Source organism: Bos mutus, chromosome 3, assembly GCF_027580195.1.
Source record: "Bos mutus isolate GX-2022 chromosome 3, NWIPB_WYAK_1.1, whole genome shotgun sequence".
NCBI classification, from domain to species: domain Eukaryota; kingdom Metazoa; phylum Chordata; class Mammalia; order Artiodactyla; family Bovidae; genus Bos; species Bos mutus.
This window is the reverse complement of record NC_091619.1, coordinates 72,299,613-72,371,701: the sequence shown is the minus strand read 5'-3', so window position 1 is coordinate 72,371,701 and position 72,089 is coordinate 72,299,613. Positions and strand designations below refer to the sequence as shown.

The 72,089-nt window shown below is 38.7% G+C and overlaps 1 long non-coding RNA gene across 2 annotated transcripts; it reads left to right on the top strand.

Moving 5' to 3' along the window:
* The first annotated feature begins 34,443 nt into the window (after positions 1-34,443).
* LOC138986071 (uncharacterized) lies at positions 34,444-66,481 on the top strand. 2 transcript variants are annotated; one of them, XR_011462965.1, is made up of 5 exons: positions 34,444-34,592; positions 57,249-57,390; positions 58,065-58,159; positions 60,958-61,096; positions 61,708-66,481. It is a non-coding gene; the product is annotated as an uncharacterized lncRNA (long non-coding RNA). The 2 variants fall into 2 exon arrangements; XR_011462964.1 differs by having other exon boundaries at positions 57,249-57,394.
* The last annotated feature ends 5,608 nt before the right edge of the window (positions 66,482-72,089 follow it).

Below are 72,089 nucleotides of genomic sequence, written 5' to 3'. Positions count from 1 at the left end.
ACAGTTTAACTTCATTACATTCTAATCCTGGGAAAAGCATTCTAAATTTATGAGATGTTATCTGGCATATATAATTTAAACTGTTAAGTTTATAGTTTGGTTTCAAAGAGACAACTTTGTTTAGGCTGTCATTGTAAAACCCTTGGGATCTGAAATTATAATCTTTTTCATGAAAGAAATTAACTAGACACTCATTAATTAACAGAACTCTTATGGAAATGGGTCCAACCTAGATAACCAAAGCTTTTCTGGAGTTTTAGCCAAAGTTTTAGCATTAGTTCAGTCAGAGGTAACACTTTCTAAATATTATGATATTTAACTTCATGATATAATACATTTAAACTCGAAGGTTCAAGTGATATGATATGCTGCTTTCTCAATATTGTACATTAGTTTTTTTAGTTAAAAATGGTATATCCTGATATGGATGATTCTGACATCTGTAACATCCTTCTGGATCAGAAAAGTTAGAATCACCCTTATCAAATGCATCCAGTGTAATTATTACTTGTCCATATTTTCCAGCTGTGACTCAGAGATCTTCTATCCTTTTACTTAATATCCACTTCTTTGTTGCCATCAAATCTGTAGTGTGATTTTAAAAGAAAGCCTTTATAAGAAGACTGTCTCAGCACCTAGAATCTTTTTTCTTTCAGAAACTTCCCAGTCTTCTCATTAGTTTTTCAGCTTATGTCTTCCTAAAGTACTTATGTCTTTAGTACTTTAGCTTGTGAAATGCTGGGTATTAAACATTCATCTTTCTGTGTTACTCTGTATCTCTCCCCGAAATGTCTATATTTCAGTCTCTGTGCTATCCCTACCTTTTGTTATTTTGTACCTAGGAAGAAAGTATTAATATATTAACATTCTCTTTACAGATGCGGCAAAACAAGATAACAATTTTGTTGTTGTTGTTGTTAATTTGTCTGGTTCTTAACTCCCCATCTCTGCTCCTTTCTCATTTTCATTCTATAACTGTCCAGGTTCTGCCTCATGCCTTTCCTTTATCTATCAGTCAGCTTTTGCTGTACAACAAAGAATTTCAAAGTAGTGACTTAACACCAACAAGTACTTATTTTTCTCAATCATGGGTCTATGGTGAGCTAGGCTTGGTTTCAGCCTGTACATTGGGTCCAGATCCGTCCCACATACCTCCTTGTTCTTGGATGGAGTATGTGAATCTCAAGGTATATGGCAGAGATGCAAAATACACAGCCAAATTCTAAAAGCAAGGCCAAAGCCTTTCCTTGAATGATATCTGCTACAGTTCATTGGCTAAAGTAATTTGCATGGCCAACACCAATATCACTGCGAGTGGGGAACAGACTCTGTTTACTTGGTGGGAGATACTATAAAGTCACATACAATTCTGTAACAACGTAGGACAGAAGAACTGGAGACAATTATCCAGTCTATCCGAACTCTGCATATTCTCCTAGGGTGCTGGAGCACATCCATTCTATTTATCTCATGCTTTCAGAATTTAAGGTAGAATAGAAGCAAAACGGAATCATAGATAAATAATACAAGCCCATTTAAACTCAATATTAGGCCTTGTGAACAAAATACCATATTAGTTGTTTTTTTTTTTTTTCCAACCAAAAGTGGGGAAAAGGAAGAGAAGTAAGTGACAGTGTTTCATGGTATGCTGACAAAAACATTCAGACCATGGTTCATAGGAACCCTATTCATCTTACAAATGAAATGCTTCATGTGTATCTTAAAAACATAAACATAATTTTTATTGAATGCTGCACAGTAAGCACAGTGTGAATTCTTTGAGTGTTATCTTTTAAACTTCTTATAAACCTCTATGAAGTTTATAGATAAGAAACTGAAATCTTGAAAGGTTAAGTTTTCACATACGTAAGAAAAGATTAATTGTTCTGTAGCCATGGCAACAAGGAATCAACAGAACTGGTTTTAAATCCAGTCCCTTGATCAACAACTGCTGTAGTGAATGTGCTTTATAAACCAACCAATCAGGGACAGCCCTTTGCTTTTGAAAGTCAGCCAATAAGAACCCACTCCAACAAACACATTTCTGGGTTTCAACCAATTAACAGCAGCCTTTACCACCCACCCCTACTCAGGCTTCTACAGATGCTTCTGCAAGTCTTCATGAACAGCATGCTTCCCCTAAATCCTTTGGAAGAGCCTGAGCCTGTTGAGCCCATGGCTGATTAGTATCACTCTCTCTTGCTGTGTAAACATTACATTCTGCTTTGTCTCCTTAAATTAGATCATATGTAATGGTCTTGTCTTTGTTTTTTTTTTTTTTTTTTTTTTAGTTTTTATTGGAGTATAGTTGATTACAATGTGTGTTAGTTTCAGGTGTACAGCAGAGTGAGTCGGTTATATACATACATATATCCATTCTTTTTTTAGATTTTATTCCCATGTAGGTTATTACAGAGTATTGACTAGAGTTCCTTGTGCTATACAGTAGATTCTTATTAGCTATCTCTTTTATATATAGTAGTTGGCATCTGGTCCCATCACTTCATGGAAAATAGATGGGAAAAAGTGGAAATAGTGGCAGATTTTATTTTCTTGAGCTCTAAAATTACTGCAGACAGTGACTGCAGCCATGAAATTAAAAGGCACTTTCTCCTTGGAAGTAACAAACCTATTAAAAAGCAGAGACATCACTTTACTGTCAAAAGTCCATACAGTCAAATCTATGGTTTTTCCAGCAGTCATGTGCAGATGTGGGAGTTGGACCATAAAGATGGCTGATCACAGAAGAATTGATGCTTTTGAACTGTGATGCTAGAAAAGACTCTTGAGAGTCAGTTGGACTGCAAGGAGATCAAACCAGTCAATCCTAAAGGAAATGAACCCTGAATATTCACTGGAGGAACTGATGCTGAAGTACTTTGGTCACCTGATGCGAAGAGCTGACTTACTGGAAAAGACCTTGATGCTGGGAAAGATTGAAGGCAGGAGGAGAAGGGATTGACAGAAGATGAGATGATTGGATGGCATCACCAACTCAATGGGGTTGAGTTTGAGCAAACCCTGGCAGATAATTTTGAAGGACAGAGGAGATTGACGTGCTAGAGTTCATGGAGTCACAATAATTGTTCAGTTAGCGACTGAACAATAAATGTGTATATGTCAATCTCAATCTCCTAATTTATCCCTCTGTCTCCCCTCCTTGATATCACTTATATGTGGAACCTAAAAAAGATGGTACAAATAAACCTATTTATAAAATAAAAATGGAAAAACGGATGTAGAAAACAAACTTGTGGTTACCAAGGGAAATCTCATGGTTCTTTGACAGTAACTTACCCAAGTTTACAAAACTGGCAAATGATAGTGTCAAACAACAAATTCTATCTCATTTCAGAGCCTAAACTCTCACCCAACATGCTGTCCAGCTTCTCCTCATTTCAAGATAACCACTGCCCCAGTACTCTTCCCTGAGAAAGTTAAGCCTCTGGGGTAATTCAACCTTTGCTTTGTTATTTAATTTTGTATATCTTATCTATTCAGTGAACTTGTGAAGTCAGTTATGCAAGTTCACATTCCCAGTGGTGACTGATTTATCCATTATTCATTCATTAATCTAAGATATACTCACTGCAGTGCTTAACATATGCTAGGCATCCAGACAGTCATGAAATTAAGACTTTCAGTTCAGTTCAGTCAGTCGTATCTGACTCTTTGTGACCCCATGGACTGCAGCACGCCAAGCTTCCCTGTCCATCACCAACTCCTGGAGCTTACTCAAACTCATGTCCATTGAGTTGGTAATGCCATCCAACCATCTCATCCTCTGTTGTCCCCTTCTCCTCCTGCCTTCAATCTTTCCCAGCATCAGGGTCTTTTCCAATGAGTCAGTTCTTCACATCAGATGGCCAAAGTATTGGAGTTTCAGCTTCAACATCAGACCTTCCAATGAATATTCAGGATTGATTTCCTTTAAGATGGACTGGTTGGACCTCCTTGCAGTCCAAGGGACTCTAAAGAGTCTTCTCCAATACCACAGTTCAAAAGCATCAATTCTTCGGTGCTCAGCTTTCTTTATAGTCCAACTCTCACATCCATACATGACTACTGGAAAAACTATAGCTTTGACTAGATGGACCTTTGTTGGCAAAGTAATGTCTCTGTTTTTTAATATGCTGTCTAGGCTGGTCATAGTTTTTCTTTCAAGGAGCAAGTGCTTTTAATTTCATAGCTGCAGTCACCATCTGCAGTGATTTTGGAGCCCCCAAAAATAAAGTCTCTCACTGTTTCCATTGTTTCCCCATCTATTTGCTATGAAGGGATGGGACCGGATGCCATGATCTTAGTTTTCTGAATGTTGAGCTTTAAGCCAACTTTTTCACTCTCCTCTTTCACCTTCATCAAGTTCTTCTTCACTTTCTGCCATAAGGGTGGTGTCATCTGCATATATGAGGTTATTTATATTTCTCCTGGCAATCTTGATTCTCAAGAACTGGCATTTATCAGCAATATTAAATGTGCTACCACACAGACAATGCCCAGATGCAGTGGGACGTGAGAGGAAAGCGTGCCCAAGTCTGTCTTTAGCAGTGGGCCCTCAATGATAAAGTGCTGTGTGACTGACATTTATATATTAGTTTTCTGGAACAGTTATTTTAGAACAGAGAAAGAGTCCTCAAAGCCACTGAAACTCTCCAAAAGTCAAGCAGTGAATCAGAAACTGCACTAATGCATATCTGTGTTATTTGGGAGGAGAATACATCATAAATATGTAGTTTATTAAGTGATAATACATTTAAGACAATGCTATTTTTAATTAAAATGTTTTAATACAAATTTAAAGGTTATAACCCCATTTACAGTTATTATAAAATATTGGCTATGTACCCATTTTGTACAGCATATTTTTGAGTGGGAATTTGCACCTTCCACTTCCCCATCTCTTGATACCCTTCTCCTCACCAAACAACCACTAGTTGTTCTCTGTCTGTGAGTCTGCTTCTTTATTTTTTCATATTCACTGTATTCCATTTTCTGTTTCTATTTCTCTAAAGGTTTAGTTTTAAGTTTTTCTCATCAAATGCAATTTAAGTTGTCTAACATTCAGTGTTACAAGTTTCAGATGACTGATGCAAAAGTTTGAGAAAATATACATTAAAAAAATCTTACAAGATATTTAGTAAAACAGGAACTGGCTTAAAAAGGAGACATCAAGTCCAAGTGATCTTCAATTTCCACTTATTTAGAATCCTTTTTACTTTTGATGCAAAGCTATTTCTCTGGATTACTTCTCACTCTTTTTCATTGGTACTTTACCAGTTTTGAAATATGATGTAATCACTTAATGAAAATTTTGTCCACAAAGAAAAAGATCTCTAGTTTATACAGAAGATATGAGTGCTCTAGACGCAGAAGCAATGTTTTCATTTATGATGATAGAAAAAGGAATCCTTGTACACTGTTGGTGGGAATGTAAATTGGTGCAGCCACTGTGGAAAATAGTATGGAGGTTTCTCAAAAAAACTAAAAACAGAACTACTGTGAGCTGGGTATATATCTGAAAAAAGAAAAGAACACCAATTTGAAAAGATACATGCATTCCAATGTTCATAGCAGGATTATTTACAATTGCAAAGATAGGAAGCAACCTAAGTGTCCATCAACAGTTGAATGGATTAAGATGTGATATATATATACTCAATGGAATATGGCTTAGTCATAAAAAAAGAATGAAATTTTGCCATTTGAAGCAACATGGATGGACTTGGAGGGTATTTTGCTAAGTGAAATAAATCAAACAGAGAAAGACAGATATTGTATAATATCACTTATATATAGAATCTAAAAAATATACCATGCCAGTGAATATTAAAAAAAAGAAAAAGATACAGAGAACAAACTAGTGGTTACCAGTGGAGAAAGGGAAGGGATGAGGGACAATATAGGGGTAGGGGATTAAGAGTACAAACTATTATGTATAAATTAAGCTACAGGAATATATTATACAATACAGGGAATATAGCCAATATTTTTTAAAAACTAGAAATGGAGTATAACATTTATAATTGTGAATCACTATATTGTACACCTGTAGTTTACTGTACATCAGCAGTACTTCGATTAAAAAAGAAATAAACCATAAAATGCTTACCAATTCAGATGATGATAAGAGCTATAGAAAAAAGATAGCAGGAAAGAGGGATAAGGTAAGAAGATTTGTTGTTGTTTAGTTGCTAAGTTGTGACCAACTCTTTTGCGACCCCATGAACTGTAGTCCACCAGGCTCCTCTGTCTATGGGATTTCCCAGGAAAGAATATTGGAGTGGATTGCCATTTCCTTCTCCAGGGGATCTTCTCAACCCAGGGGTCAAACTCACATCTCCTGCATTGGCAGGCAGGTTCTTTATCACAGAGCAATCAGGGAAACCCAAGGGAAGAGGATAGAGCGAAACTATTTCAATAAGACCCTTAGGAAGAGTGCCACAGAGAATTGCAGATGGAGTAACAGCAAATGGGGAAGTGGTTGGGCTTGATCTGTTTGAGGAATAGCAAGGAGGCCAGTGCCAAGAGCAGGGGATGAAGGAGCAAAGCCAGAGGATGAGGCTCAAGAGAAGCCAGTTGACTCTTAATTGTCTGATCTATGAATCAGCACCTTTACACTAACTTTTCAAGAGGCTTATAAAGTGGTGAGTCTAACCAATATCTCCTTTATGGCCATGGCTACTGTCAGAGACCTTTTAAATAAAGATAGGCAAGAAGTGTAAAATTCAGCGGACCTGGAGGCAACTACTCAAATGCAAGTCCTGCTATAATTTGCTACATCACGTGCCTTCTTTGGGCTTCCTTGATGGTAAAGTATCTGGCTGCAATGCAAGAGACCCAGGTTTGATCCCAGGGTCAGGAAGATCCCCTGGAGAAGGGAATGGCTACCCACTCCACTATTCTTGCCTGGAGAATTCCATGGACAGAGGAGCCTGGTAGGCTAAGACACCACTGAGCGATGAACACTTTCATTTTCCCTTTGCCTTCTTTAAGGTTCTTTCCCCTTTTCTATGAAATAAGGATGATACTAGCTGTTTCTCAGGGTTTTCATGAAGACTGAGGGAGATTAGATATGTGAAAGCAATCTTAAGTTGGACATTTTGAGTAATTGCTGTCAGACAGTCAATAAATATTCGTTTGATCCTGTTCAGTGTGAATGTGGATTTTGCCCCTTTGGATGTCCTGGGTGTTGCTGCTTCATCTCTGTCTGGCAAGGTGTTTGGAGTAACTTAGGTTGTAACAGGAAGGAGACACGAAAAAGGGTTGATGTTCATCTTTATCTTTCTACCATGACCTTCAACTTCATTCCTCACCTGCCGGCAACAGACTGTGAGAGACCGTCTTGATCAGTGTGGTCTTCAGTTAACCTCTGATTAAATATAGTTTATTTTCCTTACTGTCAGGGCAAGCAATGTAATGAATGGTGTGACTCCTGCTGTTAGGAAGAAATAGCTACTAAATATGAAATGCACAATGTATGTACAGCCTTAAAATATATGTATATTGAAATGCCTTAAATGTATGTATATTGAAATGCCTTAAATGTATGTATATTGAAATGTATGTATATTGAAATGCTAGTGTGTCATGCTGCTGCTGCTGCTGCTGCTAAGTCGCTTCAGTCGTGTCTGACTCTGTGCGACCCCATAGGTGGTAGCCCACCAGGCTCCCCCATCCTTGGGATTCTCCAAGCAAGAACACTGGAGTGGGTTGCCATTTCCTTCTCCAATGCATGAAAGTGAAAAGTGAAAGTGAAGTCGCTCTGTCGTGATCCACTCTTAGCAATCCCATGGACTGCAGCCCACCAGGCTCCTCCATCCATGGGATTTTCTAGGCAAGAGTACTGGAGTGGGTTGCCATTGTAGGCATCTATTATAGTCTATAGAATTCAGGGCTTTTAAAATGAAAATAGTATTTTTTTGTCGTGAACTGTCATAAATTTTCTTGTAGTGAACATGGACTATTTGCCATGTGCTTGAAATTTTATGTGCAAATAATAATACTTTCTTTAGTGTAATTGCCACATATAGTAGTGATAAAGTATCTACTGTATGAAGATTACTGTATTCTAAAGAAAACTAAATGTAGCTAGTTAAGAAAACTGGTTTTGCTATGTGATCTTGGGGATCCTCATCTCTCAGATGGGCTTAACAAAAACTGCTTGTTATAAGGAATAGTAATACAATGTTCTTAAAACTATATAGAAAGAATTTGGTACATAATGCCATATAATTGAGTTTTGGTAAATAATGTTAACCTCTCTGATTTTCTCTTTGTTGTTTGGTGAACATTTACTCATCTGTTAAGACTTTGTTCATGTCTTTGAAAAAAATAATTGTAGGCATTATTCTTTCTTAGCACTTGCTACATTCTTCCATTAAGTATTTATCTGTTGTCATTTAATTATGTATTTCTTTTCCTAATTAGGCTGTGTATGTTTTACCATTTTACTCTAGTGTCCAATCCCTAAAATAAAATAGCATCGGGAATGTAGCAGACACTCAAATACTTTTTTCCTCAAGAATTTGATGAGAACATGCCAAGCCTTGCTTGTGTGGCCTCATTTTCCATCACTTTGTACCTCAGTCCCCTTGCACTAGAGATGCCACATGCAGTTGTGTAACATACTGTGCATTTTACTCCTCGTTCCCGTACCCACTTCCATATGACTTTGCAGCTGGTATATGTGCTGACTAGTTCATCCTCACTCTGTCCACTCCCTCCTCCAACATGCGTACATGTTGCCTCACTCCCACCTGTCCTGCAATACAGAATGAGACTCCATCCTCCTCCAGACAGCCTCTTAATTAAGACTCTCAGTTAGGAGCACCTCTAATATGTTTCCATGGGTGCCTTCTTCAAATAACAGTAACTAGTATTTCAGGTATTGTCTAAACACTTCCCTGTGCTGAATCAATTAATCCTCACAGTAAGTAGCAATTGTTATTACCCCCAATTTCAGATGAGATTTTGAGCCTTAGGCTGAATGATTTCTTCACGTGGCAAGTGGTGTGCCAGAATTTAAATCCAGATGGTCTGACTCCAAAGTCTGTATTCTTAAGACCTTTATATACTATCTATATACTCCACTACAATGCATAATATCTTTGTCATCGAACTCATTGTCCATCATTATAATTTTCTCTTTTTTTCTTTTTATTTATTTACTTTTGGCTGCACTTGGTCTTCATTGCTGCACATGGGCTTTTCTTTAGTTGCAGTGAGCAGGGGCTTTTCTCTAGTTTCGGTGCACAGGCTTTTCACTGTGGTGGCTTCTCTTGCTGTGGGGCACAGGCTCTAGGCACACGAGCTTCAGTAGTTGTGGGCATGTGCATTCCAGAGCCCAGTTGTGGTGCATGGGCTTGGTTGCCCCACGGCATGTGGAATCTTCCTGGACCAGGGAATTGAGTGTGTTCCCTGCATTGGCAGGCAGATTCAGTGGTAACTGGACTATCAGGGAAGTCCAAATGTAATTTTCTGTTTATTTATTTTGTCTTGCTATTATAAGACCAGTAAAGTCATCAGCGCTGGGGACTTCCAAAGTATATAAATCATCTGAAAGCCATATAGTTATCTAGATATCCAGATACAGGTGAGTTTTGAAATAAATCTTGCAGGACAAATTGGTTGTGGAGTAGCAGCAACAGGGTAGGCACAGTTTTATGAGCAAAGTGGATGACATGAATTCTGAGTGGTTAAAAACATGAGATGAGGAGCTTATACTGGAAACTGAAATGTGACATGAAGTCTAGGGTAGTTTGTGGTAACAGTGATTGATTGCATGCTTTGGGACTGTTGTTGTTTAATCACTAAGTCATGTCCGACTTTTTGTGATCCCATGGACTGCAGCATGCCAAAGCTTCCCTGTCCTTCATTATCTCCTGCTGTTGCTGCTAAGTTGCTTCAGTCATGTCTGACTCTGTGCGACCCCATAGATGGCAGCCCACCAGGCTCCCCTGTCCCTGGGGTTCTCCAGGCAAGAACACTGGAGTGGGTTGCCATTTCCTTCTCCAATGCATGAAAGTGAAAAGTGATAGTGAAGTCACTCAGTCGTGTCCCACTCTTAGCAATCCCATGGACTGCAGCCTGCCAGGCTCCTCTGTCCATGGGATTTTCCAGGCAAGAATACTGGAGTGGGCTGCCATTGCCTTCTCCCATTATCTCCTAGAGTTTGCTCAAATACATGTCCATTGAGTGGGCGATGCCATCCAACCATCTCATCCTCTGTCACTCCGTTCTCCTCCTTCCCTCAGTCTTTCCCAGCATCAAGGTTTTTTTTTTTAATGAGTTGGCTCTTCACTTTGGGTGGCCAAAGTATTGGAGCTTCAGTTTCAGCATCAGTCTTTCTGGTGAGTATTTAGGGTTGATTTCCTTTGGGATTGACTGGATTGATCTTGCAGTCCAGGAGACTCTCAAGAGTCTTCTCCAGCATAATTCGAAAGCATCAATTCTTCAGTGCTCAGCCTTCTTTATGGGCCAATTCTCACATTTGTACATGACTACTGGAAAAACCATAAACTTCCCCAGTGGCTCAGACAGTAAAGCATCTGCCTACATTGTGGGAAACCTGGGTTCAATCCCTGGGTCGGGAAGACCTCCTGGAGAAGGAAATGGCAACCCACTCCAGTACTCTTGCCTGGAAGAGCCTATGGACAGAGGAGCCTGGTGGGCTACAGTCCATGGTATCAAAAGAGTCAGACATGATTTAGTCTATGGGGTCACAAAGAGTCAGACACGACTGAGTGACTTCACTTTCACTTTCACTGGAAAAACCATAGCTTTGACTATGTGGACCTTTGTTGGCAAAGTGATGTCTCTGCTTTTTAATATGCTGTCTAGATTTGTCATAGCTTTCCTTCCAAGGAGCAAACATCTTTTAATTTCATGGCTGCAGTCACCATCCTCAGTAATTTTAGATCCCAAGAAAATAAAATCTGCCACTGTTTCCATTTTATTTGGACTGTGTATGCTGCCAAAGAAAAAAGTGAAGCAATTAACTAGTACATTTTGTTGATATGAATGGACAAATGGATAATTCAAGCATGCACCACCTTTCTATTACAGTGTTGGAGGGACTAGACAAGATGTCTTAAATTAACAAGCAAAACACATTTAAGTTGGTGTTTCCAATACATCAGATTTCTTCACAAGTTGTCACACTATGTACTAAATATTTTTCTTTAAATGACTGTATATTTTGAAAACTATACACACATTTATTTTTAAGAGGAATTAATATAAAAAATCATTTATCTTCTCTTGTAAGGTCAAGATAAATATTTGGTATAAACCATCTAAAATCATTCTATCATGAATAATAAACATATTGTGATTTGGAAAACATTGTATTACCTCATTAATACATTATTATACCAGTATTTTCACTATTTTATTGGCCAAGCCAGCAAGGCTAAGAGAAATTAATTTGGTGGTTAAATTCATACTGTTGCTCACAAGCAGAGCTGGAATGAGTATCCAGGTTCCTTGGTCTAGTTTGTGTTGGTTATGGACTATAAGGAGACAACTGTTAGGGAAGGCACTGAAAAGGAAGAACCTAAAGCCGTTGTGCATATGTGTGCTCCCAGGAAGCAAAGCACTGTGGTGGCACTTCCCAGTGCATTTTGGCCAGATGGAGAGGCTCTGGCCTATTTAAATGCCCTGGATCACCCTCAGTTTGAAAGACTTTTGGAAGGACAGGTTGATACTGGGGTCTTCATCCTTTCATCTACTCATCCCTAGCCACTTAGATTCAATTCTAGTCTGAAACTCCTTGGAAGGAAAGTTATGACCAACCTAGATAGCATATTCAAAAGCAGAGACATTACTTTGCCAACAAAGGTCCGTCTAGGTAAGGCTATGGTTTTTCCAGTGGTCATGCATGGATGTGAGAGTTGGACTGTGAAGAAAGCTGAGCACCGAAGAACTGATGCTTTTGAACTGTGGTGTTGGAGAAGACTCTTGAGAGTCCCTTGGACTGCAAGGAGATCCAACCAGTCCATTCGAAAGGAGATCAGTCCTAGGTGTTCTTTGGAAGGAATGATGCTAAAGCTGAAACTCCAATACTTTGGCCACCTCATGCGAAGAGTTGACTCATTGGAAAAGACTCTGATGCTGGGAGGGATTGGGGGCAGGAGGAGAAGGGGACGACAGAGGATGAGATGGCTGGATGGCATCACTGACTCGATGGACGTGAGTCTGAGTGAACTCCGGGAGTTGGTGATGGACAGGGAGGCCTGGCGTGCTGGGATTCATGGGATTGCAAAGAGTCAGACACGACTGAGCGACTGAACTGAACTGAAACCTAAAGAATCTTAAGTGGTGGTTTTGAGAGAGGAACCTTTGGGATTAGACCATGGAGCTATACCTCTGGGCTAGCATAGGTCAAATGCTGGTCCTCAAGCTTTTTTCCCATGGTGCTTTGAGAATCTAATCTAGTGACATAAATCCTAACATGACAGGACACAAAGATATGGGGTGACTTCAGATTAGGATGGGAGAATGAAATTTCAAGTAGTTCCTGAGGGATTCCAAATCCTGGCCACAAGGCTAGTCATCATATATCAAAGGAGAATTAAATAACATATTCCTTTAAACACCTCATATTTAATTAAGTATGTGTGTGTGTCACTTCAGTTCTGTGTTGACTCTTTGTGACCGCATGGACTACAGCCCACTTGGCTCCTCTGTCCATGGGATTCTCCAGGAAAGAATACGGGAGCGAGCAGCCATTCCCTCCTCCAGGGGATCTTCCCGACCATGGATCAAACCAGAGTCTCTTGCATTGCAGGCAGATTCTTTACCACTGAGCCATCTGAGAAGCCCAGTTAAGTATGCAATGCTGCTGCTGCTAAGTCACTTCAGTCGTGTCGGACTCTGTGTGACCCCATAGACGGCAGCCCATCAGGCTCCCCCATCCCTGGGATTCTCCAGGCAAGAACACTGGAGTGGGTTGCCATTTCCTTCTCCAAGGCATGAAAGTTAAAAGTGAAAATAAAGTCCACTCAGTCGTGTCTGACCCTCAGCGACCCCATGGACTGCAGCCTACCAGGCTCCTCCGTCCATGGGATTTTCCAGGTAGGAGTACTGGAGTGGCGTGCCATTGCCTTCTCCAAAGTATGCAATAGATACTAAATAAATGCTTATTAGAAAACACCTCAGCATTCAAAATCCTTTCCACAATGGAGATTGTATACTGGGTTAAATCTATTTTCTATAGGTAACAGTGGCTCAATATTGGTAACTTTTATATAGTTCAATCTAGAAATTTGGTGGAAAGTATGAGTTGGGCATCATGGCCTCTTGTCATAATTTAGTAATGAGGTGTTGTTAAACTTGATCAAGCCATGCACCTTCTTTGGATCTCAGTTTCTTCATCTCTTTGATATTGATACTGAAATATACTATTGATTATTAATACAACTTAGAAATTTGATTAATTAAAATTGGAAAAAGAATGATTATTTAAAATTTTATCCGGTAAAAATATTTCAAATATGAGATGTAAAGGAAACAAGTTTTTGTAAGTGAATTTTTTCATTTTGAAGTAATTTAGATTCACAGGCAGTTGTAAGAATAATGTGGAATTATCTCTACATATTACACAGTCTCCCACAAGAGAAACACCATGTGATATAGGACAATCTCAACAGTTGTGCCAGGACTTGGATACTGGCCTGTAGTTTCCTTATTTGTGCTGTCTTTGTTTGATTTGGTGTCAGCGTAATATAACATTGTAAAATGAATTGAGAGATATTTTCTCCTATTTTATTTTCTGGAAGAGCTTGTATAGATTTAGTGTTAATTCTTTAAAGTTTTAGTCAGATTCCCAAATGAAACCATCTGAGCCTGGAGATTTAGAAGGGAGTTTTTAAACTATGAGTTCAATTTTTTAAATAGTTGGAGGCCTGTTCTAGTGATCGATCTGATACTGGGTAAGTCGTGTTTTTTGAGGAATTGGCCCAATTATTCAAATTTATCAAATTTGGGTGTAGAGCTGTTTGTAGTATACCATTTTATCCTTTGGATTTTGCAAGGCCTGTGGCGATTTTTCCTGTTTTTTTGTCTGGTATTCATAATTTATGTCTTCTCTCTCTTTCTTTGTCAGATTTACTAACAGTTTGTCAGTTTAATTGATCTTTGCTAAAAACCAACACTTTGTTTCACTGATTTTCTCTAATGTTTTTCTGTTTTCAATTTATTGGTTTCTGCACTTATCTTTGTTATTTTCTTTCTTCTGTCCTCTTTGAATTCATTTCATCTTTGATTTTTACATTCTTGCAGCAGAGGTTAGATGATTTTTTTGAGACTTTCTTGCATTTATTGACATAAATTTCTCCCTCAGTACCCACTCCAGTGTTCTTGCCTGGAGAATCCCAGGGATGGGGGAGCCTGGTGGGCTGCCGTCTATGGGGTCACACAGAGTCAGACACGACTGAAGCGACTTAGCAGCAGCAGCAACTGCTATCTATTAAAGTCTTTGAGGCTTTAATATGTTGCATTTTCATTTTTGTTCAGTTCAATGTATTTTTTAATTTTCTTTGAGGCGAGGCTTCCTATTTGATCCATGAACTATTTAGAAATATGTTTAGTTTACAAATTTTTTTCTATTTTTTGTCACCAATTTCAAGTTTGAACACATTTTTATCAGAGAACACACAGTATAATTTCAATTTTTAAAAATTTGTTAAGATTTCGTTTATGGCCCAGGATATGATCTATCTTGGTATTTCTATCTTGGTATTTGTTCTATGGGTGTTTTAAAACAACATATATTCTTCTGGTGTTGGGTGAGGTTTCCTATAATTGCTGCTTGGTTTATGGAGTTGTCGAAGCTCTTTGCTGATTTTTTGACTACTTATTCTACCAATTGTTGAGGTATTGAAGTATATAATTATACTTGTGGATTTATGTGTTTCTTCTTTAAGTTCTGTCAATTTATGCTTCACCTATTTTGTAGCTCTGATATTTAATGCAGAGAATACACATTTAAGAGTTCTATGTCTTGATGAATTGACCCTTTTGCCATTATATAATGTCCTTTTTTTCTGATAATTTTCTTTGCTCCAGTGTCTACTTTATCTGATGTTATAAAGTTGTTCTTCTTTTCCTTTGATTAATGTTTGCATGATATATTTTTCTATTCTTTTACTTTCAACTGGACAATATTGCTGTATTTGAAGAATTTCCTGTAGACAGTATATACTTGGGTGTTTTTTAATCCACTATGTCAGTTTTTGTCTTTTAATGTATTTAGACTACTTATATATGTTGTAAATATTGTTATACCAGGTTTAAATATACCATTTGAAATTTTATTTGTCTGGCTTCTGTTTTTCACTTCTCTGTTTTCTTTTTCCTATCTATTGTAGGTTACTTGAACATCATTTAGAATTCTACTTTGAATTCTTGATATTGTCTTTGAATCTACCTTATAGTAAAGCTTCTTTAGTGTAGCTTATGTATTACACTATATATATATATATATATATATAAAAACATCACAGTCTACTAATATCATCATTTTATGAGTTTGAGTGAAGTATAGAAACCTTATCTACTTTTACTCTCCCCACATTTATAATTATCTGACATATTACTTCTCTCCGTGTATTTAGAACCATAACAGACGATGTTTTAATTTTTGCTCCAACTGTTAACCATAATTTAGAAAACTCGGGAGGAGAAAGAAAGCTGTATTTACTCATATTTTTGTTTACTGTGTTCTTTTTCCCTAAAATCCCAAAGGTATTTTTTTTTTTTTTTTTATCATTTCCTTTCTGTTTAGAAAACTTCTTTTATAATATATGTGCTGGTGACTGATTCTTTTTCCTTCATCAGACAATATCTTAATTTGTCCTTAATTCCTCAAGGATATTTTTCATAAGTATAAGATTCTGGGTTGATACTTCTTTTCTCTCATCATCCTGGTTTCTAGTGAGAAATTGCTTATAGTTCTAATTGTATCTCTCCTGTAGGGAAGATAGCTTTTTTCTCTGGTTGCTTTCAAGGTTTTTATTTTTACTTATTGCTCAGAAATTTAATTATGATGTGTCTTGGCTTGAATTTATTTAGACTTCTACTATTTGGGGTTCATTCAGATTTCTTAATGTCTAGGTTTATATTTCTTTCCAAATTTGACATATTTTCAGCCATTCTTGGAAATGACCCTGATGCTGGGAAAGATTGACGGCAAAAGGAGAAGGAGCTGGCAGAGGATGAGATGGTTAGATAGCATCACTGACTCAATGGACAAGAATTTTGAGCAAACTCCAGGAGATAGTGAAGGACAGGGAAGCTTGGTGTGCTGCACTCCCTGGGGTTGCAGAGTTGCATATGACTTAGCAACTGAACAACAAGAGCCATTATTTCTTTTTTTGTGTGTGTAATTTATTTTTTATTTTTGCTTGCACTGGGTCTTTGTTGCTGTACATGGGCTTTCTGTAGTTGCAGTGACTGGGGCCTACTATTTGTTGCGATGCACAGGCCTCCTGTTGCAGTGGCTTCTCTTGTTGCAGAATCAGGCTCCAGAGTGTATGGGCTTCAGTAGTTGCAGTCCATGGACTCTAGAGCATGGGCTCAGTGTTTGTGGTGCGTAGGTTCAGTTACTCCATTGCATATGGAATATTCCCAGACCAGAGATTGAACTTGAGTCCCCTGCATTGGCAGGCAGACCACCAGGGAAGTCCCATTATTTCTTCAAGCACTTTTCAGCATTAACTTTTTCCTCTTCTCCTTTTAGGAATCCAATATTGTGAATGTTAGATCTTTTCATATAATCTCATGCTGTACTGTGCTGTGCTTCATCAGTCCTGTTTGACTCTTTGTGATACAGTGGACTGTAGTCTGCCAGGCTCCTCTATCCATGGGGGTTCTCTAGGCAAGAATAATGGAGTGGGTTGCCATGCCCTTCTCCATGGGGATCTTCCCAACCCATGGATCGAACCCAGGTCTCCTGCATTGAAGGTGAATTCTTTACCATCTAATCCACCAGGGAAGCCCAAGAATACTGGAGTGGATATCTCTTCTCCAAGGGAACTTCCCAACCCAGGAGTTGAACCAGGGTCTCCTTCATTGCAGGTGGATTCTTTTCCAGCTGAGCTACCAGTTCAGTTCAGTTGCTCAGTCGTGTCCAACTCTTTGTGATCCTATGGACCACAGAATGCCAGGCCTCCTTGTCTATCACCAACTCCCAGAGTTTACCCAAACTCATGTCCATTGAGTCTGTGATGCTATCCAACCATCTCATCCTTTGGCATCCCCTTCTCCTCCTGCCCTCTATCTTTCCCACATCAGGGTCTTTTCAAATGAGTCAGCTCTTTGCATCAGGTGGCCAAAGTATTGGAGTTTCAGCTTCAACATCAGTCCTTCCAATGAATATCCAGGACTCATCTCCTTTAGGATGGACTGGTTGAATCTCCTTGCAGTCCAAGGGACTCTCAAGAGTCTTCTCCAACACCACAGTTCAAAAGCATCAATTCTTCAGTGCTCAGCTTTCTTTATAGTCCAACTCTCACATCCATACATATCTACTGGAAAAACCATAGCCTTGATTATATGGACCTTTGTTGGCAAAGTAATATCTCTGCTTTTCAATACGCCAGGGAAGCCCTTAATTTCATAAGTTTTGTTAATCTAGGATCTGTTAATATTTTTTTAATTAGTCTATTTTTTCTCTGTTATTCAGATTAGGTTACTTCTATTGTTCTATCTTGTAGTTCACAATTTCTTTCCTTTGTTATGTCCATTCTCTTGGTTAGTCCATACATTGAACTTTGTACTTCAACTGTTTTGTTATTCTGTTCCAAACTTTCCATTTGATTCTTTTTTATCTTTTATTTCTTTGCTAAGATTTTCCAGTTTTTCATGTTTCAAGTGTGTTCATAGTTGCTTACTAATGCAATTTTAACATGGTTGCTTTAACATTTTTTTCAGATAATTCTAGTTGGCATTTAGTAAGTTTTTTCATTAATTTTGAGATTTTTCTATTTCTTGGCATGACAAGTGATTTTTTTAATTGAAACTGGCATATTTTTATATTATCCTATGAGACTGTGGATCTTATTCAAACCTTCAGTTTTAGTTGACTTTTGCTGGCATTGCTCAAGAAGTGGAGAGAAAGTGCCACCTTATTACCACCACAGAGAGGCTCACTGCTTAGCCTCCAGTGGCACCAGAAGAAGGGACTTCTCATTACTTCTGTGTAGGGATGGAAGTTATGGCTCCGCACTGGCATTGCAGGGAAAAGGAGGGAGGAAATGTGCTTGTTACTGATCTTCAGAGGTGAAATTCCTGACTCTCTACTTGGTCTTCTTTGACACCACTCATGCAGAAGTGGGGAGACATCCTGTTACCTAGCAAGGCTAGACGTGTAGGCCCCCACTCAGCTTTGGTGGTGTGGGTATGGGTGGGGTAAAGCTTTTTCTACGGCATTTGGCTGAAGTAGAGTTGTAATTGCCTAAAATTTTGTGTCCTAATAGTCTACTTCTTTCCTAGTCCTTTGATTAGAGTGAGTAAACACACACACATCAACTGTTGGGCTGCACCCCATAGGCCTATATCAGCATTATAATTGCCCAGCTGCAAGACTTGAGAAAGAGCGAAAAGTCATTGGCAAAGACATCAATGATTTCTTCGATAAGGAATCTTACACTTCCAAGAAAAGGCCCCAAAGAGACACCCCACCATGTGCAGCAGACAGCAGGTAGGACACGGCAGTTGTCTCAGTCCTCACTAGCAGAGGGAAGAAGAAGTTATCAGTTATAGGGGTAATTGATGGCAGGTTTGCTTCTCAGTTACTAGGGAAACTATCAAAGGCACGTGCCCCTCACTGCTTCTTTGATAAACTATCCTGATGGAGACATTCTTATCTAAAAATTAGAACAATCACTAGTTGGGGCCAGGGAGCAAGCATGTAGGCAGTTACTGCTTAGGCTCCATGATTAATAAGGAAGGTCAGTCATGCGAGTAGGGTGTAGGTAAGGCAGGGACTGATGGAACAGCAGATGTACAAAGAGCAAGAGAACCACCATCTTGAGTGGCCTGATGTCTCTTTCACACACATACACACACATAAACACAAAGGAAGGACCTTTTTTTCCCCGTGTCTTCCCATTAGCATTTCCAGGTTCCTGGCTTCTTTAGCTCTATGTATGATATATAATAGGCAAAAAGAAAATATAGAAAACTCACCTGTGGTTATTCCTTGGGTCTCAAGGCCCTTAACCACTCTGCTTTGTGTATTTGTCAGTGTCTTCTTAAGTTCATTTTCTACATTATTGAACTTGGTAGGAGGAATAAGAAAAGTTTATCTATTCCATTTTCCCAGAAGTAGAAGTTTCAGGAAATATAGTACTTAGAAAGGTTCTTTGGTAATACAAACACATTTATGAAATAGGTATAAGTTTTTAAAGTTTCAGCCAGCCATCCCATGATTTAGGGGAAAATGGAAAGAGTTCCCAAATGACACTGCTGACCAAGTGACTGACTGATAATAAACCATCTTCAATACATCTTCAGTACAACCATCTTATCAATACACGGAATGATATATGTCTAGATACAAGGGAGAGAGTTGACACTCATGATTGATGCTAAATATGTAAATATTATATACATTTTATATCTTATATTAAAATCTTGGTTTTGCTTTATCTAACAAAAAAGATAGATATTCTAGGAATTTCATCCTATGAATTTACTTTAAGTTCTCCCAGTGAGATTCAGGAGATTTAGGAAAAAGTTTTGAGAGCATTGCTGTATTTATTTTCCAGCCCAACTTTTCTTTACAGGGGAAATGAAAACTGATGGTTCTTCAATCATCTACCCAGATAAGTGAAGCATTCATCTACCCAGATAAATTATTTGGATATTTATGTTTACTTGTGTGTGTGTGTTTGTGCACGCACATGCACGTGCGCTCAGTTACTTGGTCATGTCTGACTCTTTGTGACCCCATGGAGCCCATCAGGCTCTTCCGTCCATGGAATTTTCCAGGCAAGTCTACTGGAGTGATTGCCATTTCCTACTCTAGGGGATCTTCCTGACCCAGGAAACACATTTGTGTCTCTTGTGTCTCCTATATTGACAGGCAGATTCTTTACCACTGACTCATCTGAAAAGACCCAACTTCGTAGTTTTTAGTTCAGTTCAGTTCAGTTGCTCAGTCATGTCCGACTCTTTGCGACCCCATGAAACACAGCACGCCAGGCTGCGCTGTCCATCACCAACTCCCAGAGTTTGCCCAAACTCATGTCCATTGAGTTGGTGATGCTATCCAGCCATCTCATCTTCTGTTGTCCCCTTCTTCTCCCACCCTCAGTCTTTCCCAGCATCAGGGTCTTGTCAACATTTCCAATGAGGTGGCCAAAGTATTGGAGTTTCAACTTCAACATAAGTCCTCCCAATGAACACCCAGGACTGATTTCCTTTAGGATGGACTGGTTGGAACTCCTTGCAGTCAAAGCGACTTTCAAGAGTCTTCTCCAACACCACAGTTCAAAAGCTTCAATTCTTCGGCGCTCAGTCTTCTTGACAGTCCAACTCTCACATCCATATGTGACTACTAGAAAACCATAGCCTTGACTAGATGGACCTTTGTTGACAAAGTAATGTCTCTGCTTTTGAATATGCTGTCTGGTTGGTCATAACTTTCCTTCCAAGGAGTAAGCGTCTTTTAATTTCATCATTGCAATCACCATCTGCAGTGATTTTGGAGCCCACAAAAATGAAGTCAGCCACTGTTTCCACTGTTTCCCCATCTATTTCCCATGAAGTGATGGGACTAGATGCCATGATCTTCATTTTCTGAATGTTGAGCTTTAAGCCAACATTTTCACTCTCCACTTTCACTTTAATCAAGAGGCTTTTTAGTTCTTCTTCACTTTCCCCCATAAGGGTGGTGTCATCTGCATATCTAAGGTGATTGATATTTCTCCCAGAAATCTTGATTCCAGCTTGTCCTTCCTCCAGCCCAGCATTTCTCATGATGTACTCTGCACGGAAGTTAAATAAGCAGGGTGACAATAAACAGCCTTGACGTACTCCTTTTCCTATTTGGAACCAGTCTGTTGTTCCATGTCCAGTTCTAACTGTTGCTTCCTGACCTGCATACAGGTTTCTCAGAAGGCAGGTCAGGTGGTCTGGTATTCCCATTTCTTTCAGAATTTTCCACAGTTTATTGTGATCCACACAATCAAAGGCTTTGGCATAGTCAATAAAGCAGAAATAGATGTTTTTCTGGAACTCTCTTGCTTTTTCAGTGATCCAGTGGATGTTGGCAATTTGATCTCTGGTTCGTCTGCTTTTTCTAAAACCAACTTGAACATCTGGAAGTTCATAGTTCACATATTGCTGAAGCCTGGCTTGGAGAATTTTGAGCGTTGCTTTACTAGCGTGTGAGCTGAGTGCAATTGTGCAGTAGTTTGAGCATTCTTTGGCATTGCCTTTCATTGGGATTGGAATGAAAACTGAAAAACTGACCTTTTCCAGTCCTGTGGCCATTGCTGAGTTTTCCAAATGTGCTGGCATACTGAGTGCAGCACTTTCACAGGATCATCTTTTAGGATTTGAAGTATCTCAACTGTGAAAAGAAGAGAAGTAAAAAGCAAAGGAGAAAAGGAAAGATATAAACATCTGAATGCAGAGTTCCAAAGAATAGAAAGAAGAGCTAAGAAAGCCTTCTTCAGTGATCAATGCAAAGAAATAGAGGAAAACAACAGAATGGGAAAGACTAGAGATCTCTTCAAGAAAATTAGAGATACCAAGGGAACGTTTCATGCAAAGATGGGCTTGATAAAGGACAGAAATGGTATGGACCTAACAGAAGCAGAAGATATTAAGAAGAGATGGCAAGAATACACAGAAGAACTGTACAAAAAAGATCTTCATGACCCAGATAATCACGATGGTGTGATCACTGACCTAGAGCCAGACATCCTGGAATGTGAAGTCAAGTGGGCCTTAGGAGATATCACTATGAACAAAGCTAGTGGAGGTGATGGAATTCCAGTTGAGCTATTTAAAATCCTGAAAGATAATGCTGTGAAAGTGTTGCACTCAATATGCCAGCAAATTTGGAAAACTCGGCAGTGGCCATAGGACTGGAAAAGGTCAGTTTTTATTCCAATCCCAAAGAAAGGCAATGCCAAAGAATGCTCAAACTACCGCACAGTTGCACTCATCTCACACGCTAGTAAAGTAATGCTCAAAATTCTCCAAGCCTGGCTTCAGCAATATGTGAACCGTGAACTTCCAGATGTTCAAGTTGGTTTTTGAAAAGGCAGAGGAACCAGAGATCAAATTGCCAACATCCGCTGGGTCATCGAAAAAGCAAGAGAGTTCCAGAAAAACATCTATTTCTGCTTTATTGACTATGCCAAAGCCTTTGACTGTGGATTACAATAAACTGGAAAATTCTGAAAGAGATGGGAAAGAAAGAGACCACCTGATCTGCCTCTTGAGAAATTTGTATGCAGGTCAGGAAGCAACAGTTAGAACTGGACATGGAACAACAGACTGGTTCCAAATAGGAAAAGGAGTACGTCAAGGCTGTATATTGTCACCCTGCTTACTTAACTTATATGCAGAGTACATCATGAGAAACACTGGACTGGAAGAAACACAAGCTGGAATCAAGATTGCCGGGAGAAATATCAATAACCTCAGATATGCAGATGACACCACCCTTATGGCAGAAAGTGAGAGGAACTAAAAAGCCTCTTGATGAAAGTGAAAGTGGAGAGTGAAAAAGTTGGCTTAAAGCTCAACATTCAGAAAACAAAGATCATGGCATCCGGTCCCATCACTTCATGGGAAATAGATGGGGAAACAGTGGAAACAGTGTCAGACTTTGGGTTTTTGGGATCCAAAATCACTTCAGATGGTGACTGCAGCCATGAAATTAAAAGACGCTTACTCCTTGGAAGGAAAGTTATGACCAACCTAGATAGCATATTCAAAAGCAGAGACATTACTTTGCCAACAAAGGTTCGTCTATTCAAGGCTATGGTTTTTCCTGTTGTCATGTATGGATGTGAGAGTTGGACTGTGAAGAAGGCTGAGCGCTGAAGAATTGATGCTTTTGAACTGTGGTGTTGGAGAAGACTCTTGAGAGTCCCTTGGACTGCAAGGAGATGCAACCAGTCCATTCTGAAGGAGATCAGCCCTGGGATTTCTTTGGAAGGAATGATGCTAAAGCTGAAACTCCAGTACTTTGGCCACCTCATGCGAAGAGTTGACTCATTGGAAAATACTCTGATGCTGGGAGGGATTGGGGGCAGGAGGAGACGGGGATGACAGAGGATGAGATGGCTGGATGGCATCACTGACTCAATGGACGTGAGTCTGGGTGAACTCCGGGAGTTGGTGATGGACAGGGAGGCCTGACGTGCTGCAATTCATGGGGTCGCAAAGAGTCGGACACGACTGAGCTACTGAACTGAACTGAACTGGAATTTGATCACCTCCCCTAGCTTTGTTCATAGTGATATCTCCTAAGGCCCACTTGACTTCACATTCCAGGATGTCTGGCTCTAGGTGAGTGATCACAGCATCGTGGTTATCTGGGTCATGAAGATATTTTTTGTACAGTTCTGTGTATTCTTGCCATCTCTTCTTAATATCTTCTGTTTCTGTTAGGTCCATACCATTTCTCAATACCTTTATTGAGCCCATCTATGCATGAAATATTCCCTTGGTGTCTCTAATTTTCTTGAAGAGATCCCTAGTCTTTCCCATTCTTTTGTTTTCCTCTATTTCTTTGTATTGATTGCTAAGGAAGGCCTTCTAATCTCTCCTTGCTATTCTTTGGAACTCTGCATTCAAATGGGTGTATCTTTCCTTTTCTCCTTTGCTTTTTGCTTCTCTTCTTTTCACAGCTATTTGTAACGGCTCCTCAGACAGCCATTTTGCTTTTTTGCATTTCTTTCTCTTGGAGATGGTCTTGATCCCTGTCTCTTGTACAATGTCATGAACCTCTGTCCATAGCTCATCAGGTACTCTATCAGATCTAGTCCCTTAAATCTATTTCTCACTTCCACTGTATAATCATGAGGGATTTGATTTACGTCATACCTGAATGGTCTAGTGGTTTTCCCACTGCCAAGTTGCTTCAGTCATGTCCGACTCTGTGCGACCCCAGAGACGACAGCCCACCAGGCTCCCCTGTCCCTGGTTTTCCCACTAGGTATATCTAAAAGGTAGGAGAAAAAAAGTATAACTCAGTGACTCTAATCAGAGCAGGTTTCCACAGACACAGGAAATCTGGTCATGAAGGAATTGCCACAACCTCTGTGTGGCACAGCCAGGGGTGTCACAGTTCTAGCTGGAGGTTATGTTCTGTACTCAGTATTACAGAAACAGTAATTTGGTAATTATGCCGCTAAGTGACTGCTCTGAAATAGTTTGCCAATGTCTGTTAATGACTCAACGCAATTGACAGAGACAGCATTTGATAGTTTGAACAAATCAAAATTTTTTTTTTCTTCCTCAGCAGGACATAAAAAATCAGTTCCTGATTGTCAGACTGGCAAATGCAATCATGCTGCCAGGCCTGATGGTGACCGAAATTGTTTATGGACTGCTCAGTGAGTTTTCAAGAGGATTCTGGGAACAACAATAGGTGACATGGTTTAATTGAAGAAACTAAGATCAAAGAATTACAAAGTTTCCAAAAAATCATTAGTAAAAATAAAATTATTTCTTAGTTCCCTGCCTAAGAATTGATCCTAGGTAGCCTGGATGAAAACCAGGAATCCTAGCTGCGAGACCACCAGGGGCTAGAGGCTAAAGGCAAAGTGGCTCTGACTCTTGCTCTCCCCCCCCATCCCCCACACCGCCCCCCTTTGAAAGCAAGAATGTTTCAAAGAGGCAAAAACTGTAAAAATAGATACAAAGTTTATTGTTAGAGATACAGTGCAGAAAAGCAGTTTGTTTACTTAAGACAGAAGCAAGGCAGAAATAACACACTAGGAGAGGAGTGCAGACATCTTGAGAAAGGAGCACTTAAATAAAGAGGTGATGTAAATCACCTTTATAGGACAGTGTTTCTGGGTCTTTGTTTCTGTTTGGTCAATTATCTTGTTTGTTTCTTCACACCTGACTGGTCTTAGGACTCTCCCCAGGATATGTGCACAACTTCTTACTAAAATGGATCCGACCCCAAAGGCCTGTGGGTGCATGTCCACACTTATTATAGGGTAGGGTTCCCTCCCTTTTTGACCCCCCAAGCAGCCTTCCTGGGCATGTGCAGATAGGCAAGTCTTCCTTGACCTTGGGAGTAGGCACCTTATCTCTGGACTTTTAGCAGAGTTCAGCTTTTGCCACTAGCTTTTTTGTCCTTGGAGTGTCTGTGTGAGAACAAAGTTCTAGTTTTACTTCATTTGACAAATACCAGCTGTCCAGCCAAGGGGCCCATCTATCTCCTACCTCACTGCCAACTCCAATACTTGGCAAACCACTCTTGGCAACAAATGATCCATAACATGTCATTGCCAGCAATAACAATCTACAGTTCATACCCAAGATAGCAAATCATCCCCAACATTTCAACAAATGGGGACTTCAGACATGCTTTACCAGCTGCAATGGTTTGGCCATAAAATTTAATGGCAGAAATAAAATAATAATAGTAATAATAATCATGTTTTTATTTATTCATTTCTTTGGCTACGTTGGGACTTAGTTGCAACATGTGAGATATTCATTGCATCATGTGGTATCTTTCCTTGTGGCCCTTAGGCTTCAGCAGTTGCAGCATGAAGGCTTAATAGTTGTGGTACATGGGCTTAGTTGCTTCATGGCATGTGGGATCTTAGTTCTCTGACTAGGGATCAAACCTATGTCCTTTGCATTGCAAGTTAGATTCTTAACCACTGGACCACGAGGGAAGTCCCAATAATAACCACTGTTATCTTCTGTTCTCCTATAAAACCAGCAGCCATGACATGATTTTGTTTGGAAATGCCCTTTTCTTCACTGACCAGTTTTTTTAGACAGATGATGGAAGTGTGACGGTAATGCAGAATGCACCAAATGCATTTTTCATGATTTTCACAGATATGTCAGTAGTAAAACATGGTTCTCCTTGACACTTTATAGCAGGTTCAGTAAAGATGGGTTTGTTGTTTTGTCTCCATGACACATCACTTACATACTGCATACTCATCTACTGAGCCCTTTATCTCTATCTATGTATCCAGTAATTCATGCATCTCTCCATTAACCCACCTATCCATCCATTCATCCATCCATCCATGTACTTTTTCCAATACCTTTCTTTCTAATTAGAAAAAAATAAGATGATAAGTGAGAGGAAGAAAACAAAAGGGAAGAAAATGTATTTTCAAAAGAGGCTTATAAAGCAGGAAGAAAGAAGAGAGGAACAGCGTGATGAAATGAGAGAAACACTGTGACTGGATTCAGAATATACTTTCTTTTGCAGCTCCTTCACTTCTTGGCTGTATGATTAGTGACAGCTTCCTTGATATTCCTGAATCTCACTTCTTACGTTTTTCAAGGGGTGATATTGCATCTCTACTCACTTCAAATGATTAATGGGAAAGTGTCGTTCGTTAACAAACATGAAGCATTCTGTAATTGTAAAGTTCAAAGTAAATTCTATATAGTTTTTATAATAAACTTGAATATAATGTAGATAGCTTAATATGACTTAGTTACCAGACATTTTCATTCTGTAACTGTGCTTTCTCCTCCCAGAATTTCTTGTAGTATTCGTGTGATTTCATTTTTAAACATTTAAATCTCTACTTTGTTTGAAATTTATCCTTGGGTATGTGTGAAAAATGGACCAACTTTTATCTTTTTTTCCTCCATGTGAATCTCTAGTTATTCTAATGTTTATTAAAAAGTCTACCTTTCCCACTGATTTGAGGTACTGCTTTAGGGACTTCCCTGGTGCCTCAGATGGTAAAGAATCTGCCTGCAATGCAGGAGACCTGGATTTGATCCCTGGGTCAAGAAGATCCACTGGAGAACGGAATGCCTACCCACTCCAGTATTCTCTCCTGGAGAATCCCATGGCCAGAGGACCTGGTGAGTTACTGTCCATGGGATCTCAAAGAGTCGGACATGACCGAGCGACTAACACTTTAGCATGTACTAAGTTTTCATGTGAAATTGAATGTGTTTTGTATTTTTATATTAGTCTGCCTGTCTATTCCTATGTGAATACAATACTTTTTAATTATACATGCTTCATAATATGTCTTACTATTTGTTTCTATGCATTATTTTCTTTAATCTTACAATGACTTTGTATACCCTTTGACCATGATCTTTTCTCTTTATGTTTAAGTGAGATAGCTTTTTTTCCACACCCAGTAAAAGAGCATTGGCCAGCAGAGTTTTCCTAGCTTCACAGTGTAGAACTCCCTCTCATTATTGCTGTGTTCAAATACATGATCTGATACTTTCTGTGGCCTGTCTTCTCTGACACCTCCCCTACTTTTATCTGAATCTTTTCTTTCCTTTGGTCCCAGTGTCTCTCAACTACTCAGTTTCCTTTCTACTGTAGAAGATTCTCCTGAAGGCTAGTCTTTGTCATACATGAACACTGCAGTTGTTTTATTTCAAATATACTCAGGGTACAAACTGATGTATACCACCTGACCTTTTGCTGTCTCTTTGCACTCACCCACAAATTGGAGCCCATGAAACCAGTTCTCAGTTTTGATGTTATTCCAAGAATGACCCTCTGAACTCTTCCTAATGGATCCCTCAGTTTGGGGTCCTTGAGCAGTTCAGTTTCTGAGTCTTCCAGCTCATCCAGCTGTCAGAAACCCCTTTGCTTCCTCCCTGCTTCCTCCCTCAGAGTTGAGAATACTATGGCAGGCTTGTTATAGTTTGGCCTCAATTCCTCAAATTTGGGAGTTCGTGGAGATATCTTGTTGTTTACTTCTGTTGTGTGTTTTGGCTGCATGTTTTTTTTTTTTAATTCTAGGGCTTCCCTCATGGCCCAGATGGTTAAGAATCTGCCTGCAGTGCAGAAGACCTGAATTTGATTCTTGGGTTGGGAAGATCTCCTTCAGAAGGGAATGGCAACCCACTCCAGTATTCTTGCCTGGAGAATTCAATAGACAGAGGAGCCTGGCAGGCTACAGTTCATGGGGTTACAAAGAGTTGGGCATGACTGAGTGACTAAATGCTTTCACTTTTGTAATTCTGGCTGTTTTGCCTGTTTTGTAGAGTAATATGGAAAAATCGACAGCTATGCCGTACCTCTTCAATCTTCCCTTGAACTTCTTCCCGAATGTCCTTATAATGGTTTCAGAAGGTTCGCCTTTCTGAACAGTTATTTACTACTCAACCTGACTTTTGTTTTCATGTAGGTTATGAGGTAAAGATTTAACTATTTTTTTCATTTATATAATTCCGCCCCCCGACGTATGTGCGTCTTTTCTTCCTGTGAAATGTAATACCATATCTCTTACATGTTTCATAGATGCTGGGTTCTATTCTGAGATTTTTAGTCTCTATTTGTATTCTTACACCAGGATTACTCTGTTCTAATTACTGTAGTAATTCTAATTCTTGATATTTGACCTCATAAGCTTTCCCCACATCTCTTCCCTGCTCTTATTTAAAATGCTTTGTTTATTCTTTGCCCCCTTTCCATATATGAATTTTTATTATTAGCTTGGTAATTTTGCTAAAAATAGTTTTAGGATTTAGAAAGACCTGAATTTTTTAATGTATTAATTTTTCTTAACTATGCATATGGTATCTCACCATTTATTTATGGATTTTATGTATATTAAGCTGGAACCCAGGAGCTTTCTGAACTCTCTTGTTAGTTTTCACAGATTCTCTGTAGAGCTTCTTGAATGCTCTTTGTAGATAATATCATCTGCAAAGGTTAGTTTCTTTGCTTTCCAAGCTTCTATGTTTTTTACTTTGTCTCATTATTTAGCTAAGGCTTCCAGTTCAATGTTTAGCAGTAGTGGTTTGAACAGAATTCTTATCTTGTTAATGTTACTGAGAATTTTATTTCCAAGGCTGCTGCTAAGTCGCTTCAGTCGTGTCCGACTCTCTGCGACCCCATAGACGGCAGCCCACCAGGCTCCCCTGTCCCTGGGAATTCTCCAGGCAAGAACACTGGAGTGGGTTGCCATTTCCTTCTCCAATGCATGAAAGTGAAAAGTGAAAGGGAAGTTGCTCATTCGTGTCCGACTCTTAGCGACTCCATGGACTGCAACCCACCAGGCTCCTCTGCCCATGGGATTTTCCAGGCAAGAGTACTGGAGTGGGTTGCCATTGCTTACCATAAAATATAATACTTGTTACATATTTTTGTAAGGTATTTTTATCAGATTGAAAAAAGATACTTCAGGTCCTTGTTTCTTGAGAGTTCTTATCATGAGTAAGTATTAAATTTTAATCAAAGTTTCTTTTTTATCATTTTGCCTTGTGCATTTTTTAATCTGTTAAGGTGATGAGTATATTAAGAGTTTTTTCCTCAATAGTAAATCTTCTTTACTGGATTAAACTCACCTTGCTTGTGATATATGTTATGATTTATATTTCACATAATATGAATTCCAAAATATTGCTTTTGATCCTTGTCTTTCATAAATGTTGTTCTCAAACAGGGATGGAATAAAGTATTTGTTTTCTTAGAAGAATGAGTGGTATTAGAGGGGAGGGTGAGGAAAGTGTATTATTAGCAAGCAGTTCTCTTTGGGAAGCAGGGAGGTAGGTGGAAGGTGGATCGCTGTCTCTCAGCATCCTCCAGGCTTAATATTACCATGTTGCTGGTGCTGTTGCCTTAGTCACAGCTGATGACCACATGGTACCAAACTATTTTGAGGATTGAGACAAGACTCATCCCATGAGGCTGGACCCTTGGAAATCTCAGCTAGTTGACTCTGCAGATCATTTCACTATCTTATAATAAGGAAATTTACCAATTTATGAGACTTTTTTCTGCACACTATTGTTGTTGTTTTTCAGTTACCCAGTTGTATCTGACTCTCTGTGACCCCAGGTACTGCGGCATGCCAGGCTCCTCTGTCCTCCACTATTTCCCAGAGTTTGCTCAAATTCATGTCCATTGAGTCAGTGATGCTATCTGACTACTCCATCCTCTGCCGCCCCCTTCTCTTTTTGCCTTCAATCTTCCCCAGGATCAGGGTCTTTTTCAGTGAGTCAGCTCTTTGCATCAGGTGGCTGGAGTATTGCAGCTTCAGCATCAGTCCTTCTGATGAATACTCAGGATAGATTTCCTTTAGGATTGACTGGTTTGATTTCCCTGCAGTCCAAGGGATTCTCAAGAGTCCAGCAGCACAATTTGAAAGCATCAATTCTTTGGTGTTCATCCTTCTTTATGGTCCAACTTTCACATCCATACTTGACTACTGGAAAAACCATAGCTTTAACTATACAGACCTTTGTTGGCAAAATGATGTTTTGCTTTTTAATACTCTGTCTACATTTGTCATAGCTTTCCCTCCAAGAAACAAGCATCTTTATTTTCATGTCTTTGGTCACAGTTTGCACTGATTTTGGAGCCCAAGAAAATAAAACTTGTCACTGCTTTCATTTTTACTCTTCTACTTGCCATGAAGTGATGGAACCAGATGCTATGATCTTAGATTTCTGAATGTTGATTTTTAAACCAGGTTTTTCACTCTCCTCTTTCACCATCATCAAGAGGCTCTTTAGTTCCTCTTTGCTTTCTGCCTTTAAGGTGGTATCATCTGTAATCTGAGGTTGTTGATATTTCTCCCAGCAGTCTTGATTCCAGCTTGTGATGCCTTCAGCCTGGAATTCCTCATGATATACTCTGAGTAAAAGTTAAATAAACAGGGTGAAAATATACCAACTTGTCATACTCCTTTCCCAATTTGGAACCAGTCAGTTGTTCCATGTCTGGTTCTAACTGTTGCATACTGATCTGCATACATCTCTCAACTTCTTTGGAGACAAATAGGGTGGTCTGGTATTCCCATCTCTTTAAGGATTTTCCACAATTTTTTATGATCCATACAGTCAAAGGCTGTAGCACAGTCAGTGAAACATAAGTAGATGTTTTTCTGGAACTCCCTTGCTTTCTCCATGATCCAACAAATGTTGGCAGTTTAATCTCTGGTTCCTCTACCTTTTCAAAATCCAGTTTGTACATCTGGAAGTTCTAGGTTTATGTGTTGCTGAAGCCTGGCTTGAAGGATTTTGAGCGTAACTTTGCTGGTATGTAAAATGAGTGCAATTGTATGGTAGTTTGAACATTCTTTGGCATTTGCCTTTTTTAAAACTGAAATGAAAGTGGACATTTTCCAGTCCTGTGACTGTTGCACATGTAGTTTTGCTAGAAGAGATTCTATCAGTGGCTTGAAATTTAAATTGACTGAATCATATAATTTGGAACCTTGCAGAAATGGAAATGTTATTTTAACCCAGTGGTAAAGAATCCACCTGCCAGTGCAGGAGATGCTGGTTCCATCCCTGGTTCTGGAATATCTTCTGGAGAAGAAAATAGAAACCCATTCCAGTATTCTTGCCCGGACATAGGAGCCTAGTGGGCTACAGTCCATGGAGTTGCAAAGAGTTCAACACACTTAGCCCCTGAGTAGGCACATGCTATACCCAAGCTAAAGCTAGAAAATTTAACCTAAGCCTTGAAGAAAAGAATAGTGACATGCTAGGTCTTTCTCAAAAATTTAGTTTTCTCTCCTCATCAAGAGGACTGAGTCTCAGAAAAAACCTGATTAGGGGTTTTAACCTTTCCTTTTGAGGTTATTGTTTTAAATTTTATTTTAAAAAAAGCAACCATTCAGATAGGGAAAATGGATAAAGGGACTTTTTTAATCATTATTCTCCAACAAAGCAGAGTCAGTTAGACATACACAGAGGAAAAATTATTATGAGGAATTGGCTCACATGATTATGGAGGAAGTTAGTCCTACAGTTTACCATCTGCCATCTGGACACCCAGGATAGCCAGTAGTGTAATTTCAGTCCAAATTCAAGGCTGAGAATCATGGACACTGATAGTGAAAATTCCAGTCCAAGGAGGAGAGAAATAATGTTCAATCTGGTCTAAGAGACAATCAAGTTGACAGAAAATTGATCACACATAGGCCCACAGGTAACTAGTTAGAATTTTCATTCTAAATTAGTACTTCTCAAACCATCTGTGGTGAAGGACCAGTCCCCTCCTCCTTTCATTGCAGACCAGAATATTTTATTTATAAAATACCATAAAAATGAAATTACTAGGAGAGTGACATGAAAAAGAAAAACATAACACACAGGCCCATTTTTTGTTTATCTGTATTTAACAGATAAAAATGACCATTTAAAATTGTTACAACAGTTGCTAAATTTTGTTCTCAGTTTCTGCGCTTATCTTATCAGGAAGCAATAACAAACTGACTGGCACTGGTCCTTGAACCACACTCTGAGCAGCACTGGTCTGAGGATTTGCAAGACCTCTAGATAAAATCTCTGACTGTAGTTATTCATTCATTGGCTTGACTGGAACCTAATAGATGGGAAAGCTACACTATTTTGAGAAAACTCTGTAGGTATTAAGCCTGTTTAGTAATGGCCTGTGACTGTTTTAAGCCCTGAAACAAATCGTCCACCAGACTCCCAAACTCACACTAATAGGAAGCAGATTGGAAAACCATGCAGCATCCAGGAAGAACATCCTTTTTAATACTCATCTCCTCTATGGTCAAATAGACAAGGAAGAACCTCCCACAGCTGCAAAACTGGAGAGAAGTGGGAAGGCAGATTTTTTCTCGTGGCTTATACCAAATTGATTAAGAAAATACTTGTACTGCCTGAATAAGGAATCATAATACAGCACATTGAGATTTAATGTGTATTGTGAACTCTTGGTGTCAATTCTTCCTTTCAAAATGAGAAGTGTAATTGTAGGAATCCTATTTTGTTTCTTACATCAAATATTGTTTAGGGTATGGAAAATCTGTCTTTCAGGGATTCCCTGGTGGCTCAGATGGTAAAGAACCTGCATGTGATGCAGGAGACCTGAGTTCAATCCCTGGGTCAGGAAGATCCCCTGGAGGAGGGCATGGCCAACCCAAACCAGCATTCTTGCCTGGAGAATTCCATGGACAATGGAGCCTGATGGACTACAGTCCATGGGGTCACAAAGAGTCAGACATGACTGAGCATACCTCCATATATTCAGATGTTTGGGTATTTTCATATATACTCAATTTTCTTGTTCTGGCATAAGTGCCTTGTTAATTTTTTTCATTGTACTTGACTGTAAGTTTTTTTTTTTTTTTCTTGTATATTTATTTAGAATTTCTCAGCATTTATTTTAGGAGGGAGTCTTGTGTTAACTTTATTTTGCCAGAATTGTCTAAAGTATTTGTAAAACCAAGAACCTCAGATATGCAGATGATACCACTCTAAAGGCAGAAAGAGAAAAGGAATTAAAGAGTGTCTTGATGAGGGTGAAAGAGGAGAGTGAAAAAGTTGGCTTGAAACTCAACATGAAAAAAACTAAAATCATGGCATCCAGTTCCATAACTTCTTGGCAAATAGTTGGGAAAAAGTGATGAATGACAGATTTTATTTTCTTGGGCTCCAAAACCACTGTGGACAGTGACCACAGCCATAAAATTAAAGGATGCTTTCTCCTTGGAGGGAAAGCTATGATAAACCTAGACAGCATATTAAAAAGCAGAGGCATCACTTTGCCGACAAAGGTCCATGGAGTCAAAGCTATGATTTTTCCAATAGGCATGTACAGATGTGAGAGTTGGACCATAAAGAAGGCTGAGCACCAAAAAGCTGATGCTTTCAAGAAGACTCTTGAGAGTCCCTTGGACAATGAGGAGATCAAACCAGTCAATCCTAAAGGAAATAAACCCTAAGTATTCATTAAAAGGACTGATGGTGATGCTGAAGCTCCAATACTTTGGCCACCTAATGTGAAGAGCCAACTCACTGGAAAAGACCTTGATTCTGGGAAAGATTGAGGGCAAAAGAAGAAGGGGGCAGTAGAGGATGGGATGGTTAGATAGCCTCACCAACTCAATGGACATGAGTTTGATCAAACTCCAGGAGATAGTGAAGGATGGGGAAACCTGGCATGCTGTAGTCCATGCAGGTGTCGCAAGAAATAGGACTTGACTTAGCAACAGAACGACAACAAAATCAAGATGTCAATACCTACAGAGGTATGATTCACCAATTTTCTTATTCTGCCTAACTGGGTGCTTTAGTGGGTATTTGGAGGTATGGTAGAATGGATAAGAACATGCAATTTAGGGTCAGAAATTTTGGGGTGGTAATATTATCTGTTGGAGAAGGCGATGGCACCCCACTCCAGTACTCTTGCCTGGAAAATCCCATGGATGGAGGAGCCTGGTAGGCTGCCGTCCATGGGGTCACTAAGAGTCAGACACGACTGAGCAACTTCCCTTTCACTTTTCACTTTCATGCATTGGAGAAGGAAATGGCAACCCACTCCAGTGTTCTTGCCTGGAGAATCCCAGGGACGGGGGAGCCTGGTGGGCTGCCGGCTATCGGGTCATACAGAGTCAGACACAGACTGAAGTGACTTAGCAGGAGCAGCAGCAGCAATACTATGTGTATCTTTGGTAAGTTACACTACCTCTCTAAGATTGACTTTATTCATATTAAAGTAAATGGTTTTTACTTCATGGGATTATTGACATGATTAATTACAATGTCTGACACAAAGAAAATGAATTAATAAATGTTAGCTGTACTTATTACAGAATATTGTTCAAATCCTTTGTCAGGACTTAAAGATCATAAGCTGCTCTTCCAGTTTCATCTCTTCATGCAACTTGTTTCCTTGCTCCAAAATTACTGAAATTATCTCTGTTCTCTAAACAAAGCTTTCCCCACCTTTCACGTTAATTTTATCTACATGAAGCATTCGTGTCTTGTTAATTGGATTGACTCCTCTAGATTGAAGAAACTTAAAAAAAATTGTTAATATTCCTTGATAAAACATGGTATAATGTTTGTCACATCATGATATGTGATTAATATTAGTATTATTTTAGCTTCCTCTCTCATTTCCAAACACCAGATGATTTTCTTTTTCTTTTTTTAGTATTTCTTCTTCTAGAGCAGTTAAATAAGTTTACAAACTGTAATTCTCCAAATTAAACATATACATTACATAGTTTATAATATTTGAGAAGGGGGTATTTGTTGAGGTTAAACTGTGTACATTTGGATAAAACACTTTTTTTTTTTACTATTACAGTGCATTTTTGCAATTTAAGGGCTTTTAGATGATCTCAAAATTTCTTTCTGGTTATACTTCCTAGTAGTCATGATCTTTGAAACTTAAAACTGCTGAGAAGCTTATCACTTGACATATTACAGAAGTGAGATTTCCAGACTTTAATGTTATGTTGATTCTTACTATTTCCATTATTTTGAAATTGTTCATTTCAGATGTTCATGAAAATCAAAAGCCTTTAGAATAATTATAAATTTTATTTGATCCATTAATAGCTTTTCATAGGATATCATTACCTTCTGCCCTTTCAGCAAGTGGTATGCTTATTCAGATATTTTAAATAACAGGTTCAGTAGTTTTCATTTTATTAAGTTAAAATGTGTTTACCTATCACAACTGCATCTGCATTGAACTATCCTTACTTTTGACATTAGAGACAAAGATCAGTCAATACTTTAATTGCCTGAGGCCTATCAACAGACATGAAGCTTTCCTTAAAGTAGTAATCATCTTTAGAAAAGAAATTGTACTTTAAAGTTCAATTTATGCATTTACTAATTCTGTGCTGCACTCTCAAGATGGTGGGTTATACATTCAGTTTAGTTCAGTTAAGTTCAGTCGCTCAGTCGTGTCCGACTCTTTGTGACCCCATGAATCACAGCACGCAGGCCTCCCTATCCATCACCATATCCCAGAGTTTACTCAAACTCATGCCCATCAAGTTGGTGATGCCATCCAGCCATCTCATCTTCTGTCGTCCCCTTCTCCTCCTGCCCCCAATCCCTCCCAGCATCAGTCTTTTCCAATGAGTCAACTCTTCGCATGAGGTGGCCAAAGTTTTGGAGTTTCAGCTTTAGCATCAGTCCTTCCAATGAACACCCAGGACTGATCTCCTTTAGAATGGACTGGTTGGATCTCCTTACAGTCCAAGGTTCTCGCAAGAGTCTTCTCCAACACCACAGTTCGAAATCATCAATTCTTCGGCACTCAGCTTTCTTCACAGTCCAACTCTCACATCCATACATCACCACTGCAAAAATCATAGCCTTGACTAGACGGACCTTTGTTGGCAAAGTAATATCTCTGCTTTTTAATATGCTATCTAGGTTGGTCATAACTTATTACCTCTTTCTTTTTATGTTACATTAGTTTGGGAATCAACTTCTATTTCAGGTGCCATAGTAATTTCTCATTGTTGATAGAATTACAATGAGAAAATCTTGAACACATTTGATTTAAATTAAGCAAAAAAGGAAATATATATTTTTGTATAAAATTAATTGTCTGCAAAGTTTATGAAATAAAGATAATGGCTTTTTCTGTCTTAGTTATAACCAGAAAATATGATGAGAGGAGTGTAACCCCTCAGTGAAAATGAAAATGAATCCTCAGTGACATTAAGAGAATTAAATCCCTTAGGAGCATTATCTTAAGGAAGAATAATTAAAAGTGTGCTAGAAAACAAGTTTTTAAAAACTTAAAACTAATTTTATTTAGAAATATAGTCATATGTGTGCATTTTACCAGTGAAGACTGAATGCTGCTTTAAAGGAAATAAAGTTAACTGAATATATATTCTTCCTAAATTGTTTCAATTAAACATGAGGTCTTACATTCCTGTGAGCTTATATCTTTCCAGAGTTGGTTGTATTATGTGTCTACCCCTTTTCTGATTAAGGATATGATGTTGTAAGGAACAGAATATCACTCAAGTAAGATTAAACAAAAATGTAATATCACCAAATGCAAATAGAATTGTGTTTTATACTTTTTCTGGTCAGTCTGATTCAGTTCAGTTCAGTCACTCAGTTGTGTCCAACTCTTTGTGATCTCATGGACTGCCTCCCTGTCCATCACCAACTCCCAGAGTTTACCTAAACTCATGTCCATTGAATCCGTGATGCCATCCAACCATCTCATCCAATCATCTCATCCTCTGTCATCCCCATCTCCTGTGACATTGTACAGGAGATAGGGATCAAGACCATCCCCATGGAAAAGAAATGCAAAAAAGCAAAATGGCTGTCTGGGGAGGTCTTACAAAAAGCTGTGAAAAGAAGAGAAGCAAAAAGCAAAGGATAAAAGGAAAGATATAAGCATCTGAATACAGAGTGCCAGAGAATAGCAAGGAGAGATAAAAAAGCCTTTCTCAGTGATCATTGCAAAGAAATAGAGGAAAACAACAGAATGGGAAAGACTAGGGATCTCTTCAAGACAATTAGAGATACCAAGGGAACATTTCATGCATAGATGGGCTTGATAAAGGACAAAAATGGTATGGACCTAACAGAAGCAGAAGATATTAAGAAGAGGTCATAAGAATACACAGAAGAACTGTACAAAAAATATCTTCATGACCAAGATAATCACGATGGTGTGATCGTTCACCTAGAGCCAGACATCCAGGAATGTGAAGTCAAGTGGGCCTTAGGAAGCATCACTATGAACAGAGCTAGTGGAGGTGATGGAATTCCAGTTGAGCTATTTCAAATCCTAGAATAAGATGCTGTTAGAGTGCTGCAGTCAATATGCCAGCACATTTGGAAAACTCAGCAGTGGCCAGGACTGGAAAAAGTCCATTTTCATTCCAATCCCAAAGAAAGGCAATGCCAAAGAATGCTCAAACTACCACACAATTGCACTCATTTCATACGCTAGTCAAGTAATGCTCAAAATTCTCCAAGCAAGGCTTCAACAGTATGTGAACCATGAACTTCCAGATGTTCAAGCTGGATTTGGAAAACGCAGAGGAACCAGAGATCAAATTACCAATATCCATTGGATTGTAAAAAAAAAGCAAGAGAGTTCCAGAAAAACGTCTATTTCTGCTTTATCAACTATTCCAAAGCCTTTGACTGTGTGGGCCACAATAAACTCTGGAAAATTCTGAAAGAGATGGGAATACCAGAACACTTGACCTGCCTCTTGAGAAACCTATATGCGGGTCAGGAAGCAACAGTTAGAACTGGACATGGAACAACAGACTGGTTCCAAATAGGAAAAGGAGTAGTCAAGGCTGTGTATTGTCACCCTGCTTATTTAACTTCTATGCAGAATACATCATGAGAAACGCTGGGCTGGAAGAAGCACAAGCTGGAATCAAGATTGCCAGGAGAAATATGAATAACCTCAGGTATGCAGATGACAGCACCCTTATGGCAGAAAGTGAAGAAGAGCTAAAGAGCCTCTTGATGAAAGTGAAAGTGGAGAGTGAAAATGTTGGCTTAAAGCTCAACATTCAGAAAACTAAAATCATGGCATCTGGTCCCATCTGCTGTTGCTACTGCTAAGTCGCTTCAGTAGTGTCCGACTCTGTGCGACCCCATAGATGGCAGCCCACCAGGCTCCCCCGTCCCTGGGATTCTCCAGGCAAGAATACTGGAGGGGGTTGCCATTTCCTTCTCCAATGCATAAAAGTGGAAAGTGAAAGTGAAGTCGCTCAGCCGTGTCCGACTCTTAGCGACCCCATGGACTGCAGCCCACCAGGCTCCTCCGTCCATGGGATTTTCCAGGCAAGAGGACTGGAGTGGGGTGCCACTGCCTTCTCCATCCGGTCCCATCACTTCATGGCAAATAGATGGGAAAACAGTGGAAACAGTGACAGACTTTATTTTCTTGGGCTCGAAAATCACTGCAGATGGTGATTGAAGCCATAAAATTAAAAGACATTTACTCCTTTGGAAGAAAGTTATGACCAACCTGGACAGCATATTAAAAAGCAGAGACATTACTTTGCCAACCAGGGTCCATCTATTCAAACCTATGGTTTTCCCAATAGTCATGTATCGATGTGAGAGTTAGACTATAAAGAAAGCTGAGCACCAAAGAATTGATGTTTTTGAACTGTGGTGTTGGAGAAGACTCTTGCGAGTCCCTTGGACTGTAAGGAGATCCAACCAGTCCATTCTAAAGGAGATCAGTCCTTAATATTCATTGGAAGGACTGATGGTAAAGCTGAAACTCCAATAGTTTGGCCACCTGATGTGAAGAATTGACTCATTTGAAAAGACCCTGGTGCAGGGAAAGATTGAAGCAGAAGGAGAAGGGGACGACAGAGGATGAGATGGTTCAATGACATCACAGACTCAATGGACATGAGTTTGAGTAAACTCTGAGAGTTGGTGAGGGACAGGGAAGCCTGGCATGCTGCAGTCCACGGAGTTTCAAATTGTCGGACATTACTTGGTGACTGAACAAGAACAAAAGTAGATAGATACATAATCTAGTTTATCACTGAGTCTTGGTTGATTGATTTGGCTTTTTCCAGTGGCTTGCTTTTCCTCAGCTTTAGTGTGTCTCATAATGTCTCACTGAATGCTGACATGGTATATAGAGGAGCAGTCTGAGATAGTAATTCTCATAATGGGCAGTAGCCATTCCTGTGGGATATTTAGTTCAGATAGGATTTAATTGTTACAGTAAATTATAATGTAATTACAATTGTAATTACAGTGGTCTCTCTTGTGTGTAGCCTGATTTGAATTTCTCTGTGATTATCTTATTCTTATGGAGTTGCTTTTTCTCAATTTTTTTGTTTTATCCTGTTTTAGGTTTTCCTGGGTCTGTCTCCATACTCTTGGCCCTCCCCAAGCAGTAGGCTGCTACTGACTGTTTTTTTGGTGCTTGCTGTTAACCTGAGATGTAATACAGAGGTGTATGCTAAGTTGATTCAGTTATGTCTAACTCTTTTTGACCCTATGAACTGCAGTCTGCTAGGCTTCTCTGTCCATGGGATTCTCCAGGCAAGAATACCTGAGTGAGTTGCCGTGCTCTCCTCCAGGAGGTCTTCTGGACCCAGGGATCAATCTATGTCTCTCATGTCTCCTGCACTGGCAAGTGGGTTCTTTTAACTCTAGCACCACTTGAGAGGAATTCTCTGTTATTTTGTCTTAGGTCATTTCCAGTTTATGCTTGGAAGGTAAAGATCTTGTTGCCAACATCTGCAGCCAATTTGGGGTAAGAGGACAGGAAGCTCAAAATCCACTTTACATCCATTTGGTCATTTTCTCTGTTATTGTCTGTAATTCAGAGATCCTATTTTCTAAACTCTTAGGAAAAAAGAAAGAAAGGAGAAGAGAAGGAAAGAAAAATCCCTCTAGGTGTTCATGAGCATGATGGTGGTATAGTCATATGGCTGATCAGAGTGGAGAAAGAATTTGTGGCTCTAAACTCCTCCAAGAGGATTTCAAAAATCCTCTCATTTTAGTAATTTTCTCTCCACTTTGCTTTGCCCCACAGTTCCTAAAATTTGGAGGACGTTTTGAATTGTAAGTTAGGTTATATTGTAGCATTCCTCATTGTTATTTTAGGATTCAGGGTTTTGTTTTTTTCAGATCTGTTTTCATCTTCCATAATTTTATTATTGTAGGTTTGCCTTCTGTATTCCCTAAATTTTGGGGTTCATATCTTTAAACAAAATCTATTACTTTTACATTAGTGGGAGGGATCCCAATGAATGCACTTATGAATGTGCTTAATTGCAATTAATGTGCTTAATCCTCCATGTTTATACAGAAGTTCCATGGTTGGCAATCTTAAAGTGATGAATCATTTTCACTTCTTAGCAGGTTTTTCTATTATATGTGTAAATAAACTTTAGGGAGGGCCCATGTAGCCTTATTGATGTCACCAGAAATAGGTGAAATTGTCTAGGATGTGCAGTTTATATTTTATCTCTAGGATATGTGTTTGTTACATCTTATTTTCTTATTAAGATTTCAAATACCTTGATGGAAAAGTTCATATGTCTTTATAATGCTTTTACATCTTTCCTTGATCTCCATTATTTTAAGCTATTTCATGTTATTTAGCCTAATTAAAATTCCAGCCTTAAAGTCCTGTAATTTTTATAGAAAAATTGTGTTACATAAGGAGTATTCTTTGTTTTACATTTACTTGGAGTTGCTTTTTTCTCCCCAAAATGTTATTTGAATATGAAAATCGGAAGAATCTATGTGTAGCAGGCTTTTAAATCTGAACACAGTGTAAAAACTGAATTCCTTTTTTTAAATGTTGTTTGAGTGAGGTTAAGTGCCCCTGCTAATATAAATACAAAACTGGCTCTTCTGTTTCCTCTTAAAACATGTCAAAGTAATGTTAAAAAGTTCCAGAGTTTTCTAAATAAAAATTCTCAATGTGGGCATACAGTACTGGGGGCCAGATCATTTTCTAATGCCACTTACATATATTTATTGAGCAGCTACTCACCATAAGGATCTGTGTTAGATACTCTGAAGGACTTTGAGGAGTACCAGTTCCCACCAGGACCCAATTTGTTACTTTGTGTTGTATTCCTCTTCTCCATACAGCAAGAACACTGAATATTTCTTTAATTTTTTATCTATCTGACATGGTGGATGTTCACTAAACTTATTGTGGTAATTACCTCATGATTCATGTGAATCAAATCATTACGCCATACACTTTATACAGTTCTGGATATAAATTATATCTCAATAAAACTGGAAGAAAAAAAGTTTTTTCTTTGTAACATGACCTCCTCTATGGATAGCTATGGAATTTAGGTGCAAAATATTAAAGATAATAAAGGAAAGGGGATGACACGCTTTCTGCAGTGAATTGTTTATTTAACCCAAACACACATGAAAACCTAATTCCAGAAGCATTTGCTGTCATTGTTCTATTTATATTTAATGACTTGGAGAAAAAAATAAGGCATCTTACACAAATAGCTTCTCTTTTCTAATAAAAGAGATTGTCAGATATAGTCAAGTCATTATAGATGGAAATGTGAGCTAGATTATTAAGACTCTGACTCATTCATCTTGCTTCGTGGCAGCTTTCCAAAAGGGAAGATAGAAACCAAGACGTATGAAGGTTTGCTCATGTTTCTTTCCCTTGTGCAATCTAGTTCCCTCTCGGTCTGTTTTTGGTTACTGTCAGATTGATTCCAGGGAGACAGCATTACGATCAGATTTATCATGTGTTTAGGAAAAAACCTTCCTTGGATTACTTAGCATTGAAAAAAATGATAATTTGTATTGAGCCTTTGATCTGGGATCAGTTAAACCCATGAAGAATGAGTTGGAAGTGCGGGAAACACGTCCTGGAGTAATTTTGATGGGATTACTAAACTTTCCATCCTGGCTGTAGAGAAGATAAAAGTGGTGCTTCTCTAATTTAATAAAAATGCAAGATAAGTGAGGGATCTGTTGATGAAAGGGACAAACACTCCCATTTACGTTGGTCCATTTAGAATATTCTGATGAAAACTCTAATACACTTGAATTCTGGGCTTTATTGTGGTAGAAAGTGCTCACTTGTCTGTAAAATGAAGTGCTTTTTCTATTCCTATAGAAGGATGATGTACTGGCCTAAAAAATCTAGATGCAGAAGACATTGAAAGCATTATGATAGCGTGCTTGGGCCTTCCTTTAGTCACTGAGAGTATTTTATTTTTGGCACATAGTAAATGTCAGGCATTTTGATAGGCATATGAAAATGTTTTTATAGAAGAAGAAATGGTTCCCATATCATATAATAAAGATCAGGTCTGAAATTTGAATCCATGTTTGTACTTTTCTAAAATCTTTTCTATTAATAAGAGGTGATAGAGCTTGATTTTTGAGAGTGTGGGCTCTACCAACTGTTAGCTGTCAGTCCTGAGAAAGAATTGCCTTTGCTTGAAGTGAAAAGAACCATGGCTCTTAGCAGAATAATGAGGCTTAGAATAAGAACCAAAGTTGCTGCTGTGAGTTTCCAAGATCTGATAGGAGGTGAAAGAAGTCGGGAAAATTTCCCAATTGGCTCTACATTTGTTTGTCAGAAAACAGTGCCTGACAAAATGTGGATTAGAAATAAATACTAATGGTGATGGTAGAGTTAAAATTTCAGTAACAAAACCAGACAGCAGTTACCCTGATACCTCTGAATTTGTAAACTAAACCTTTGATTTTTTTTTGACTATTTGGGGACCCGAAAGGAATTTTAGCTCAGAAGACACTTACTTGATATAAGTTTATGTTTGGTATTTATTTCCTTTTCTTTCTCTTTCCTTCTTCTAAGAAGTAAAGTTAAATTTCAGCATGTGTCTTATAAGGGAGTTTAGGTTACGGTGATTTAGTAAAACACAGGAAAACAAGAAAATGTATCACACATACCAAATTAACAATGTTGAGCTATGTTACTAATACATGTAAGTTCAGTTTTGTTTAACACCAGCTGCCAAAATAAATTTTATTTCTTATAACTTGAAGTGTGTGTATGTATTATAGTTTATTATGTATTGTTAATTCTACTGTTTTGGCTGCAATAAAATTAATTTTGAAAAAATGGAATGTTGAAAGGAGGACACATATTTATTAAGATTTATTCAAGATGACAAGCATTGCTAGAGGAAGAATAAAAATTAAAAACATCTTCATGGGGGTAGCAAGCTTGAACCTGGGAAGATGGTGTTGAGGGTCAATTCCGAAAAGTGAGGTGTGAATGAAAATAGGAGGGTTAGAAACTATGCGATGTCAAGGGTAAGACAATGTCAGAAGAATGGACTGGGACATGAAAGGTGGGAATGAGCATGCTGACACTCTCGTTTTTATGTGGCATTTAGTATGCAGTGGAAGTGATTATTCAAAGGAATCCGACAGGATCAGGCTTTTTCATTGTGTCAAATAGCCTGGGTACCAAAAGGCTTCACATGAGTGAATTCTACTTACAACATTGTGCACCTTTTGTTGTTGTTTTGTTCTCAGGGAACATTTGACTTCAAATAAATAACACATCTTGATAATTATTTCTCCTCTGGAGAAATTTTGTGCAAATGAACTAGGAAGTGTGAAGTCATAAGCTAAAATCTAATCTTAGGAAAACCATGATGTCTCATTTCTCTTTCCTCTAAAAGGTGAAATCAAAGAGAAATAGAGGGTCGTTTTCCACTGATGGTTGAACGGTGTTGAAGAAATACAGAGCATAAGCCTATCATTTCCACAGCCCTGAACTATGCTGTCCTCTGAATGCAAGATGGAAAACTGAAGTTGCAGCTTATTGCAGTTGGCCTCTTGTGACCCATGATTAACTTCAGTGTAATTTAAATAGCAGAAGTAACCCAAGTAAGAAAGAGGCAGCTCCTAATATCGATCTAGGCAGTAATATCAAGGGGAACATCAACTACCAACTTTTTATGGACAGCTGTGATTTCTTATCTCTATCTCAGTGGAAGAATAAAATCAAAATTATGGTTTACTGAGCTGAAGAAGAGTCTGACTCATGGGTTATGGCCTCAATTAATTTCTGAGTTCTTTCTTCAAGTCTAAAGCATGACCTAGTCAGGTTCAACACTAATTCATGCAGCTGTCACATTTATAACTGAAATACTGGGGGAGAGAGACAGGGGAAGACACCTCCAGGAAATAGATGATTTGAGTTGTAAGCAATTCCTGTTATCCAGCTAAGAGAAAAGCGGGAACCACAGAGATTGAATGTAAAAAATTTATTTATAATTTTAGATTGCCAGTATGGAAATGGAAAAGGTCCCTGGCTGTATACAGCCCCAAATGTAAATAGATTCATTAGCTGTTAACTGTGTAACACCTCGTCTATTATTCTGAATTTACCATAAACTTTTTTTTTTTAAAGGCATCAATTTTTTTTTAAAACTTGTCTGGAATATAAATGGAGCTACGTTCCTCCAAATAGAATTGCTTCTGAAATAGCAAGACCTGGGAAACACAGCTACTCTGTATCAGCGTTACAATAGTAAGGCCCAGAAAATTTCAGCTCTAGGGTATCCGGTCCTCAGCCTGTTGACCTGGCAGTGTATCAAGAGTGAGCCTGCACTGCTTCAAGCCCTTTCAGATAGAATGTTTCAGTGAGAACTTTTTATGGGGAGGTCATTTTTTTCTTTCTTAAGATCATTTATCACTTAGTATACAAACCAATATTTACTTGAATCTGTCACAAAGACTCAAACTTATTCCAGAACATATTAAAGGGAATGTGTAGAATATGTGTGTACCAAAGAAAGGCTGTCGGTTCCCATATTTTGGGCAATTGTAAAGTACCTCTTCCCTTCCTCTCCTATACTGACTTCACTCAAGTGTTCTTGCCCTGTCTTACAAAAAACTCTGGCTCGTGTGTATTTCACACAAAGCTAGCTATTGGGCTAAAGACTGTGGACAAGGGAAAGAGAAGCTTGCAATTTTCTAATTTTTGTGGTTAAGAAAACACAGTGATATGACTATAGTTAGGGCAGGCAAAAGCAAATCCCTGCTTTGCCACTGATAATTACCATCTCTGGAAAATTATTTGACTTTTCTAAATATCAGTTTCCCTGACTGTCAAATGAAAAAATGAGAGCATCTATATCCTCAAGTTGCTGTGAGGGTTAAAAGAAATCATGTACATGAATGTGTCTCAATTAATTTCCAAATCACTCTGTGAAATGAAATTCTTATTACAAATATTTCTCACCCTATGGATGAGGAAACAAAGCCTTACAGAAATAATTAAAATTAACTAACATTCCCCAGGCCATGATGTTGACAAGTGTGGGACATCATAGTCAAACCCGGCTCTGCTTGACTCTAAGGCCTGAACTGTTCACCATCGCATGATCCTCCCTTGTAAGCATTCACTAGTTTCTAGTGAGAAAGGATTCCAGTCATTGGCAGAACTCCACTGCATATTATCTGTATTTTTGATATGTGTAATTTGGCCTATTACAATTGTAGAGAAAGCTGTTTCCAGTTTTCATACCATATGACTGGCTGAACCATTTCTAATCAAAACTTTGGTTATTATTTTAAAGTCCCAGATCTGAAAACTTCTCAAGTGTTTCTACAGCTTGATAGCTAACAGATAAGTCCCAAAGGGTATGTTGCAGTGGAAGTCCTGGAGCTCAGGATGGGCAGAGCAAATCAGAAACTGGTAGAAAAAGACTTTTCTTTGGGTGTTCTGCAATTATGCTTACATTCACAAATGTTAACTCAGCTGCCTCCTAATTGAAATCACAAATAGAATTGCCTTTCCTTAAGCCAGTACTCAAAAATCCAAACCATAGATAAAATTAGTCATGTAGGAACGGATAGCTCAGGAGCTTATTCCAGTAGATCTTAACCATTTGACCTCAGGACCCCTTTATGAGGATCCCCAAGTGTGTGCTATGTGTGTTAAACATCTATGGTTTGTGTGTTACATATCTATTTCTGGAGTCCATGTTAAAAATTTAAATTGAGAAAATTTTCATTTGAAAATAATAATAAACCCATTATGTTTTGAGTAGATGTAAACTGACAGCATAAATAACATTTTTCAAATGAAAAGTGACTGTATTTTTCATTAAAAAATTAACCTGGAAAGTTAATGTTTGTGCAAATCTTTCTGATGGCTTAATAGAAGATAGTTGAATTCTCCTATCTGCTTTTGCATTTAATTTGTTATGTCATCACACTTCACGTTGATTCTGCAAAACAGTACTGATCACTCGTGAGAGAATGAGAGAGAAAGGAACATAGCATTTTAGAGTTATTAAAATAGTTTTGTCATTACAGATCCCCTGAATGGGTCTTGAGGACTTTCTGGGATTCCTGAACCACATTTTGAGAAGTACTCCCTTGGCCAATAAACTTGGAGCATGAGGAATGTCTTTTGATACTGCTAGTCTAATTGATAGTACAATAATATTCATGGCTGAAATCATTCAAGCTTAAAATATAGACTATTTAGTAGCATAATGTATTGACACATGCTTGGATTTGTAAGTTCTAAAACTTTTACACAAACTTCAGGAAGGTCAGGAACTTTGTCACTATTGATTTGCAAAGGTGAAAAATAGTATTTATTTCTATGATTTTTGTTTGTTTAGAGCCCTATCTGACATTCTATATGCCATTTAACAGAGAGTGTTTGCTGTGAAATTCAAATATATACTCCTTTCTGGTGCCCAGGTGCCACAAATCCATCAGGCGCCCACTGTGAAATCAAGCCTGTGGGAATCTAGATGGCTTTCTCTTGTAGGGTCCCCAGAAAGTCCAACTCTCCCCACTTTTCCTACTTGCTATTTAAACTATGTGAACTGGAACCATTAGGAGACCAGTGTCCTCCAAGCTCCGTGAAGCCTCAGTTTACAGTAGACTGTGTACTTTGGCAGGCTGCTTGGGAGCACACAGCCTGGCTCCCCACCAGTTACAGTCCCATAGATTCTCTTCTTTTCCTGCTTCCCAACATTGTTCTTAAGGTACCATAGTTACATTTCTGGGGCTCAAAGCAGGTCAGCCTGCCCCTGAACACATTCCCCTAATCACCTCTCTTCAGAATACTGCCTGCTTTTCTCCAGCCACTGGAAGGAATTACTCAATTGCCTGCAGTTTCTTGGAGCCTCACTTATTTATATAGCTTGTTTCCAATCGTCTGTTAGTTGTATTTAGATAACTCTAAAATATAAGAAATCTTGAAATAAACCTGATACTGATGTTATTAAGATTTTCATGGGTATACTCAGATATGCAGATGACACCACCCTTATGGTAGAAAGTGAAGAGGAACTAAAAATCCTCTTGCTGAAACTGAAAAAGGAGAGTGAAAAAGTTGGCTTAAAGCTCAACATTCAGAAAACTAAGATCATGGCATCCAGTCCCATCACTTCATGGGAAATAGATGGGGAAACAGTGGAAACAGTGTCAGACTTTATTTTTCTGGGCTCCAAAATCACTGCAGATGGTGATTGCAGTCATGAAATTAAGAGACACTTACTCCTTGGAAGGAAAGTTATGACCAACCTAGATAGCATATTAAAGAGCAGAGATATTACTTTGCCAACAAAGGTCCATCTAGTCAAGGCTATGGTTTTTCCAGTGGTCATAAATGGATGTGAGAGTTGGACTGTGAATAAAGCTGAGTGCCGAAGATTTGATGCTTTTGAACTGTGGTTGTTGGAGAAGACTCTTGAGAGTCCCTTGGACTACAAGGAGATCCAACCAGTCCATCCTAAAGGAGTTCAGTCCTGGGTGTTCATTGGAAGGACTGATGCTGAAGCTGAAACTCCAATACTTTGACCACCTCATGCAAAGAGTTGACTCATTGGAAAAGACCCTGATGCTGGGAGGGATTGGGGGCAGGAGGAGAAGGGGACGACAGAGGATGAGATGGTTGGATGGCGTCGCCGACTTGATGGACATGAGTTTGGGTAAACTCCAGGAGTTGGTGATGGACAGGGCGGCCTGATGTGCTGCGAAAGAGCCGGACATGACTGAGCGACTGAACTGAACTGAACTGAACAACATCTTTAAAACCATTGTTATTTTTGATGTTGTGTCCAAATCCTTAAAATTTAATAAGCTCATGCATCTTGCAACATGTATAAATTGTAAAACATTATATGAATGATATACAGTGTTCTAAATTGTAGACCAAAGTTCTAATTTGTATGGCATTATATTAATTATCACATGAAATGTCAATTATGATGTGTTCATAAAAAGAATATAGTAACAGTCATATAACTCTCTTTAGTTTACTAAGTTCTTTCACAGAAATTTTTATTTAATACACAAGAAATGCTATTTCAGGCAGTAGCTATAATTTCTGTTCTATATATGAAGAGGATAACTTTTGTCTAAGGAAGTTTAATGGAGAAGGCAATGGCACCCCACTCCAGTACTCTTGCCTGGAAAATACCACGGACGGAGGAGCCTGGTGGGCTACAGTCCATGGGGTTGCGAAGAGTCGGACGCGACTGAGCAACTTCACTTTCACTTTTCAATTTCATGCATTGGAGAAGGAAATGGCAACCCACTCCAGTATTCTTGCCTGGAGAATCCCAGGGATGGGGGAGCCTGGTGGGCTGCCGTCTATGGGGTCGCACAGAGTCGAACACGATTGAAGTGACTTAGCAGCAGCAGCAGCAAGGAAGTTTAAGGACTTTGCTTGAGTAACTGACAAAGCTGTTGCCTAATGATAGGTCTTCAGATTGGAAAGTCAATACCCTTTCTACTACACTGGTGTTCTGTAAAATCATTTATTTTCATACAAATTAAATGTATCTACCATATCCATACACTCAAATGTGCTATATGCATGAATTAAAATTTTTAATCTTACTACTTGCTGCTGCTGCTGCTGCTAAGTTGCTTCAGTCGTGTCTGACTCTGTGCGACCCCATAAATGGCAGCCCACCAGGCTCCTCCGTCCCTGGGATTCTCCAGGCAAGGCAAGAGTGGGTTGCCATTTCCTTCTCCAATGCATGAAAGTGAAAAGTTAAAGTGAAGATGCTCAGTCGTGTCTGACTCTTAGCGACCCCATGGATTGCAGCCCACCAGGCTCTTCTGCCCATGGGATTTTCCAGGCAAGAGTACTGGAGTGGGGTGCCATTGCCTTCTCCAATCTTACTACTTAAATGAGCATGTATTAAAAGTAGCTTGATTTACTGTAAATGAAAAAACTAATATTTTGCTTAAAAAAAGAAAACAAATACAATGAAAATAAAACAAAGTTATCAAATTCTAGTTAGAGACTATTGCCTGCTAAAACACTTGAGGTCCTATATTTCTGCTGTTAAATAGGGAAAATATCTTGAGACTGAGAAGATGTTAACATCGCACAATTCCAAACTGAGGCTTCCTCTCTTAAAGATTAAATTGAACAAGGAAAACTTTAACTTTTTGCTGTGTGTGGTAATTTTAGTACAGCATGTGTACTGAAGTTGTAGTATGATGTATCTGAAAAAGTAGTGGAAGAAAAGGCATTTAACTAGAGAAAAGGTTAAAGTTTATAATAAAAGTAACTGAGGAGAATTTACCCAAATTCATTGAAAGGTGCTTTGTACTTGTCTGGGAGGAAGGGAAGGGCTTCCCTGAGAGCTCAGTTGGTAAAGAGTCTGCCTGCAGTGCAGGAGATCCCGCTTCCATTCCTGTGTTGTGAAGATCCACTGGAGAAGCGATAGGCTACCCACTCTAGTATTCTTGGGCTTCCCTTGTGGTTCAGCTGGTAAGGAATCCGCCTGCAATGCAGGAGACCTGGGTTTGATCCCTGTATTGGGAAGATCCCTGGAGAAGGGAAATGCTACCCAGTCCAGTATTCTGGCCTGGAGAATTCCATGGATTGTATAGTCCATGGGGTCAAAAAGAGTCAAACACGACTGAGCACCTTTCACTTGGAAGTGGAGGTAACACAGTGATGGGTAAAATTCAGATCCCATTTAAAAGGGTTTTCTGTATAGGGGAAAAACATGTGTCAATGATTCTAATTAGGAAAGAAGATAGGATAGACCCACATTCCCAACTTTTTCGTATCTGGACAGTGTGATTTTGGAATAAACGGAAAGAGGCTTTTGTAGCTTCCTGGGCCCGCCTGACTGTCCTGTGGGTTAGGGGGCCAAGATTTCTGTACACTTACAGACCACTTGTGGCTCAACAGAGCACAGCTGCACAGTGGGTGGACACTCTGCCATGTAAAACTGATGAGAAGACCATAGAAGATTAAAACATGGTCCCTGACAGCAAGGAGTTCACAGTTTCTTCTGGAAGCATTTCTAGGGCATCTTTTACAAGTGAGGTGCTGCAACAGATCCCATGGGCACATGACACATTCATATTAGGCAGAGGATTGAGTTTTACCACGGAGAGAAAATTGTTGAGCATCTACACCTCGTGATAACATAGCAACAGACATTGTAAACTTATGAGTATTCGAGAAACAACTATGTGTTTCTCTACCAAATTGAATTTTTTTCCATACTGAAGTTGTTTTATACACTTTATGGTCATAAATTTGAGTATATGCATTTCAGTTCTTTGAGCAGCCTTATTAAAAAATGAATAAAAACTTTAAGCTAATGTCTTTCTTTCCAGAAGAACGAAGTTTATTGGCTACTGACATTGTAAGAGGCATCATAATGGTGCCTAATATGAATTATTTGAACCTTACAATAATCCTACAGAACCAGAATTCTACACCCGTGGCAGATTCATGTTGATGTATGGCAAAACCAATACAATATTGTAAAGTAATTAGCCTCTAATTAAAATAAATAAATTTAAATTAAAAAATATTTAAAAATTCCATTTTACAAAGAAAGAATCTTGACTAAAGAAAGGAGTACAGAATAGACAAAGACCCAGCATTTCGGACTTCAAAGCTGATCCTCTTTCACTGTAATATGTACTGCAGTTTTGAAATCTGTCTCTATTAATTTTATTCTTGACTTAATGAAACAGAAACAGCAAACTGTTCATGGTTAGAATTATGTTCCTTCTTTATGTACTTCACACTGATAAACACACATGCACATAGACACACTCCTATACACATACATTAAGAATATAAATGATAATACTACTTTACTTTAAAAGTATGAAATCATCTATTTCTTTAAAAATGCATGGTTTTGGTAGTGGGAGTGGACCTATAAAACTGTTCAGTAGTTAATCAACAAGGTTACAGGATCCCAATAAAATGAAAATCCCCTGGCAGATGCACTAAGAGTCACATACTGAGTCTCTCTGGGGAGTCTCCACTCTCAGACAGTTTTAATAGATTTTAGATTGAATACTTGCTTTCTGGAAAACTTGGAGTTCTATAATGCAAGGGAGTCTTAGTGATCCAGGAGAGTTTCTCAAACCTCTATGTACAAGTTCCAATTCAACAGATATGAGATAAAGCCTGTGATTGTATTTCTACCAAGCTCATAGGTGAGGCTGAAAATGCAGATGCTGGGGCCTCATTCTGAGGAGCAATCAAGGTACAGTCCCTAAACCAGAGCTAGGCAGTGAATTGTTGGTTACCGGTCAGCAATGGGTTAGGCACAGAAAATGAAAGTAAGCATTCAGAAACTTTTGAAGCATTTTGAAAAAGTGTTTTTTTGTTTACTGTATATAATAACAAAATTGGGACTCATGCTTTATATATCCCTGTTTTTAAATTTCTGGTAACTCATTTTTATTATATTTCACAAAAATACTGGTCTTTGTATATACATATAAATGATTTTTCTTCACAAATGATTTGAGAAGCACTGGTCTAGAACAATGTCCCTGGCCTAATGAAACTTACAATAAAACTGGAGAACTATGACAAGAAATCATAAACACAAGACAGAATATGGTAGAGACCATAAAAGAAAATAAGAGTTTTGAGACTTCTGTATTAACTAAAACAGCTTTCTCTAGGAAGTCAAGTGTTTTCTCTTTTCAGTAGCATATTTGTACTAAAAAGATGAGTGATAATGACAATCCCACAGGGGTTTTCTTTAAAATTTATATGTAGATAATTGTTAATATTTTATTTTTTTCATCATTGCCAAAATTAATTCTATGGATTACTTTATTGTGTCTATTTCAGTGAGAAGTTTGCCTCAAATAGTCAATACCTATCATATATCAAAGAAAAGTTTCCTAAGAAGGCAAACATTTTTTCTTGAATGACTTTTTTTTGTTGTTATCATTGACAATATATTTCAAAGTGCTCAGGGAGATGTGTGTGGATATTTTTTCTTTCAGTGCCAAAATTAGCTCTTGATTATGACTTATAAATGATGCTGGTACATGACAATAATAAAAAGTAAAAGAATAAAACCTAGTTTATTTTGAAATCTGAAGTCACAGTTAATCAGTTTTATTTAGTGTCAGTAGGACTAACAACAGTATCTATAATTTGTGATGAGAGTTACTAAGATTGTTATATTTATAAAAATTGGTGATGGAGGAAAAATAAGCACTTTGTTGTCATAAAGAAGACAATTAAAATGGAAGGTACACTAATGTAATGGTTGTTTAGAAATGGCTACTTCATATTTATCTTCCTTCAGCCTTAAAAATATCCAAGCCATTAGGAGAAGAGACAGAGAGGGGAGGAGATGGGGAGGCCTAAGAAGGAGAAGTGAAGGGAGACAGAAACTAGCGATGATGGAATATTAGCATTGGAGTAGTGGATAAAACAGGAGGTCTGGAGTTTGAAGACTTGGCATTTAATTCTTGGGCAAAGAAAGATTGGGAATGTGCTATTGCCTTTGAATATCCAATTTCTTAGCTGTAAGATATAAAAGCAATGCAATACAGTGTAAGAAAAGGCTTTGTGAACTGTCACACACTATACAAATGTCAATTATCATTAATAAGACTCCCAGAGAAAGCAGGGTGAAAAACCTCTGTTTTGACCACTTTTTAGGTCAAAACCTATGAGACCTCCACATGCATAAATTGAAATTTGTTTCTTATTGTCCTGTTAATCTGTCTTATGTCAATTTCATTATTAGTCCATCCACAAGAACTCAAGAGTAGTGGATACAGAAATTTCTACCTCCTTAACAATGGCATACTTTCTTGTATGGTTCACACTGAGAAAGAAAATCTACAAGAGGGATTTGGACAATGGGATCTAAAAGCAGGGGAATTCAGAGCAAAAGTGTTTCTCTCTCCCTTGTATGCAGAGCCCCATAGAAAACCTATAGTAAGAAACTGAGAAACATTACAAAATGCTTGAATAGTGCAGGGAACACTGCTTTCTCACCTGCCATCAGCGCCAAGACGACCACTCCACTACTGTGCACTGCCTTGATGGAAGGCATGGTGCTGCAGCATTCCGTTAGATGTGTGGCTTTCCAGGCTTTGCCCTCCTTACCCACCAAAGTACTGATTTCAAATGTCACTTGTTCTCATAGTCTAGATATCTTTTATAATTAAACTTAGAGAAGTTCTTTAAATGGCTGACCTTTTCTTTTTCTCTTTAATGTCTGTTTCTCCTTTGCACTAGAACATAAACACCAAGAAGCTAGACACTTATCTTGTTAATTAAAGTATCTCCTTGCCTAGAACAGTGTCTGACAAATTACTGGGCATTAAAAAATCAATATTGATGAGTGAGTAAATGAAGAAAGTGGCAAAAGATTTTCTTACGGTGCAGATTCAGATGGTTATCAGAAAGGAAATGATATGACCTTATGATTGCCAGCTTGCATGGGTTCAGATGATAAAACATTTGTTTTCCAAAAGAAAAAAAAATCCATGGTAATGTCATTTTTGGGGTAGCTAGTAATCTGAATTCTCCATCTTTGTTTTTCCCCTTTCGCCTCTTCCTCTCATCTTTGGCCTTTTCTACCCTTCTGTCCCTTCCCTCATCACTTAATCCACTGTCAGTTCTGTCCTGGAGAGGAGCTCCAGGTCCTTACTGTCCAACCAGGAATAAGCTCATGTTTTTTAGTCTTACGGAACACGTGCAATAGAACAGTATTTCTCTTCCCCTGTTGGCTGCACTTCCATAGTGGTTTTTATAGGATATTACTGCTAAGTCACTTCAGTCGTGTCCGACTCTGCGCAACCCCATAGATGGCAGCCCACCAGGCTCCCCCATCCCTGGGATTCTCCAGGCAAGAGCACTGGAGTGGGTTGCCATTTCCTTCTCTAATGCATGAAAGTGAAAAATGAAAGTGAAGTTGCTCAGTTGTGTCCAACTCTTAGCGACCCCATGGACTGCAGCCTACCAGGCTCCTCCATCCATGGGATTTTCCAGGCAAGAGTACTGGAGTGGGGTGCCATTGCCTTCTCCATTATAAGATATTATGCTAACAGGATTTCTGTTTCTTTTGTTTCTTATCACATTTGAGGAATATAAGGGGGGATAAAAGGACAGGACTAGAAGCTAGAGGGCTACAGAAAATTCCATTATGCAACGTAAGTTACTGTCATGGTGATGGCAACTTAAGACTCTGCAGAGTCTTCAAAAAGTGGTTTCAAATGCCCAAGTGCATAGCGGTCACCCAGTAGCAGATTTTGATTCAGCGGTCAACCTGAACAGTTTGCATTTCTAATAAGCAACCAGGTAGACCACACATCCACACTTTAATTAGGCTCTCTAGATAAATCTTTTCATTTCTCATCCCTGCCTTATAGTCTACTACAAACAGAATTGGGTAAAGGAAAGAACAAAATGATTTTGGTATCAGCTATAACTGGATTTGAAATCTGGTTTCCTTAATTCCTTAGAAGACATTGGACAAGGATTACTTTTTAGGTATAAGTAATCTACATCTCATTATCATTTGTAATATGGAGCTAATATCTCTTACAAGATTACTATAAGAATTAAATATTTCTGTTTTTCAAACCATTTTTACATGGGGTCTAGACTACTCCCTCTATTTTCCTTGCCCATTATAAATTCTTTAAGATGGCATGTAAGGATTGTCACAATTCAGCCCCAAGTTCTATTTCAAACTCCATCTATTTATTGATGGAATTCCAGCTGAGATATTTCAAATCCTCAAAGATGATGCTGTTAAAATTCTGCACTCAATATGCCAGAGAATTTGGAAAACTCAGTGGTGGCCACAGGACTGGAAAAGGTCAGTGTTCATTCCAGTCTCAAAGAAAGGCAATACCAAAGAATGTTCAAACCACCTCACAATTGCACCCATTTCACATGATAACAACATTCTCCAAGTGAGGCTTCAATAGTATGTGAACTGAGAACTTCCAGATGTTCAAGTTGAATTTAGAAAAGGCAGAGGAACCAGAGATCAAGTTGCCAACATCTATTGGATCATAGAAAAAGCAAGAAAGTTCCAGAAAAACATCTACTTCTGCTTTATTGACTACATCACAGCCTTTGACTGTGTGGATCACAACAAACTGTGGAAAATTCTTCAAGAGATGGGGATACCAGATCACCTTACCTGCCTCCTGAGAAATCTGTATGCAGGTCAAGAAGCAACACTTAGAACCTAACATAGAACAACGGACTGGTTCCAAATTGGGGAACAAGTATGTCAAGGCTGTATATTGTCACTCTGCTTATTTAACTTATATGCAGAGCATATCATGTGAAATGCTGGGCTGGATGAAGCACAAGCTGGAATCAAGATTGCTGGGAGAAATATCAATAACCTCAGATATGCAGATGACACCACCCTTATGGCAGAAAGCGAAGAGGAACTAAAGAGCTTCTTCATGAAAGTGAAAGAGGATAGTGAAAAGCTGACTTAAAAGTCAACATTCAAAACCTAAGATAATGGCATCCAGTCCCATCATTTCATGGAAAATAGATGGGGAAACAATGGAAACAGTGACAGACATTTTTTTCTTGGGCTCCAGAATCACTGCAGATAGTGACTGCAGCCATGAAATTAAAGACACTTGCTCCTTGGAAGAAAGGCTATAACCAACCTAGACAGCATACTAAAAAGCAGAGACATTACTTTACTTACAAAGTCTGTCTAGTCAAAGCTATGGTTTTTCCAGTAGTCATGTATGGATGTGAGAGTTGGACCATAAAGAAAGTTGAGCACCAAAGAATTGATGTTTTTGAACTGTGGTGTTGGAGAAGACTCTTGAGAGTCCCTTGGATTGCAAAGAGATCCAACCAGTCAATCCTAAAGGGAATCAGTCCTGAATAATCATTGGAATGACTGATGCTGAAGCTGAAGCTCCAATTCTTTGGCCACCTGATATGAGCTCAGTTCAGTTCAGTCCCTCAGTCATGTCTAACTCTTTGTGACCCCATGGACTGCAGCACACAAAGCTTTACTGTCCATCTCCAACTCCCAGAGGCATCCTGTCATCTCATCCTCTGTCATTCCCTTCCCCTCCTGGCTTCAGTCTTTCCCAGCATCAGGGTCTTTTCCAATGAGTCAGTTCTTCACATCAGGTGGTCAAAGTATTGGAGTTCAGCTTCAGCATTTTGAATTTACTGATTGGAGCAGTAGATTTATCATCATTAGGTATATAGCCTGTTCTCAAAATAATACATCACTCAGCTGGGCTCATCAAATGTTTATTTACTCTTCAAAGACTTTCTTCAAAGTATCCCTTACCTTATCCATTCATCTTATACTATTACATTACAAACTTTGTTCATTACCAACCAGACTCCCTTATTAAAAGACATGCCCTACAGCTGAGTACATGCTTCTGATACGTCAAATAAAAGGGAGAGGCTTAAAAAAATAAAATACATTACTTAAACTACACCTTAAAACCTTACAGATGCTGCTTTGACTCCCCCTTTACAAAATATTTTGAATTCTGTCAAAGTCTTAAGTGGCCCCTGTTCCTGCAGTAAACAATAAACTTGTCTTTGTTTGATCAAACAGGTTATTTTGCTGGTCTCTTCAGAGACAGGTGAAAGTCAATAATCTCTTCCATGAAAACTACCATCCAGACAAATGTAATTACATTTGACCCTTGAACAAGGCGGGCGTTAGAGAAGTCCACCTTCTCTGCAGTCAAAAATCAGTAAGTAAGTTACAGTCGGCCCTCTGTACGTATCCAGTTCCTCCCTACCCATGGATCCATATCCTCAGATTCAATTAACTGTGGATTTTGTAGTACTGTAGTATTTACTATGGAAAAGAAATCAGCATCTATATGAACCCGCACAGTTCAGGCATGTGTTGTTCAAGGGTCAGCTGTATTACTTGTTATTACTTAAGGGTATTGTGCTTTCTCATAGTCTGTGTTTTTACATATCAGTTTCTTTTTTCTAGAATACCATCTTCTTGTCTTTTATTTAACTTTCAAGACTTAGACTAAATGTTGCTTCCTCTGAAATCCTTATTGAAACTCTAGCAACATAAATCACTTAGGCATCTGTGTTCCAATAGCATTCAGAAAGCCTTTTCTATAGGATCCTATTGTTTTCTGATTGTTTGGTTACACATTTTTCTTTCCCAAAGACACTGTGCTCCTTGATTGTAGAGAGTGAGCCTCATCTACTTTTTCCTGTGCCTTGAAGAATGAAAGAAGCTTACTAGTTGATCAATAAATATTTGTTGAATGTGGAATGAGCAGCATTTATCTTAGCTATATAGAGAAAGAAGAGGGCAAAGAAATGTTTGTCAGAAGAAACTTGGGCTTATTTTCATAAAGATATCTTTTCATCCTTGATTATATTTTCCTTTTTGTTCTAGGTAACCCTGGGAAGTTAAAAACAAAACAAAACTCTGAAGTAATAGCTCTCTGAGCCAACAAAAGATTGTTGATGCTTCATGCCTCTCTCAAAAAGGTAATTTCTCATTTCCCTTCCATATAGCAATTACAGATGACAATTATGAACATGCAGCTGGCCCAGCCCTTCTAACAGGGTAGCAGATGGCTTTTTCTCCCCCTTAAGGAAAATTTTATATCCTCTGGCATCGGTCTGGATATAAATGTTGTCAGTTTCATGATCTGAAATAAAAGGTGAGCATGTTGTTTAGCCCAATCAGAGCTGGAAGAAGAACCAAGTTTTATAGTGTTGTGAAATTCATGACACTATTGTGGCTAATAAAAATGAAGCCTGATATCGTTATTTGTCTGCTTAAGTATTATTTATTCCCTATGCACAACACATGCCTTATTGGATAGCCTCAATTCACTCAATACTTGGGTTATTGAAGGTAAATTTATACTATGGCAATAGAATTTTTAAATTTCCATCTGAACTGAAATTTAGAAGTTCCAAAAAAATGTCAGAGTTCATGGATAACAATTTTTGACAAGGGCTAAATTAATATTTGCCCCATTGAACATTTCCTATAAAACAGTTTGTTGAGACATCAGAGAAATTGTTGAGGAAACAAGTGAACTAGAGAATACTTATGACAAATAGTGAAACTGGATTGACATTCTACATAGCAAATTAAACTGCTTTTAAAAGGAAGGCAAAATTATGTATATCATATCTCAATTTCTGATCATTTTTGATCATTTGGAAGTATGATTATTTAATAAGTTTAGTGTTAAGTAGTGAGTCTGCTGCTAAGTCTGCTAAGTCGCTTCAGTCGTGTCCGACTCTGTGCAACCCCATAAGACGACAGCCCACCAGGCTTCCCCGTCCCTGGGATTCTCCAGGCAAGAACACTGGAGTGGGTTGCCATTTCCTTCTCCAGTGCAGGAAAGTGAAAAGTGAAAAGTGAAAGTGAAGTCGCTCAGCCGTGTCCGACTCTTAGCGACCCCATGGACTGTAGTCCACCAGGCTCCTCCGTCCATGGGATTTTCCAGGCAAGAGTACTGGAGTGGGGTGCCATTGCCTTCTCCCATACTTAATACTAGTATATACTTATACTAATATACTTATATACTTAATATACTTACAATAAACTATTATAATTCCTATTCAAGTTTTTACAAAATATAATTGACACAAGCCACAAAGATATCAGAATCACTGAGACTCAACACGAATATGTTATAATGCTTATTGTCTTTATGATATGAAATAAACAGAGTATTCAATGGGATAAGTAGCTTACATTATAAGCAAGATTATTTCTTTCATTTTTAGATGACAGCCAAAAAAGAGAAATAGAAACATCTTAGACTCACTACTCGGAGAAGGCAATGGCACCCCACTCCAGTACTCTTGCCTGGAAAATCCCATGGACGGAGGAGCCTGGTGGACTACAGTCCATGGGGTCGCTAAGAGTCGGACACGGCTGAGCGACTTCACTTTCACTTTTCACTTTCATGCATTGGAGAAGGAAATGGCAACCCACTCCAGTGTTCTTGCCTGGAGAATCCCAGGGATGAGGGAGCCTGCTGGGCTGCCGTCTATGGGGTTGCACAGAGTCGGACACGACTGAAGCGACTTAGCAGCAGCAGCAGCAGTATTAAGTATATACTAGTATTAAGTATATATTAGTATTAGGTATATAAGTATATTAAGTATAAGTGTATTAAGTTTTGCCTTAAGCATGCATGATCTGAGTAATCCATCAATTCTGCGAGGTGGTAATGGGTCCATTTTGCAAAGGAGACAAAGAATCAGCTAGAAGAAATGATTTCAACAAGTCACATAGTTGTAAATGGTGAAGCTGGTGCCAGAACTCAGAACTCTGGTCCTGCAGAAACAGAACTCTTTGTTCTACAACACACAGATCCCTGTTAATATATTTTAAAATAATTACAGAAGAGATGTTACAGACCTTTCACATAGAATCTGATCAATGTTCATTTTGAGGAAAGGGAACTAATACAGGCATTAGTTTTAATTGCTTCCTCCTTTTGAGAAAAGTAATCATGAAAAGAAATTAAAAGATTGAGTTCAGGATTGATTTTCTTGTCTTTGTAGCAACCCCTGCAGCTTCAAGAAACCTCTAGAAAGGTTTTCTTCAGAGACTGTTTTGACTTCCTCATATTGGAGTATCAGAGACAGTCTCTGTACTGTGTGCAATATTAATCATAGTGGATTGGAACTTAGACATTTCTCTAGGGATGTTCCTTCACTTTGTAAACAGTGTCAGGGCAAAAAAATATATGCTCCTGTGTGGCACAGCATAAATAATTGATGACATCTATTGGTAGTTTCTAACATGGTGGTCCAGTTTCATTTTTTTTTTTTCATGTGACTGTCTAGTGTTCCCCACACCATTTATTAATGAGAATGTCATTTCCCTATTGTATGTTCTTGGTTTCTTTGTTGTAAATTAATTGTCAATATGTGTGTGGGTTGATTTCTGGGTCATTTTCCTATTGTGTGTTCTTGGTTCCTTTGTTGTAAATTAATTGTCAGTATGTGTGTGGGTTGATTTCTGGGATGTCTGTTTTGTTTCAATGATCTGTGTGTCTGTTTTTATTTGTTTTGTGGGGAAAGAAAAAGTGGTTCGACTGGGGAGGGGTCCACAAAGATGTCCCCCTCCTGAGATAGATCAAGTGGGGCTAGCTAGGAGGTCCTTTCCCAGGTTAAGTGTCAAGGAGATGGGTAAAGATCACACCAGTCATGGATAGAGAAGTGTTGATGACTAAGACAGTAGCTCTGCTGACCCCACAGCAATTTTGAGGTCAAGGATCGGGTCTTACTCATTTGGGATCAAAATCCACTAGGGACTGTACAGGAAATGCAGGACTTGGAATCCTCCGGTAAAGAGTTCAGAGGCCAGAGGTCATGAAGATGATTGCCTACCTGAGGCTTGAGGAACCTCAGCAAACAAAGGTCACACGTGAGGCTCACTGCTGCATCTGAGTAAGTCTCCTCTCACGCACTGAACAATTCAGATGCACAAGGAGGTCTCCCTGCAAGAGGGAGATTCTATAAAATTCTCTGTTGGAACTGCCCTTAAAACTACATTGTGACTGTTCACTGGGGTTTGGAATGAATTTCTCAGAATTCATCTTTTATCAGGCTTCCCAGGTAGCTCAGCTGGTAAAGAATCTGCCTGCAATGCAGGAGACCCCACTTTGATTCCTGGGTTGGGAAGATCCCCTGGAGAAGGGATAGGCTACCCACTCCTGTATTCTTGAGCTTCCCTGCTGGCTCAGCTGGTAAAGAATCTGCCTGTAATGTGGGAGACCTGGGTTTGATCCCTGAATTGGTAAGATCCCCTGGAGAAGGGATAGGCTACCCACTCCAGTATTCTGGCTTGGAGAATTCCATGGACTATATAGTCTTTGGGGTTGCAGAGAGTCGGACACAACTGAGCAACTTCCCCTTTTCATCTCATCTCTTTATCATCCAACAGAAGGCAGAACAGAAGCCTTAAAACCTTGATGGAATGAATCTGATCATGTCCAAAATCAACATGGGTGAAGTTTGACCTTTCAATCTATGATGACATGATATTGATTTCATTTCAGGTCTAAAATATTCAGTTCTCTGCCTTGACATCATTGATGAAAACAGTCCAGGATTTGAAATGGAAAGTTTCTTCATGTCTAAATGGTCAAGGACCTTAATTAAAAACAAAAAAATCCAACTGGTTCCAATCATAAGGGTAAAGCATCTCTCTCTGGTTCCCAGAAGCCTACACTGGCCTATTTACTTCTTGATTATCTTTGCATGCTTAAGCTGTATTTTTATACTTTCCTTTTATGAAGTTATCATTAATACAAATGGTAATTATATAAAATCAAGTTACAAAAGTGATTGCATTAATAAATTTCCAATCTATAATTTTTATCATCTCTCTAAAATAATCAAGTACTGGAAAATGTCTGAAGAGGTCTCAGAATGTGATTTTTTGAAGGGTGATCAAGGAGTTATGAGCTTCTCCAGTGGCTCAATAGTAAAGAATTTGGCTACAATGCAAGAGATGTAGGAGACCCAGGTTCAATTTCTGAGTCAGGAAGATCTCCCTGGAGGAGGAAATGGCAACTCACTCCAGAATTCTTGCCTGGAGAATCCCATGGACAGAGGAGCCTGGCGAGCTATAGTTCAAAGGGTTGCAAAGACTCAGACAAGACTAAGCAACTGAGCATAAACAAGGAATTATATGATAAGTAACTATAAAGATTAGTATGATTCAGTTCAGTTGCAATAAGACTGCTTGATTTAACAAATAAAAATATAGGGCACACGGTTAAATCTGTATGTCCCAAATGTATATTTGAAAGGATACCCTTGATGATTTTTCTAAGTCCACCTCCAGAGGCCAAGGCTTACTTAGAACATACTTATACTAAAAAAATGCATTTGTTGTTTATCATAAATTCACATTTAACTGGGCATCCTGTATTTTATCTGGCAACCCTAATTTGGAGGAATCGGCTGTTTGCCATGACACTAAAAGTACTATTGTAATTTTTCATTCTGCATTATACTTATGTCATTAGGCTTATTCATAAGGGAGGAAAGCAAATTAAATTGGCTAACAAAATATTATTGAATGAGATTACCCGGGATTTTTACTCTTGGCATTTTTCTCTGCATAATGCTGAAATTTGTATTGACTGAGGAAGAAGATTTGTTGTGAAGTAATTTTGGGGCTGTATGGCTCTGGATTTTGTAAATGGATCATATCGGAAGAAATTCCCAGCACCCTCAAAGCCCCACTCTTATCATCACAGAACTTTTCAGACTAATGCTTGAATGTGCCCAATGAAAGAGGAGACAGAGCTTACAATTATTTCCATGTATATGCTGGAAGGTCAGAGCTTTGTGTCTGAACAATAGCAAAGACCCAAACTTATGGACAGGAATAAATGTTCTCAGTTCATTAATAGGCTTAGGGAGTTTAGATCAGTTTTGTGATTGACCCATCACATATTTATGGTGAAAGTTAAGTATACATTGCAAAGCCTTTTGAAATCTTAAAGAGCAGGGAACACTATTTAAAGAAAAAGTGGTCTTTAGTTTTATTAAATGTAATAATAAAAGCCACAATTTGGACTTCCTTGGTGATGCAGTGGATAAGAATCTGCCTGCTAATGCAGGCAACGTGGGTTCAATCCCTGACCTGGGATGATTCCACATGCCTTGGGGCATTTAGAGCCCTTGCATCACAACTTCTGAGCCCACCTCTCTGACCCTCAAGCCACAACTACTGAGCCTGTGTGTCACAGCTACTGAAGCTGAAGTGCCTAGAGCCTGTGCTCCACAACAAGAGAAACCAACATAATGAGAAACCTGTGCACCACAAAGAAGAGTGGCCCCCACTCTTCACGACTAGAGAAAGCCCATGTCCAGCCATAAAGACCCAGTGCAACAACAACAACAAAACTAATTTATTCAGCACTTAGTATGTTGTGGCCACTGGATTAATGATCTCAAGTTATTTCCCTTATCTTTTCAATGTTGCCATCAGGTTGGGTGTTTTATCTGCATTTTATAAGGAAGTTTTAAGCTTTCATCCCTGGTTCACGCATTGCCAAGTGAAAAGCTTGCTTTTAAACCAAGTTCTTATGTTAAAAATTTTGTCTTAACCTCCACACTGTTTTGTCACCACTTTGTGTATTGATTTTGCTTTAATGCATGACATGCAAAGCCCTCATAATAAATCCATTTACCTTCAGTTCAGGTTATAGCTTCTTTCCTAAAATGTCAGGCATATTGAAGGTTTAATCACTTGAAACTCAGAAAAACAGATTAGAATGCGTTTCTCCAAAGAGCTGAGAAAATGGAATCAGTGAATGTTTTTCTACCTAATAAAATGAATCACATTTTATGTCGACTGATGAGCAGTGTAACTCTCCTGGTAACCAAACTTCTGTCTTTTAATAGTTTCCACCTCAGGGCCAGACTCTTTTAAAAGAGCTGATGTACCCCCAGCATGGCTAACTATTTGCCAGAGTTACCATGGATGATTTACTCTTAATCATGCTCCATAAAGAATATTACCATTTTAAATATGAGTTGCAAGTTCAAGATCAGGAGTTCAAGAGAAGTAATGACAGTATAGCTGGAAGAAGATATTGGGAAGTGGTTGAAATATTTCCAGATTAGTTTCCAGAGTATTGTGTCTTTTCAAGGAAACTAAGGCGGATTGTGAATAATTTTCCTTCAAAGTCATCAGAATAGTGGAGTTTGGAGAACTGACCCACGGCATAGTGACTATGTGATATAAAGCACGTATTTTCTTTAGTGGAATACTGTTGTCCTTTAATGATCAGGAAAATAAAGACACTAAAGATCAGGAAAATAATAATCAGGAAAACCAAAATGAAGGCACAGTCTGTGCTAATTCCCTCCTGTGGTTCTTAGGACACTTTGCCCACCCTAGGTCTTGTTATACCAAGAAGGGGACTGTAACATTCCCCTTTTTCAGAGTTCCTTTCATGGACAGTTTCAATTGTTGCATTAAAGCTGAAGTTTTCCAGTTGTTGAAAAATTTAATGTACCTCTGCTTCTTGTTTATAAATTTTGGCCACAATCTCTATAATTGGAATAATTTGTGAAATTTGTTAATTACTTTATTGACATCATTATTTTACAGTCCTTTGTGCAAACCTCTTAGGTAAGTCAGTGTTATTTTCATCATTTTATAAGTGCAGAGACAGTGGCAAGGCTATTTCTATTTTTAGGCTCCAGAATAGAGCACAGTATTGGCTGAAGGTAATGCACACCATGGTGAAACAGCACAGAACTGGGAATCAGAAGATTTATTTGGAGTCTAAACCCTGCTCTTGCCTGCCTGTATGATCTTGGGACCTAACCTATTGAGTTTCTATTTCTTTCTCTGCAAAATGAGGCAGCCGGATTGGAAACCTCAGACATTCCATCTCTATAGTAATTGAGATATAGCAACAGTGATTCTTGTACAAAGGACATTTATTTAATTCTGTTCAACCAACATTAAGCACTTGCTGAATGCCAGGCAACAACATTTTCTGCCCTTAGAGGAGAGCTAAGATCACAGTAAAAGCAGGCATTAGTAGACATCTGACTCAATAAATGACCCAAGCCTTGAGTCCACTGTTTGCACTGTTGTTTGGGCAACCTTCCTCAGTCATTTTTACATGTGAACTTATAATAACTCTATACTAAAATATTTTGAAAACTCTGTAGCAGCCTTGGATTAATTGAAGACACGAAGGTATCTGAGCACCTGGGCTATGCCTTGAACACACGCATGGTATAAACTCATCAATATTAAATGATTTAAAATATTAGTTGTCACTGGGGTAGGAGTTTTACCTTTGTTTAAGTTTCCAAAGGTGGAAGCACCTTCTTCATGTTTGGCAGGGTCATCCATACTCTATGGAATTTGAGAAATAATAATATTTATGTTTTATATTTGTAGATGTTTTATGGTTTTTACCTTTTAATTTACATTGTCTTATTTGATCTTCACCATGTGAGAGTTGGACTGTGAAGAAAGCTGAGCACTGAAGAATTGATGCTTTTGAACTGTGGTGCTGGAGAAGACTCTTGAGAGTCCCTTGGGCTGCAAGGAGATCCAACCAGTCCATCCTAAAGGAGATCAGCCCTGGGTGTTCATTGGAAGGACTGATGCTGAGGCTGAAACTCCAATACTTTGGCCACCTCATGCGAAGAGTTGACTCATTGGAAAAGACCCTGATGCTGGGAGGGATTGGGGGCAGGAGGAGAAGGGGACGACAGAGGATGAAATGGTTGGATGGCATCCCCGACTCAGTGGACATGGGTTTGGGTGAACTCCGGGAGTTGGTGATGGACAGGGAGGCCTGGTGTGCTGCGATTCATGGGGTCACAAAGAGTCGGACACGACTGAGTGACTGAACTGAACTGAAACCCATGTTAGTTGGCAAGGCAATTCTTATTGTATCCTTTAATTTTTTCCAGCGGAAGCTGAAGTTCCAAGAGTCTAAATAAGCTGTCCAAGATTCTGCAGTAATAAAAAAGTCAGGAGAGTGTAAAAGTACAATTCTTCATTCTTTTCTACCAAATAATTATGCTTCTACCAAAGGTTCCATCAATCACTAAATGCGAAATATGTATACAAAGTGCAGTGCACAGCAGGAGGTGCATGCTAAAACTTATTTCTTCCCCTACTTATTATGTGGGAAGGTAGGAAAAGCGCCTCTTTGAATGGCTTGATTTATTTTTCAGCAGGCTTTGGTTGACTGCCTACCAAAGGCCACACACTGTGCCAGGCTTGGAGGAACAACTGTGGACAAGACACGGTCCTTGCCTTCAAGTTGTTTACTTTCTGCTGCAAAAGACAGACCATCAAATAGGGAGTGATTCCAAAAATGTAGTACCTCTTAGGAGAGGTACCTCCTGAGAGCTCAGGGAGAGACCAGCCCATAAGAGAATTAAAAAAACTAACCCAGGAAATAATCATCCAGGCTGAAATTTGAGAGGTGGAGCTTAATTTTCCTCCTTTGAGTGTAGCTTAGGCTTATTGACTTATTTTCAGTAAAAGAATATGGCCAAAGTGGGGTTTCACTTCAGAGATGAGGTTGTAAAAGACACAAAGCTTTTGCCTTGCTCTCTCTAAGGTCTCTTGTTTTGGGAGAAGTCAGCTAGCATGCTGTTAGGACACTCAGTCTATCATGTAGGAGGCTCACATGACAGGGAGCTGAGGCCTTTGCCAGTAGCTAGCAAGGAACTGAGCTTTGCTTCCTATAGCCATATGAGTGTGCCATCTGGGAAGTGGATTTTCTATCCCACAGTGCAGCAGTCCTGGCCAACAGCTTGACTGTAACCTCACAAGAAGCCCTGAGCCAGAACCTCCTAGCTGAGCTGTTTCTAGATTCCTGACCCACAGAAACTATGAGATAATAAGTATGACTTGTGTAAAGCTGCTAAGTTTGCATAATTGTTATATAGCAAATAGATAATATGGGCTTCCCTGGTGGCTTGGTGGTAAAGAATCTGCCTGCCAATGCAGGAGACTTGAGTTTGATCCCTGGGTTGGGAAGATCCCCTGGAGAGGGAAATGGCAACCCACTCACTCTAGTATTCTTGCCTGGGAAATCCCATGGACAGAGGAGCCTGGTGGGCTACAGTCCATGGGGTTGAAAAAGAGTCAGACAGGTTTTAGTCATTAAACAATAATAGATAATACACAGCAAATGGGAGTGGTAGTTGTGAAAGTGTTCTAAGTTGGGGCGAGAATGTGCGCAGAACACAGAAAGGGAGAACATGATGTATTTGAGAAGAGGAAAGCAGTTAAGTATAACTGGGAACTGAGTTAGGGGCAGAAAGGTCTGGAGAAGGGTCTGTAGTGTTATAAGCAGATCATGAGAGGCTTCATAAAGCATTAAAAGGAGTTAAACATTCTTCCTGTAGCCTGTAACAATTCCACAAGAGTGCCCCAAGGGTACGGTATAGTTGACATAAAGCATATGCCCTTTTTATTATACTCTTTCACCTTCAATAATAGCATAATTTCTCTTTGGCTAAAAGTCTTAATAAAGTGAATAGCCATTACATAAGTACTCAGAAAAGTAGAAGTCACAGATTATATGGGTCCTGGAAAAGAGGAGTTAATGACCAGTCTAGCACATAGATCTTCTGACAGGGGTAGGAAGGGTAATGGCTGGTGGCTTCATTTGAGAAATTCCTCTTGAAACTCTACATATTTCATATCTCAGTGAAGCACTGGGCCAAACAAAGGAGGAGGTGAATGGATTTACTCCATTCTAGTTACCTTGGAGTTGCCTGTGAACTGTAACTGAAATGATATTTCTTTCTGGAAAGTTATACCTTGCAATTTCAGGGAGAAATTGTTCTACATTTTGGTCTTTTACTGGCAAAGTTAAATTGTGTGGTTTTGTAACAAGGTCAAAATAATGTTTAAAATGATTGTATGAATGGGTATTACCCCTGCCTATACCTAAAGCTTGTCTAGTCTGCATTTTTGTGCCATTAAGTTGGCACATTTGATGAGAATTCCATTCCTGGCTCAGACAGATGCTTTCTTATGACCATTTTTATCAAGTGTTGCTCATGTCAAAAGTTATGTATACTGAAAGTTCTCAACTCATATGCCACAGGCCCAGAGATTTAGTATATGTTCATGAAAGTCAGACAGAACATCAAGTTGGAGAGTATTCCATACTCTGAAGGGCAGCCGCCACTCAGTTTCTCCCAACTATTGTTTCTCATCCAGAAAAGCAAATTTATAATACCAGATCTTCCAATTTATCAATAAAAGTCAACAATCCAAATTGTATTTGAAATTTCCTACTTTTTGGATTTTTTTTCTTACTTTTTAATTGCTTAGATTGTGAATTCAGTTTGTTAAATGCAATGCATATTAGCACTGAGCAAGCAAAGAACAAAACAAAACAAATCTAAACAAAAAAATATATAGCAAGACGCTGGAATTCCAGTTGAGCTATTTCAAATCCTGAAAGATGACACTGTGAAATTCTACACTCAATATGCCAGCAAATTTGGAAAACAGCAATGGCCACAAGACTGGAAAAGGTCAGTTTTCATTCCAATCCCAAAGAAAGGAATACCAAAGAATGCTCAAACTACTGCACAATTGCACTCATCTCACATGCTAGTCAAGTAGTGTTCAAAATTCTCCAAGCCAGGCTTCAGCAATATGTGAACCATGAAATTCCTGATGTTCAAGCTGGTTTTAGAAAAGGCAGAGGAACCAGAGATCAAACTGCCAACATCCACTGGATCATGGAAAAAGCAAGAGAGTTCCAGAAAAACATCTATTTCTACTTTATTGACTATGCCAAAGCCTTTGACTTTGTGGATCACAATAAACTGTGGGAAATTCTGAAAGAGATGGGAATACAAGACCACCTGACCTACCTCTTGAGAAACCTGTATGCAGGTCAGGAAGCAACAGTTAGAAATGGACATGGAACAGACTGGTTCCAAATACGAAAAGGAGTACATCAAGGCTGTTTATTGTCACCGTGCTTATTTAACTTATATGCAGAGTACATCATGAGACGCCCTGTGCTGGACGAAGTACAGGCTGGAATCAAGATCACCGGGAAAAATATCAATCACCTCAGATATGCAGATGACACCACTCTTATGGCAGAAAGTGAAGAAGAACTAAAGAGCCTCTTGATGAAAGTGAAAGAGGAGAGTGAAAAAGTTGGCTTAAAGCTCAACATTCAGAAAAGGAAGATCATGGCATCTGGTCCCATCACTTCATGGGAAATAGATGGGGAAACAGTGGGAACAATGGTTGATTTTATTTTTTTGGGCTCCAAAATCACTGCAGATGGTGATTGCAGCCATGAAATTAAAAGACACTTACTCCTTGGAAGGAAAGTTATGACCAACCTTAGACAGCATATTCAAAAGCAGAGACATTACTTTGCTGACAAAGGTCAGTCTAGTCAAGGCTATGGTTTTTCCAGTGGTCATGTATGGATGTGAGAGTTGGACTATAAAGAAAGCTGAGCACCGAAGAATTGATGCTTTGAACTATGGTGTTGGAGAAGATTCTTGAGAGTCCCTTGGACTGCAAGGAGATCCAACCAGTCCATTCTAAAGGAGATCAGTCCTGGGTGTTCATTGGAAGGACTGATGTTGAAGCTGAAACTCCAGTATTTTGGTCACCTGATGCAAAGAGCTGACTCATTTGAAAAGACCCTGATGCTGGGAAAGATTGAGGGCAGGAAGAGAAGGGGATTACAGAGGATGAGATAGTTGGGTGGCATCACCGACTTGATGGACATGGGTTTGCATAGACTTCTGGAGTCGGTGATGGACAGGGAGGGCTGGGGTGCTATGGTTCATGGGGTTGCAGAGTCGGACACGACTGAGAGACTAAACTAAACTGAACTGATATAGATTGGATGCAGGTTCTAGTGTGCTATCATGGGTTTCCAGTTTGCTATCTCTATATTAAAAATATAATATCTGTGCTTCCTCAAAATTCATCTTCCAAAAGCAGCCAGAGTGTTCTATCTAAATGCCATTCTCTCTGCAGTTCTGCAGTGGCTTCCCCTTTATTAATTCCAAGTTTCCTTACAAAGTGTATGAGGTCCTCTAGGATCTGAATCTGGCCTTTGCTTCCTTGTCCAGCTTTGTATGTTCCTCAATTGTCAGCTGCTCTCATATCCACTTTGCCTAGAACAATTCAGAATTATGAAGGTTATCAGAAAGCCCTTCCTGGTTTAGTATTTGTGCAGGATTTTTCATTTTATTAAATAAAATATTATTAATAGTTGCAGTTGAATAAGGTCAGATAGATTTACTCTACTTTATACTTTCAGCTTTTCTAGTAATGATGAGTGGCATATATATTATTAAAGAGAGTTCTGTTTATAATATGTAGCTAAATCTGAAAGACAATCAATAATAATCTTCCTTCATTCAGGCCTTTCCAGGCATAATATAATTATAACTAGTGTTGCATGTGTACAACTATCACCTACCATTTAATTATTATCTCCCTTTCAAAGACACAATGCCGAGTATTTGCTAATTAGAAAAAAAGATGAGTAGGGATTATTCAACCTTTCGGTCTCAGGGAGTAAAGAAGAAGTATTTAATGTTGCCAGCTAATTAAACTCAAACATTTGTATGTATCATATATGCAAATATATGATACATGTATACAATGGAATATTACTCTGTCATAAACAGGAATACATTTGAGTCAGTTTTAGTGAGGTGGATGAACCTAGAGCCTTTTATACAGAATGAGGTAAGTCAGAAAGAGAAAAACAAATATTGTGTATTAATGCATATACATGGAATCTGGAAAGATGGAACTGATGAACCCATTTGTCAGGCAGCCATGGAGATGCAGACATGAAGAACAGACTTGTCGACACAGTGAAGGAGGGAGCGGGTAGGACAAATAGAGTAACATTGAAATATATTCATTACCATATGTAAAATAGATAGCCAATGGGAATTTGCTGTATGATGCAGGGAGCTCAAACCTGATGCTCTGTGACAACCTAGAGGGGTGAGATGGGGTGGGAGATGGGAAGGAGGTTTGGGAGGGAGGTTCAGGAGGTAGGGGACATATATATGCCTATGGTTGATTCATGTTGATGTATGGCAAAAACCAACGCAATACTATTAAGCAATTATTCTCCTATTAAAATGAATAATTAAAAAAGAATAATTATGCTTAATGTTATACTTGGTAACATCCAGATAGCCAATGGTAGATTTTTTTGTTTTAATGTACAAAGATTATCTTATTTCAATTTTTGAAAGAATTTTATTTTTTAAATTAGTTGTTGAAAACGTGTTGTAGGTTCACCAATATTAAAAAATAATTTTATGACAATTTATAAATATTTTAAATTATATAATTTTAATTATTTTAACATCCTCCTTCACTTTTAAAAGTGTCCCACTTTGGACAATAAATTCTATGATCCTCTTACTTAATTTCTTCTGCATTCCAACCACTCAAAACCACTGGTAATCTGCTCAGTTCACTGAACTGTTTCTCTGAGTCTTTGCTCATGCAAGTTCTTCTGTTTGGCTTGACACCATTCCCACTTTCATACCATCTTAACCTCCCCTTCCCTCAAAGTTTAATTTACACTCATCATTTAGTAATTAGTATGGATGCATATGTATGTGTTACCAAAGAACAAATTTTACAAGGGTGATGCAATATGATCTAGGGGATTAAATTTCTGTTCAGTATTAAAGTAAAGCAAAATTAATCCAGAGATCATGATCTCCAGGAAACTTTATATTATACTAAACCATATGGGCGGCTATTTCCCAACTTGATTTCAGCTTATTGGTGGCTACACTGTTTTGCCAGAGGCTAGCACAATGCTGACATGCATCTGCCTGTTAACAATCTATGATACAAAATAAAGAGTAAATAAACAAATATGGATAAAAAGGATGTGAT